General features: G+C 47.4%; 4 protein-coding genes and 1 pseudogene across 6 annotated transcripts in view; 4 read left to right on the forward strand and 1 right to left on the reverse strand.

The window, feature by feature from the left end:
- Nucleotides 1–11,107: 11,107 nt before the first annotated feature.
- On the forward strand, nucleotides 11,108–22,160 carry LOC136522374 (protein IQ-DOMAIN 5-like). 2 transcript variants are annotated; one of them, XM_066516205.1, is made up of 8 exons: nucleotides 11,131–11,247; nucleotides 12,177–12,261; nucleotides 12,582–12,727; nucleotides 17,961–18,203; nucleotides 18,605–18,832; nucleotides 19,960–20,073; nucleotides 20,800–21,289; nucleotides 21,780–22,160. In XM_066516205.1, the coding sequence occupies exons 3-8, from the start codon at nucleotides 12,617–12,619 to the stop codon at nucleotides 21,893–21,895; spliced, it is 1,302 nt and encodes a 433-aa protein (XP_066372302.1). In that variant the 5' UTR covers nucleotides 11,131–11,247; nucleotides 12,177–12,261; nucleotides 12,582–12,616; the 3' UTR covers nucleotides 21,896–22,160. The 2 variants fall into 2 exon arrangements, with proteins under 2 accessions (XP_066372295.1, XP_066372302.1); XM_066516198.1 differs by lacking the exon at nucleotides 12,177–12,261 and having other exon boundaries at nucleotides 11,108–11,247; nucleotides 21,780–22,159.
- A 15,158-nt stretch (nucleotides 22,161–37,318) lies between these two features.
- LOC136536392 (uncharacterized) lies at nucleotides 37,319–38,227 on the forward strand (annotated as a pseudogene).
- LOC136522390 (glycosyltransferase BC10-like) lies at nucleotides 38,118–41,278 on the forward strand. 2 transcript variants are annotated; one of them, XM_066516221.1, is made up of 2 exons: nucleotides 38,118–39,402; nucleotides 40,879–41,278. In XM_066516221.1, the coding sequence occupies exon 1, from the start codon at nucleotides 38,265–38,267 to the stop codon at nucleotides 39,348–39,350; it is 1,086 nt and encodes a 361-aa protein (XP_066372318.1). In that variant the 5' UTR covers nucleotides 38,118–38,264; the 3' UTR covers nucleotides 39,351–39,402; nucleotides 40,879–41,278. The 2 variants fall into 2 exon arrangements, with proteins under 2 accessions (XP_066372318.1, XP_066372311.1); XM_066516214.1 differs by lacking the exon at nucleotides 40,879–41,278 and adding an exon at nucleotides 40,046–40,378.
- Nucleotides 41,279–43,073: 1,795 nt separating this feature from the next.
- Nucleotides 43,074–48,155, forward strand: LOC136522402 (uncharacterized). Its single transcript, XM_066516229.1, has 3 exons — nucleotides 43,074–43,501; nucleotides 47,397–47,504; nucleotides 47,599–48,155. Exons 1-3 carry the CDS (start codon nucleotides 43,184–43,186, stop codon nucleotides 47,905–47,907), a joined length of 735 nt encoding a protein of 244 aa, XP_066372326.1. The 5' UTR covers nucleotides 43,074–43,183; the 3' UTR covers nucleotides 47,908–48,155.
- Nucleotides 48,156–69,186: 21,031 nt separating this feature from the next.
- LOC136536393 (uncharacterized) overlaps nucleotides 69,187–70,870 on the reverse strand; it is a 1,871-nt gene continuing 187 nt past the window's right edge. Inside the window, exons 1-2 of the mRNA XM_066528702.1 lie at nucleotides 70,737–70,870; nucleotides 69,187–69,549 (exon numbers count right to left, since the gene is read on the reverse strand). The exon at nucleotides 70,737–70,870 is cut by the window's right edge and continues 187 nt beyond it. Of these exons, the coding sequence (XP_066384799.1) occupies nucleotides 69,187–69,549; nucleotides 70,737–70,870 (497 nt within the window). The remainder of the gene's footprint in view (nucleotides 69,550–70,736) is intronic.

Below are 70,870 nucleotides of genomic sequence, written 5' to 3' on the forward strand. Positions count from 1 at the left end.
AAAGTTAGGGACAGCCACAAGCACAGTTTGCTTCACCTACGGAGCTGGTGTCCCAGTGGTTTGCTTCGCCCGTGTTAGCCTCGTAGTTCACACCTCTCTAGATGGGCTTCACACCGGCTCAGACTTCCTCGATGCTAGTGCTAGAGACTACAGTATCCAGGAGCCTTGGTGCATCCTTTAGTGAGTTGACAGGGCAGCCTACTCCACCATATTTGCATGTCCCAGGTCCTTCTATAGTTGCATCTATTACTAGGACTACAGAGATGCTCCCTTCATCAGTGGCATCATCAGAGCCAGCTGCTCCAGTCATACCTGCACAGTCTATAGCAGCTCTAGTTGTTGATCCAACTCAGACCGCTTCAGCGTCACTTCCAGCTATAGAGGGTCAAATAGCTCAGAGCTCTAGTTCAGATGATGATGGCACTCAGTTCCAGCTTGCCCCTCATACCTCAATGCCTGACTCATCTGCTACAGCCCCGCTGACCGACCCTTAGGTTTTGGTGTTTGACGCCAAAGGGGAAGAGGGATCGAGTATGCTAGACTTAGGAGGAGCGACTTAGGGGGAGCTTAGTTTACTTAGCCTATCTATTATATTTGGTTTTTATGTGTGATACACTATTATGCATTCATCGTGTGTTTATTTTTATGCATTAAACTATTTATGTGATAGTGATATCTATGTGATCGTGATATATGACATGTGTGCTCTCTACTTTGAATTATTTATATGTCATATCACTTGTGCTATGCTCATTTGCTTTGCTTTCGCGTTTTAATCCAATGCAAATGAGCTTCATTACTTGTACTCATGCTTATTTTATATCTTTTGAGTACATCATATTGGCTTGGGTCATATCAGCTTGCCTAACACTTTTGTTCTTATTGCCAAAAGCTTATATGAACCAAGCATGTTAAAAACCTCATCTCTTTCACATACTCGAGGTGGTATTGTCATCAATCACCAAAAAGGGAGAGATTAAAAGCATCTAGGCCCCTAGTTAGGTTTCGGTGATTAATGACAATACGTGATTACTGTGACTAACGTGTGTTTTGCAGAGGCAATTAAGTTAGGTCACGGTAATGGAGATCGATTGGGCAATCATGGTGGTCATGCCCCTATGATGGAAATCATTTTGATTTTCAAAGGATGGACGATAAGGTTAAGGATGGACTAGTTCTAAGTGTCGTTTGGAGTTGAATAGACACTTAGAGTAGTTTAGGACTTTGTTTTTTCTTTGACCGTACTATTAAGGGGGTATGGATGGGTAGCTTGACCTAGGTGAGTCTAGTGAGTTAGGTGTAGTGCACACTTGCTAAATCTAGCACTAGGTAGCTCCAAAATAGCCCTTAGATCCAATGGAGCAAACTTCATTCACGTATGATCGAGAGTTGGAAGTGAATGGAGGGTCAAATACTGACCGGACGCTGGCTTCGGTGTGACCGGACGCTAGCTTAGGGCCCGGTCAGTTCATTTGACCAAGGTGTTTTCATCTGGTGCGACCGGACGTTGAGAGATCAAGTGACCGGACGCTGAGGGCCAGCGTCCGGTTGACTCCAGTAAGGTTCCAGAGAGGGAAAATCACGACCGGACGCAGGCCAGCGTCCGGTCACACTATAAACACTAGAGTTCGGGGTGAACTGACCGGCGCTTCCGATCAACATGACCGGAGCGTCTGGTCACCCCACAGAGGCATATAACGGTTCATTTTTTAGCCCATGTTATAAATACTTCCTCCACTCGTGTGTGGGGGTACTTTTGCTCATTCCAACAGCTAAGAAACACCTTTGAGAGTGCCAAGAAGAGTAAGGTCCTAGTGAGGTGATTGAGATTTTAGAATCCCAAAGAGAGCCCTCATTAGTGAGATCAAGAGTAGCAAAGTGTGCATCCACCCTTCTCATTAGGCTTGTTGTGGTCAAGTGAGAGTTTATGCTTATTACTCTTGGTGATCGCCATCACCTAGACGGCTTGGTGGTGATTGGGAGATTGGTGATCATCCGGCAGTGCTTGTGAATGACCCAACTCAAGTTGTGAGCGGTTGTGGGTGATTCACCGCGACGGAGTGTCGAAGAATTAACCCATAGAGAGCACTTGATCCTTGCGCGAATCAAGGGGGAGCTACACCCTTGCGCGGATGCTCCAACGAGGACTAGTGGGGAGTGACGACTCTCCAATACCTCGGCAAAACATTGTCGTGTTCCTCCTTCTCTCTTTACTTTGAGCATTTACTTTGAGCAATTCAATTCTTATCATTTACATTTCTAGAATTGTCATGCTAGAGTAGGATTAGAACTTAGGGTGCTAAACTTTTATGCGTTAGATCAATAGAATTATTTTCTAGGTATAAGGGGTTAATTGGGCTAACCATAGAGTTTAATTATTGCAAAGAAATATAGAATTATCCCAATTCACCCCCCTCTTGGGCATCTTGATCCTTTCAATCGGCACGACGCAGCGGCAGGGGCGCAGGAGAGGCCCACCGCTGGCTGTGGCCGCCACCTCCCCTGCCGCGGCTGGCTCCCGGAGGTCCTCGCTCCTAGCTGTGTGCCTGTGATGGAGCAAACCCTAGCTGGTGCCATCTTAGCGGCGCGATGAAAACCAGGTGATAGCCTCTCCCCCTTCTTCCTCCTCCCCTTCCCTCGTCGGTGCCGGGGATGGCCGTTCATGTGCTCTTGCCATGCCCCTAGGGTAGATCTGTGCTGCTCATGGAGCACGATCTAGCCTTGCCTGCTCCGCCGCTCCATGTCAGGTTGTCACGTAGCAGACCTCCCCTGTTGGCCTCCACAGCAACTGCGATGGTGCCGACTCTAAAGATTGGGAGGAGAAGTTCTTCCCGACGTCACCAAAATCGACTATGAGGTCAGGCCATGAACGAAAATTAAAACTCAGGTTCTTCGGTTAGATTGAGGTTGTGATACCATCGTGACAACCTGGTTTAATTTGAGCTACCTAAATTTTTAGCTTTTATTGCCAGCCAAAATTTTCCTAAAATGGTCGTTATTTGGAAAATGCTATCCTATGTGTCAATGGCATGCGGCCCCAGGCCCAAGCATGGGATAGTAATTTCCCAATATGGGTCTTTGCTGTGGTTAGTGTGGTATTGAGTTAACTATAGCTTCTGTAATGTGCTTAGCATAATTGGCCCAGCATAGATAGATAATCCTATTTCATGCTCCTAAAATTATAGTCTGTTTTATACCATCTTCATGCCATTTGGTTGCATGTCCCTTGTCCCTATGTTTTACACTGCTACAAATACATTTGTTAAAGTAGAATAACTAAAGTAGTTGTTCATCGTGGATCCATCTGCATAGCTCTTGTTCTTTGTTATTGTGCTTTTGGCCAGAACTCAAATACTTGAATTTGAATCAAAATTCTTTAAGAATCATTTTCATCTGCCTAGAGTTAAAATGTTCTGCGGGTGTGTGGATGAACTTAAGACCCAGCTCTCCAAACACGAAAGCCTTACAGAACTCTACTTTTATCATCGGTATCTTACCACAATAAGTTTATATTGTTGTGTGATTCTCATAGTCCTTTAAATCTTTTCTAAGTAGCTAGACTTTTATGCTGATAATAAGTCATTTCTTTTTTCCTAGGGCCCATAGATCTTTCTGAAATAAAATATTTGGCCCAGAAGGTCGTCGACAGCATTGTTGTGCTTGGCCTGGAGCAGTTTCTAGTTTTCTACAATGTGCTTCTGCAGTTATTCCTAAACAGGTGTATATTTGAATTCACTATATGATTTCAGTTTGAGCATTATTTTGAGGTTTACAGCATTCTCAAGATTTTTTTGGCAACATGGCGTTTTGAGGATTAGTAAAATCTTATAAGGTGCCACATAAGCTATTAATTTTTGCTCGGCAAGATGGACAGTTGCTATGCTTGATCTGTCCAGCAAGACGCAAACCAACTGCCTATGCCTTGGGATTTGAAGGCTTTGAACTGCCATTGACATAATTATCCTATATGCTCCAACAGTCCACCTCTTACTATGACATAACAATATGTCTCCAGTCTGTTACTCAGATTCCTCCTCTACAGGGTTACATTTCTATTCTATGTTTGGCATATTAATTAATGAATCTTTCTTTGTTTCACATGTAGGTTAACAAAAAATGCAGACATACTATCTCTTATGTGGAGTCCCTTATTGAGTCTATCATGGGTGGATTAGAAGGTATGATAAATATTCTAGATTCAAAAGGTGCGTGCTAAGCACGTTGTGCTTCTCCTCATGTTAGTGCTCATTTTTAGGTTCGTCTTCACAGCCTGTTACAGTGTTACACATTGCTTCCGTTTGACCTTGCTTGGTCCTGGCACCTGAAGATTAATTAATTGAGTGACTTTGTGATGTTCAGTTTCCTTACATGCCACGCATGCTAAAAGACAGGACAACAATATTACAAGTATGCAGCTTGAATACATTTTCTCATATTTAAAATTATTTGATGATATTTAAATTATTGCCTGATATTTTATTTTGCCTTTGTGTTGTCTTAGTTCATCGATCTAAAACCTAGACAGCTTAGGTCGTTGCTTGCCTACTCATGCTTTTTAGTGAATACTGACGTGTTTATAGTTTAAAAATCGAATTTGTAAACAACTGAACAGATTTCCAAATAACTAAACAGATTTGTTATTTGGCTTCAAATTGAAAAGTGCAATCTTCCCCAAATAATCACATTTGCTCCGGCAATGTTTCTTCATGTACCTCTTACACCATTTAATTTCAGATTGGGCGTGTTTAGAAAAATAAATAAACCCATACCCTATATGTTTATCGATGAAACAACCTTCGAGGTAGATCTTTACACTGTCCTCTTGTAGTCTACCTACTTTACATTGATTACATTAACTTCAGTGCAGACATCTGCTTAAATTTTTCAGAAAGAATGGCTTATGGAACTTGCAGGAACTTAAATTTCAGGTGTTTTGGATGTGTTCTTAGTTTCAATAGCAGGTAAAAGGTTTAATGCATATGAAACATCTTCATAATGTCCCATGCATTCCAGGTCCTCTTTGTATTGGTTGGTCTTCATATATAGAGTAACAAACTGTATAATTATGTTCGACATATTTTCAGTTTAGTAGTCTGGCTACATCAAAATAAAACTACCTTGTCCATTGCTAAGACAATCTGCCAATTTTTCCTATGCATGCCATTTACCATTGCTAGGCCATGAATTATTGCATTTAGATGTACAACTGCTGCATCCAGTATTTATGGTACATTGCTACGAAATTGAGATACCTAAACGACGGGTTGCCTTTACTGTGCCACACACAAGCGGACACAACAAATGCAATGGTGGCGTAGGACAACCTAGTGGATAGTGTGCCCATGTGGCACGCTACCACCAAGCGCATATTGCATCAGGCATGCAAGCGTGCAGACTGCCCTCACTCACCGCACGATCTAACTGCCCAGTCCTCAGTGACAGTACCAAGCAGCAAATAGTAGGAGTTCCAATTCATGGCTGATGCAACCAAAGAAAGGTAATGATTGTAGCTCCTGTTTTCTCAATTATTATTTTCTTTCTTGTGTGTTTTCAATGATTATGATCAATGGTTTGGTTCAATATTTTTCAAATACCTTTTGTGTTTTAATCATGTTCAGGTAAAAAACTTTTCTTGCATGTTTTCAGACAGGTTCAGGTAGTGACCACCCGTGCTAATCATTTTTTTCTGCATATGTTCCTCCATAAAATTCCTTTTAACTAGCCAACTACATTTATAACAAACATTTGAAATGTTCGATGCATTTGCAAGAAATAAAGCTTCTGTGTCTTGTGATGTTATGCCTTTTAACGTCAGTTTGATTGGCGCAACACAAAAAGGGAAATGCCAAACATGGATATATTGCAAGGTTTGAATTATTAACTGTCCACTTTTCATTTTTTTTCTTGCTTTACAAGGTTTCAAATATTAACGGTCCAATTTACAATTTAATTTATCTTCCTTTGCAATGGCAGACGTTGGTCCGATTCAGTTTTATTTTCAGCTGTGTCAAGACCATGCAGAATTCATAAATGAATATGGTGTTTTCTTTAAGGCACAGACTGCTCTGATCTGCCATGTTCTGAATTGTTCCAACAAAGTAAGTGTCGCATGAAGTTCCAGGTAGATATATGATGCATGCCGAATAGAAAATAGAAATATATTGCATCCATACCTTAATGTTAATTTATTTGCCAATTTATATTTATGGTTGGCATACGGAGCTAATACTCTCCAGTTTTTTAGCCGATCAGCGATTTTGGACCATGTTCAGGATATAAATATTATATCATATTTGTTCTAATGTGCTCAGGTAATCAGATCCATACCTATGCTTTTAATGTAGTGTATGCGTGCTTTTATCTTAGATTTCAATCAAATAAATTTTATCATTGTTCTTTTCCCCATGGTCCACCTAGTAAATTTATTTCTTATCAGAGCCACAAGCTTCAGCGTTCAGCAACATGCTCCACGCTAACGGAAAAAATATTACTTACTACATACGAAGTGCACTCATTGTCTCATTGTGACTCTGTGATGCTTTTCGGTATGACTATTTTGAAATATGAGTGAATCAATCCCTCTTACTATTTTAGAATGCTTAATTTTAAGATTACGGAGTATTGTTATGTGAAACTTCAACAGGACAACAGCTGGCCATGTTGCTCCTTTAGTTTTGCATCTGATCATATTTGATCTTTAAACTAATTTTGAATAGTTATGCCGCTACATGTAGTTGCAGATAACATGGTTGTTTTAGTTATAGGCTTCCTGAGTACTGCAAATAGATAGATGATCCTAGGTATCAAAGACCTGAAAACATGGATTTTGATATTTTGATAGTTCCTCTTATTTTTTCTGGAAGATTTATTATTTGGAATAATGATACATGATTTATACATATTAGTTCCCGCATTTAAACTAAAATATATAGCCTAGTCTTGTCATCGCGTGCACATGAATGTTCAATCCTGCGCTGCATCTTTGATTAGATAACCGACGCACGCAAGGACGCGCGTGATGGACTAGTAAGTATCTAACAGGGGAAATACACCATGATGATAGCCATGAACATGAAGCATATGTATGTGTCACTAGTACAAAGTTGGGGCCTGGGGTAGCATTTTGCTCTGCTCCCGTGAATACGCTTATAGATAGTTGTGCCAAACATCATACAAACTAACAAAAGGGTAAAATAATTAATTTTGTAGGTGCTTGAAAGTGTAAAAGTTCCACCTAAAGATATGTTTATTTGCAGAGAGCAAATCTGAATGGAATAAGTACGTTTATCTTGTGGGTGCAAGAGTTTTTGCCACGTGGGTGCATATATAGTGAAAATATAGCTCTAACTATTTTTTTATTTGTGCGTGGATATGGCCACACCCCCTAAAATGAATATTGGTACACCCCTGTTTGTTTGTTGTGTGAATGATTTATTTACAACATTTCCTTGCTCTCACCGTGGTCACTGTTAACTTCGTCCAAGTGAATAAAATTTTGGATCACATAGTCTAGTTACTGGTTGACGCTAAAAATTAGCCTAAACTAACTAGAGTTGGTGGCTAAAGCCGATTTATTGTGAGAGAAAAAACAATACATCATGGCTGACAAACCAGGTTGGTAAGTTCAAACGAACAGGGCGAATAACTAGTTAGAACTGATTTTAGTTAATTTTTAGCTAGCCAGTAGTGAGTCCTTCTACCGAACAGGCTCTAAGTACCAATGGGTAATGCCTTCACCTTAGGTGAGTAAGTATCACTTGGTATTTTTTACAGAGATCAGTTACAAGTGTTTCAAGAGGATGACACGGTTGAAAGAGGTGATCTTCTAAAATATATTGAAGGCTTGAAGAAGGCCATACTTTTGCAACGGTGTCCTTAGTTTTTTTTGGCAATGGCGTTGCGGGTTCCCTTTCTTTTTCTCGTGAAGTGGAAGAAAACATATATGCTGCCACTTCTTTGAAACGTAAAGGAAACATTTGCACGAGCATGGCTATGAACTACTCCCTCCATCTCTTTTTAGTGTCTTTTAGATGTTTGTCTACGTCAAACTTTCTTAAATTTAACTAGATTTATAAAAAATATTAGTAATATTTGTATTCTAAATAAGTGTATTATAAAAATATACTCAACGATTAATCTAATTATACTTATAATGTATCATAATATTATATTAACAATCTCTTGTACATATTTAGTCAAAATTGAGTACTTTTGATTTCTATATATATTTCTCGATATATGAGAACGACAATTAGAAAGCGACGAGGGGAGCATACATGAGCCGTTCCTACCGGTCAGTTTTATTTTATTCTCCAAAAAATGATATAGATGGGGTGTGGGTGGGGTAGTGTGGGCGTTGGGGAGGGGGGGTCAAATAAGTCTAAGGCCAATATAGTTTTTTTCTTCATAATTTCATAGGTTTTGTGAACCATCCATAGCATTTAAATGATATGTGGTGTGAAGTTTAACTTAGTTTCCAATACAATGAATAGTGAAATGAAATGCTTAATATGGAGTTTTACTTGGTTTTCCAATGCGTTGGCGACAATGTACACTGGTTTCAACTAGATGAAACTTATATACTCTCTTATGTAACTTCTATGTGATGTCATCATCGGTATCAATGTGTCAAATATGATCTTTAATGATAGGGATAAGAGTTTTTTTATATCCGTGCGATACAAATAATTCGAATTCGGGTTGTGTGTTGATGCTAGGTAGGTGGGTAGGACATCGAATCGACAAAATCCGATAGAGATGGATTAGACTTATAATAGGATAATATGAATTACTTTATTGACTCCAAATGCCCAACGTTTCAATCCATCCTATCCAACTCACACAAGCATATTTTGTAGCCCGTAGAGCCTCTGGGCCTGTTCGCTTGTCTGAATTCTAGAGGAATCTGGATGGTTTGGAGGAATGCTGGAGGAATTTATGAGAGAAAAACACTGTTCCGGATGAAAAAATAAGCGGATCAAGCCGGGTTCCCCGTTCGCGTGCCCTTAAACTCGGCTTGATCCGCTTATTTTTTCATCCGGAACAGTGTCTCGCCAACGAGTTTGTTAAGGTGGGTATTTCGTGTCATGTTATTGCTTTCATGACTTTAGTTAGTGAATTGTTCTCTATTATTAAAACTATGCGTAAGCACATACTGCCTTCATTTCAAATTGCAAGACGTTTTAGTTTTTTCTAAATACATAGTTTTTTATAACATCTACAATTTGAAATGGAGGAAGTACTATTCAACTATTCAAATCCGCTTCCATTTCGACACCTATTCCATACTATCTATGACATCTAAAAATTCTACATTCACATCCGTCGAAATTTTTCCCAACCATTAAAAAAAATTATGTTTAGATACATAGCAAAATTGATGAAAAAAATCAAAACGATTTATAATTTAAAACAGATGTAAATGAAACATTACCCGCTATGCTCGGACCTGGTTTCATCCATACGACGGCTGAAAGTCGTGTTGCGTGCATCTGAACACGACAAAGAAATCCTCGCTCTCTTCTCATCAGAAGTCAGATACGAGTGCTCCTATTTCCAAGTTCCAATCGACCATTCTCAACGGCTACTGCCCCAGACACAGGCCACACAGCCAGCCGGCTCTCGTCTCCACGCACACCCGCTCGTGCTAAAAAACAAGCTGCACATTTTCCAAAGGGCCTTTGTACAAATGTGCCCTCCTCGAACTGCAACTACCTTTTTTTGGGCCTTTTACGCCAGTACCATTAAAAAAGATGGCCTAATCGTCAATGCCCCTACAAAGTTGGGTCTATCACTGCCGTTCCTGGGTTTGGAAACTTCTTTCGCCCAAGCCATTCCGTCCATTGTAGCTACTAATGGGTAACGGAGGTGGAAAAAGACTTGAATGCCACTGGGGAGTAAGAGGATGACTGAAAACTTGTGTGTTTCTTCTATGCCACTCCTAGGACCTAGCCTCTTGGCGCCATTCAGGTGGGTTTTGGCGCCAATCTTGTTGGCTTTGGCAACTCTAATATTGAATTAAGTCAAACTTTCTAAGTTTATATGACTTATTAGGTCAGTGGATTTTGACTAATAAGTTTATCAAGAAATCTTGACTTAGCAATGAAGCTCAAAATCAAACACAATTTTTTTAGTGGGGGTGGGGGTGGGGGGGGGGGTACGGTGTAACGACTTGGCACGCTGCCTGAAGGCATGGACGTGTGTTTGTGGGTGATAAATTTTAGGAGGTGTATTAACACATACCGCGTTATTATTACATGATAAGAAGACCGGATGTAATTTCATCTTGTGAAAAATCTCCGTGTTCTTCATCAAGCTATGTACGTACTTGGCCTGCTCACTAGCCAAAACCAAATTAACGTTAATTTTGAGTTCTCGAGGTTACCCGTTACCTTACCTAGCCCCTATAAGCCATCGACACGTAACCCTACACCCCTACGTCTTCCCGGCCCTATATATGCTACGCTGCTGCGGCGACGTGATTGACTCGCAGCAGCGGCACGCGTGACGCGCGCGAGAGGACGACGGCCAGGGTACAGCCGCTGCCATGTGGGCCATCCAAGAGCACACAGGTAGGCCAGGGACCAATCACGTCGCCGCTGGCTGTGTGAGAAAGCAACAGTGATAGGGAGAGAGAAAAGCACAGGAGACCTCCAATCCTCCATCGTCGTTGTCTCTCTCTCTCGATCGATGGACATGTAGACAGAGACCGGCCGGAGAGGAAGAGAGAGAGACTTTCACTGTAAACAGACTTGCGAGAGAGGAGAGGGAGAGACAGAGAGTCAGAGACCGATCTCGAGAGAGTGAGAGCGGTCAATACCGGTCTGTTTTGTCTTTATATTTATGGACAACTGGGTTATTTTTTTTTTATGTCCAACACTACATGTCAAGTCTCCTAAACGGCGAAAAACAAGTGGAGAGGCGACGGAATGATTTGGACGAAAGAAGTTTCCAAACCCAAAAATAACAGTGATAAACCTAATTTTATAAAGACATTGACGATTAGATCATCTTTTTCAATGACACTGGCATAAAAGACTTTTTTTTACCCAAATTTTCCCTTCAAAGGGACGAAAAGCGCATGTAAAAACGAGAGGGGGGGAAAATCGGAATCCAAGCGCACGCCACGAACAAAAGAGAAGGGGAGGGCAGAGACAGGAGGGGAGCGCGAGGGGGAGGGGCATGGGCTCTCTCGTCCCGGCAGTCCCGTCTCAAGCAAAAGCTCTCCCCTCTTCTTCCGCCGCCCAGGTGAGTCTCCAGCCCCATGTGCCGAGGATCGGGCATTGGGCGTGGCAAACGGTGATGCGCGTCCCTGGGTCTGGCGCTCGTTTTGTTGTGGCCTTGTGGGATTGGTGGACGTCTTCCTGAGTTTGGGGTCGCATTTTGCTGGATTTTGGTGGGGCCCGACGCCCGAGCTTTGCTTGATCCTCTCTGTTTCGCCTCCCGTGTGGGCTATGCTTGATTTGCGCGGTTTTTTGTGCTTGCCAAGGGAGAAGCTAAAGTAGTCTTTGGTGCTGGTTGCTGCATTTTTCTATATATCAATCTGTGCTGAAATTTGGGGCCTTGGGGGGAGTGTTGGGGCTTCTGGGCCAATCCATGTGTATCTTCAGAGGCGCTGCTTGTATTTGCGACAAATTATATGGTGTTGTAAAAGTGTTATATCAATCTTACTTATTTGTTATTTTCCCCTTTCTGGTTCTGTTCAGGTAAACTGTGTTCAATAAGGCGATTACCCATGCTTTCATTTGGTTCTTTGTTATGTGGAGTGAATACTCTTTACTTCCCTATTAGTCCACTGCATAGAGTGCGATCAGGTTGCCCATTTGATTTGAGACTGTTCCTATTTTTTAATCAGTTAATGGTTATACATTTTGAGATAATAATGTCAATTCGTTTGAGAATTTTTTCAATTAATATGTTGAAGGATTTCTAGCAACTTCACAATGATATACCTAATATTGTTCAATGGCTAGAGATTTAGGTCAGTAAATGGTAGATGTTATCGGTTGTCAAGTTTGGTGTCACAGTCTTGACTAGTAATGTATCTGTGGTATCAATGACAACGGCAACTACCACCAGATAGAGTAATGACTGACAGCATAAGAATATAGTGGGTGTCCGACTGACCTTATCATATCAGCGAGATTATTTATTGCATTAATCACTGGGCGTACCAGGAAGGGTGTCAGTGGCAAGCCTTACCCTCGCCTGAGCAATACGAGGAGACCGCGACTCGAACCCGGGATCTTCCGGTCACAGGCGGTAAGACTCTGCCGCTTGCACCAGGCCCGCCCTTCTATTGCATTAATCACTGGATTTCATAAATTGTGCTGATGATGCTTATTTTGAATCTTCACACGGAGACTTCTGTATATCTTTGTTCTTGCCTCGACTACTTGCATGTGCTAGCGCTTTGTTGGATCAGTGTCACTAACATTGCTTTAAATTCCGGCAATTGTGATGTTAAGTTTCTCGGTTGAGTGATCGTACCCATCGCCCTTTTGTTCTAACTTAAGTTTTAAGCAGAAGCGACTTTTACTTCTATATATAGTGTACTAATCACTACAACATACTGGCCTTAGGTCATTGAGTTAGCGAAAGGGAAGGGGGGAGTATCATGGGTATCTCATCCAAGTGGATTAAATCCTTGGTTGGCATAAGGAAGCAAGAAAAAGGGCAGAATGCAGAAAAGCAAGAAAAAGGACGAAATGCTGAGAGCAGTGAAACTGTAAGTCATGGCATTCCACCTAGGTTTATTCTTTTGTGCAGATTTCGTATCCAGGGGTGTGGGCGTCCCCATTAGTGAATTATTCATGTTGCCATGTTCAAAAAATCCATATACACCTGAAGTTCAGTATAGCTGCTACAGTTCAGTTTTGTGATGATATTTTAAAACATTACAACTCGTTGGGTTAACTATAATTTGGCTAAATGTGATGCCTGAACCCCAGGACATCAATGATGCACAATACTTTTATCTAAGTATTTTTCTTGCCAAAGGGCGCCTAGCTCAAACAGTTAGGTGACCCAGCGGCATTCCTCAGTTCCTGGGTTCGACTCCCCGTGGGAGCGGATTTCAGGCTGAGGTTAAAAAAATCCCCTCGCCCGTCCCCATGTGCCAAAGCGCAGTGGAAGGCCCCGGCCCGGTTCTTACAGGGTTACGGCACCTCCTGCGTCAGGATGGGGGCGGGGGTTTTCTCGATCTGTGTGAGAAGATCTTCTTCTTAAGGAAAAACCCGGGGGCCGTCATAACCCCCGCAGGTCGAGTTTTTTTTAAGTATTTTTCTTATTCCCTGTTTTCGTGATCATAACTTGGAGAGCTGCAATTGTTCTTGTTCTTTGTCTTTCTCTGTGAGAAAATGACAAACCTTGAAGAATAGAAAAACAGCAAAAGAATAGAAGGTTTACCAAAACTTGTTCATCGGATGCCACATAGCTTCTGTTGTTGGCATGTCTTCATCACAAGCCTGTTCATCAATCAATACGCTTCACTTTCAGTAGACAGTAGTACACATAAAGACAACTAGTGTATTCCGTTACGTTTGGTACCAAGAATACATGATTGCATGAAACATGACGATTACTGAGAAATATTGTTGACATTACATGGCTAATGCCAGCAACCCTGCATATTAAATGTGCACTTAATGGGAATGGGGATTCCGATCTTCCGTCAGGTAGTGGTAACTATCGTTGTAGCGGAGAATGACACACCGATCCGGCTTCAGATCGAAAGATCGAACCCTGCAATCTTAGCACCACAACTCCTCTGGTTATCAACCGAGACACGGATCTGGTTGACCTCGTCAAGAAGGTTAATCCCTACCCGCGCAACGAAGAACACAAGCAAGAACAAGAAAGAAAGCAACAAAATTGCAGATGAATGGTTAATCTCACGAAGTTGGGGTCTCACAAACCGATGAACTGCGAAACTGTTCTTGATAGATTAATCTAAGCAAAACCCAAAATCTAATGACGGTGGTGGCGTATGATTATAAAGGTCTTAGGGTCGTCGCCTACCCGGAACGCGCCCCCTAATGGGCCCAAACACGATACACGATCCAACGGACCAAAAGACGGTGTCGCAGCACCCTGACAGATTCTGGACGCTGACTTGTTTCGACGATTCCCGTTGATTCTGAAGGGCTTTTGACGTGAGACCACTTGGATTTGTTTTCTTATCAAATTAACTTTGCAACCATATGTGGATCGTCTAAAACGGAGTCCGGATGCATCATGGGTGACCAGTTTAAGGCAGACTGGTCTTGGAGGCCGAGGCAGACTCGAAATCATGTTGGACCGGGCCTCCGGTTTCTGTTGAACGTCCTTGCTAGTCATCAACGCCTCCACCTCTTTCTCTAAGTCCCTCATGACCCTCTCCAATGTTCCTAAGCAAGATAACATCATTAAGTATTAGTCTATTCTCAAAAGTATGAAAATGGTCGCTTAAGAACGAGCTCACCTCTAAATTGAGTTGACGCATTCGAGCCCGGGTCATTGGACTTTGCATGACGGTTGGAGGATCGGCGGGTACATCCAAAGGAGTGATGTCCTCATCATCCTCCCCCTCTTGAAACTGAGTCGTCCTCGACTCAAGCTCATCTTTTTCTCCCAAATAAGGCTTCAAATCTGCAATGTTAAAGGTGGGACTAACCCCGAACTCGGGTGGTAACTCAAGTTTGTAGGCATTATCATTTATTTTCTCTATTATCTTATAAGGATCATCGGGCACACGGTGATTATTACCTTGATGGTGGTGGACATCATCCATACCTGTCGTGTTGCGGCAAAGACGTCGTCGTAATTTTGCTTGTCGGAAGGCTGCTCGATCTATGTTTTCAGTGGCATCATGCACCGTGTCTTTTGGCAAGAGACCATCGGTGTTGCTGCCGGAGACATCCTTGTTGACCGCCAACAAGGTTTTCAACTCAGTAACCTTGTCAGTTAGCGTGGAAATTCGTTTGTCCAATCTCTCCATGCTGTTGCCAATGTTGAGTTCAATGAGTGCGTCAGTGACGGCTTTCCTGATGGCCTCATTTATCCCTTTTTGGGCATTATCTACAGCAGCTTGCAATTGCTCTTGGCTGACACACTCGTTGAAATCCTTGGGACTGTTATCTCCAGTCTGATCACCTCCTGCCATTGTAAACACAAAAACAGGAACAAACGGTGAAAGTTATCCCTACCAAATGACTACGTGGTTGCAGTGGTGTCACTTTTTACAGCAAGTGGAAGCGTCTTACCAAGCTCTTACAAAGTTCTTACCAACACAAGCAGTGGGTGGCACAACCGGTAGCTGGTTGTGATACCTGTGAGGCAGTGGTACCGAGATTGCAAGGCCCTTTTCTGTACTGATCTGAAGAGTTTGTAGAGCTTGGAAGGCACACAAAGAATAATATGTATATTTGGCACACAAGTCAGTAACAGAAAGTAATGCTGAATTATAGTCCAAAGTATTTGTTCTCGTTGCTGGTCTAAAATGTTCCAAGTATCAGGTGTGTGACAAACAAGTATGGTGGATAGCAAGATGACAGTTGTATGAAAAACAAGTATGGTGGATGGCAACAACAACACAAACAAGGAACCAGACAACACACGCTAACACAACTCACTTTGGCCTTCTCTATGTGTTCCTCTAGATATTGTTCTTCATTTGCCATCTTTTTTCTATTTTTTGGCACTGTCGTTGTTTTTTTGGGAAATTTTGACTTTTTCTTTTTATTTTTTTGATATTTTTCCTTCACTTAGGAGCACAAAAGAAGTAACCACAAAAAATATGAGCTTAAACAAGTGAAAGGCGTGGTCTGTGGAAATTTTAGAAGACGTGCTCAAAATCGACAAAAAGCTTGTGACCACGAAAAGAGGATCTTGTGACCAGTTTTTGACCAAATTAAAATTTTCCGACCCCAGCAAAGCAGGGGATGGACGGATCCAAAATTTTTTTCTGGTCGATTTTGATATATGGAACGTCAAAATCCGAGTTCGTATGCGAAAACTAGACCAGTTTTAAGAACGGGCTCCGAATTAGAGGACAAAACGGGAATAATGCGCGCAAAATTGGTCACGGCAGCAAGGATTTAATGGAAACGATGGGGGAAAACACACGAACTGGACTCTAACACGACCTAACCAGCAACAAGACCTTGACCAGGACACAAACTCAACACGACGGACTCTGAAACTGAAATATGCAAAGGCTATGGCTCAGAAGGTTCTAGGACAGGAAAAAAATATGGCACTGGACTATGGGACGAATGCGAAACACTCAAAACTAGGGGATAAATGTGAACCTGATGGTATACCTTAGCTCTGATTACCATTTAATGGGAATGGGGATCCCGATCTTCCGTCAGGTAGTGGTAACTATCGTTGTGGCGGAGAATGACACACCGATCCTGCTTCAGATCGAAAGATCGAACCCTGCAATCTTAGCACCACAACTCCTCTGGTTATCAACCGAGACACGGATCCGGTTGACCTCGCCAAGAAGGCTAATTCCTGCCTGCGCAACGAAGAACACAAGCAAGAACAAGAAAGAAAGCAACTAAATTGCAGATGAATGATTAATCTCACGAAGTTGGGGTCTCACAAATCGATGAACGGCGAAACTGTTCTTGACAGATTAATCTAAGCAAAACCCAAAACCTAATGACGGCGGTGGCGTATGATTATAAAGGTCTTAGGGTTGTCGCCTACCCTGAACGCGCCCCCTAATGGGCCCAAACACGATACATGGTCCAACGGACCAAAAGACGGTGTCGCAGCACCCTGGCAGATTCTGGACGCTGACTTGTTTCGACGATTCCCGTTGATTCTGAAGGGCTTTTGACATGAGACCACTTAGATTGGCTTCCTTATCAAATTAGCTTTCCAACCATATGTGGATCGTCGAAAACGGAGTCTGGATGCGTCCTGGGTGACCAGTTTAAGGCAGACTGGTCCTGTAGGCCGAGACAAACTCGAAATCATGTTGGACTGGGCCTCCGGTTTCTGTAGAACGTCCTTGTTGGTCATCAACGCCTCCACCTCTTCCTCTAAGTCCCTCATGACCCTCTCCAATGTTCCTAAGCAAGATAACATCATTAGGTAGTAGTATATTCTCAAAAGTATGAAAATGATCGCTTAAGAACGAGCTCACATCTAAATTGAGTTGACGCATTCGAGGCCGGGTCATTGGACCTTGCATGTCCTCATCAGCACTGATGTAGCAACCCTGCAGTATCAGTTACGACGCTTCTATGCCCTCTGGTCTAACCTACTGAAGAGAAGAAAAGACAAAAAGCATGCTGAAACAAAGTTGTGGTTGTGCACTTAATGGCATCTTTCTGATTTAATTTCTAGTTGGCCTGTTAGCGATGGATGGATGATAGATTTGTGCACAATTAGACTATTGAACTGTCCTTACTCCAGGGAATCTTTTTTTAAGATGATCTGTTTGGTCCTTTAGGCAATGAAATCTGAATATAACTAAACTGAAGTTCCTACCTGAAAATCAGTTAGCTACTTGCCTAGTTCGGTTATAGCTATCTGAAACTTTAACAGTTCTAAACCTTTCCATGCACACATTCATTTTTTTTTTAAAAAAAGGTAGATCAACCGAGGAAATAGGTGGCATTTTATTAAGAAGAAAATAGGCACCCAAATTCGTCTCGACGAGGACTTGTACCCACTGAGCTAGCTCAGCTTCCTTTGCACACATTTCTGACTGTTTACTTCAAATAGTTCCGTATAATTGAATGACATACAGACTATTGTAGCCTCTGTCATGAACTATATGTAGTTTGTCCATATGTGACTTGTATATATTATGGATTTACAATTTTTTATTTTTTACATCTGTCATATGTTCCTGCAATCCAACTTGACTTGCGGATTATCACCATTCTACTTAACCTATCATATCCTTTTTTCTTTTAATTGGATTAGCTTTTCACCGTGAAAATGAATTATAAATGTTGTAGACGAGCTCTGCTAATCAATCGCTGCACAAACGGAAACATTCTTTGGATCCTGGAGGTGCACTTGCAGTCGAAGAAATTACAGTACAAAGTGGAGCATTGACTGATGACAAAAGCAAACAGACGATTTCAAATTCAATTTGTTCAGACAGTACATCACTTGATGTGCAAATTTCTCAGGCTGAACATCATAGTAAAGAAGATTTGGCCGCAACTGTTGTCCAGTCTGTGTTTCGAGCGTTCTTGGTATGTTATCTTTTCAAAACATTCTGTACCTACTGATATACACTAAGTATAGTATATATTGATTTTTTCATTGATTTATCCAAATAAGCAACTTGGAAACTTTCAGCTAGTGTGGTCGATATGAAATCAAATGATGCAAGAAAAAGGAGAACTTTTTAGGGAGTTCTACCATTTTGGAATACTAGGAAGTCCTATTATTCTTCAATGGTCAAGAAAGCATAAACACTATGATGCTGACTACTGAGGCTTCTTTTCCTAGCTTAACAGTATTCAGATGCAAGTTTTGTCATTTTAGTAAAGCACTGGTTAAAGAATCAACAACTTTAGTTAGATATTTTAGTCCATGATTTCATTTCGCTTCTGGTTTTGGATTTCTGATTTTTTTTGTTCATATCTACCAGGCTAGGCGTGCTTTACGAGCTTTGAAAGGAATAGTTCTACTTCAAGCCCTTATTAGGGGTCATTCTGTTAGAAGGCAAACAGCAGAGACACTTCAATGTATGCAAGCGCTGGTAAAAGCACAAGCTCGTGTCCGAGCAAGACAAGTTCGTGTTGCCTTAGAAAATCAAGTGGCAAGGAAAAAGATTCCTGAACAAGATGATCATGAGAACCATGTCCGAGAAGTTGAGGTAGGAAACATAGTCTCGAAGTCATTATGCTGCCAGATGTCTCACTTGTTCCATATTTTTGCATTATTTCCTTAGCCATACCTTTTTTTCCTCAATAAGGAGGGACACATTGCACAAAGGGAGGGGGAGGGGGGGGGATGTTGCATGAATCTTCTTTGATCCTTTGTTGTGTGTGTGTATTGTTTTTTTATCCGTGTACACTTTATGTTTCACAGATTTCTGCTTTTATTCTTCATTATCTAATTCTGACATTTTTCACCTTGGCCTACAGTGGCCCTGAGGTGATGTAATGTCTTTTTTCTCGATCACGCAGAAGATGAAAAAATAGGGGAGAGAGACCCTACAAAAACAGAACCACCTACTCACATAAAACACCCAACACACATTCACACACACACCCAAAGGGAAAACAATAGAAAACAGAAAACAGAAATCCCTAAAAACCAGGGGGAGTGACCTCAAGAAAAAGGGTTTAGACACCACCAAGCAAATGGGCAGTCAACAAGGTGATGCCTTTTTCTTCAGCTATACCCCAGAGCCTCATTTCCTCAACGACCAAGGTGAGTTGATGCACAATGTCAGTTGGATGGGGTTGTGGAGGGTAATTTATAGTAGTGGGGTAGGTGGATTAGGGTCAGGTAGTATTTTCTTATGAGTTGACTTGCTCATAACCTCTGCTTGCTAACCCATGGGGATGCACGGCATTGCAATTGCAATTAAGGTCGAGAAAGGCACTGAACACCAGCTGCCCAGGACGCAATTGTGTATATCTTTGAAAGCAGTTTACTCAATGAGAGACCTTTTTTGTGTGTGGGAACAAGGGTTCGATCCCTGGCCAGCAGCATTACAACTGGGTGGCTTGCCACCTTGTTTGTGTGATTTCAGCAGAATATCTGTATGATGTTTTTTGAGCCAGTTTTGATATATTTCCATACGTTGAAATAAACATTCTACTATTCTAGCAATAAGATGTTTCCATTCTTGTTGGCCTGAACAATGAACATCAGAAATTGTTTTTTATCTGTTCATGAATTTTATCCTGCTAGGAAAATTATGATTCTTCTCTAATGAGCTCTGTATTTTTATATGTCGTTCTTTTCTTGCTTCTGCAACGACAACAAATGTAGGGAGGCTGGTGTGGCAGTATTGGTTCCATGGAGGAAATGCAAGCTAAAGCATTGAAAAGGCGAGAAGCTGCTGCTAAGCGTGAGAGGGCAATGGCATATGCTTTGACTCATCAGGTATATTTTTGCCTTTTTGGTGAGTACATTTGCTATGCTGAGAAGAAGTGTATGAGTTGCAAGCTGACCAGAACTTGTTGAGTGAATTAGCTCAATGATTTAGTGCTCGAGGATCTGTTAATTATTTTTTCTTGATTATAGTTAGTTTCTTCTAAAAAACTAAAAAAATATTTTCCTTGGTTATAGTTTGTTAGTCAGAGAAGTATATATGATGACCATCATGAAGGATGCTTTTGGAATGGATGCTATCTTCATAATGTATATGCTTCTTTCATTAGGTAGATGATCATTGTGTTACATGTTTGCTGAACCTGCGATTATTTGATAGATTAGCCGAAAGAAATCTGAATTGTTAGAAGGGAAATGTATATATATAGCCATATAGGTTAAGAAAAGCATGGCTATTGTGATGGATATGAAATAACTATATGTATACTGTTTATTTTTCTTGAAAAATATATTCTGTCTCTGCTACCTGTTGCGTATAAACGAGCACAAACAAATTGGAGCTCTTTACACTTATCAGGTCATTATTGTACTAGTTTCCTCCAATCACGAATCTGAATTGATGCTCATAGCAAACTATCGTTAGCATTCCATAATTACTTACAATATAAACAACAATTATTGGCCATTGGCTTATTACAGCCCTTCCTACAACTTTGTATTACTTTTCAATATCTCTTAGGTTATGAAGTCACTGACAAGTGTTTTCATCTTTGTCAGCGGCAAGCTGGTTCCAAGCAACAAAATTCTACGAGCCTGCAAGGTCTTGAACTTGGTGAGAACCACTGGGGGTCAAATTGGTTAGACAGGTGGATGGCTGTACGTCCATGGGAAAACAGGTTACTTGACTGTAATGCCAAAGAGAGTCTGCCAACGCATGAAGATAAGAAGGATGAGGAAGCAAATTCTCAGATCACACCAAAGGGTAAAGTGTCAACTTCCAATACTCCTGGTCTGAGCAAGAAGAAAGGTGTAAACCACAAAAAGTCATATTCAGATGTTACTTGTACTTCATTTGCACGACCAGCAAATGTATTGCCATCCACATCTTTAGGATCATCCAAACAGAAGGCCAAGGTTACGGATGAAGTTTTCGAGGAAGTTAGCTCCCAGCCGACAGATATAGGTTCTAAGGTTGTGTGCAATTCAAAAGATAAGCTTGTGCAAGTGAATGCACCAGCAAAGAAGCGATTATCCCTCCCAAATAATGGTAAACATACTGTTCTCTTAGTCCAGTTTTTTTTAAAATAAAAAAAAATTGGTGCACACAATACACTTTAGGATCCTATAGAGTAGTTTCTCGAAATGCTATTGGCAATCATTGAGAAAATTTTCGAAGTTGTAGCTGAAAGCAACTAGAACCATCTGGAATAGGATACCTATTGGTGTAGCTTATTTGTGTTTTATTAGTTCATTCATATCCCCCCTGCTAATTTCTAGTTTATCATGCATTTTCCTCCATCAAACATTCAAACTCAACTGATGTGCTTGCCAAAAACGTATGTTTTTACCCAAGAATTTTTTAAAGCTCCTTTAAACATGGCAGTACTAAAATTAGGGTCGGATGGTTAATTTCTTAATTCCTTACTAGTATACACATCTCAGAATACAGTAGCTAAGCAACTCTCCTTACGTTGTCATGCATCACCATCACCATCACTCCGTAAGTCTGAATTTTTATTATGTATATGCACAAACAGTTGGCAGGGAAACAGGGAAGGGACCAACCCGCAGGAATTCGATTAACAGGTCTGGTCCAAAAGCACAGGCAGATGCTCCTAACCAGGGCGGGGAGCCTGTTGAGTTACAGGCCTGATAACACATTCCTCCAATTTGACGTTGGTAAGCCATCCTAAGGTGTGCTTATCCAGGTGTGCATGCTACATATGTTGTACATAACATTCTCAAACGACATCATGCATCTAGATCTGAGCTGTGATTCATATTTCTGTTGTGTAATGTTGTGGTGTGTTGTGCTTTCTGCCTTGTGTTTTCTTTTTGTTCCGCATCGCCAATTTTCTTGTGTTTTCACCATCCCTGTAAGTTGTTTTAACTGCTGAAAGAAGGAAATGTGCTGTGTTGTGCCCTGAAAATGATTACAATATAATTCATTGTTAATCCTTGATCAACGGCTCGCTGGTAACGTATCAGCAGGTGCACACGCGCACGTACTTTAAAATTGGCATATTTTAGGACCCATGAGGGCCATGCTTTTCCCTATGTTTAAAATATTAGCATGCGGGGAATTATAGGAGGCATGGTTTAGTTTTAAAATGAGCTTCTTTCTTTCAAATCCCGCTTTGCATCATGGAAAGCACACCCATATTCGCTGGTTTGATAGGGCATTCAAATAAACTATAGCGCTAACGCTTAAACAGAATACGTTTGATTGAGCAGAGGAGCTCTCTATGAGAGTATGATTGAGGTCTCCTTTTATCAAGTGTGTGTGTGTGTGTGGAAGTTTCTTGGGAACTGATCCTGCTTTTGCAGTTGCAGCACCATCCTCTGCTAGTCTGCTGGGTCTTGTTTAGATTGCAAGTTTTTTCACACTCTCTTCATCACATTAAATCTTTGGACATATGTATGGAGTATTAAATGTAGATAAAAAAATAACTAATTACACAGTTTGATTGTAAATTACGAGATGAATCTTTTAAGCCTAGTTAGGCCATGATTAGACAATAATTGTCAAATACAAACGAAAATACTTCAGTGCCAAATACTAATTCCTAACATTAATCATTCAGGTCAAAAGTTGCATGCTCTGCAGATTTGTTTATTTATGATTGGTCGCAAAAATGAGGGTCATGTGGTGTGTGTTCCCTCTCTGTTGGGATCATGTGGTATGTCATTGTCGTGTGCATGAGCCAACTGGTCACAAACAGAAACAGTTTGTGATCTCTGCTACTACAGTGAAATGAATAGTAGGGTGTAACCAGGTTTGAAGGACCTTCATGAAAACAGTTCACTTTCCGTGGAAACATTCCAATGTTTTAAACTGTGATTTGGAGAGTTGTTTGGGACATGGGTGCTTTTTTGTTAAAAAACTTTTAGGAGCTCGGTTGGGAAACCTTTATTTGTTACATAAAAAAAAACTTTGTGACAATCCCTTGCACGTGAGAAAGTTCCTAGTACGGAGTACCTCCTAGGGTTGCAGCTAGGCCAGTCGTACAGACAAGAACTACAAGGCTCGCTTAAATCTAGGGTTAAAGTTTTGGGTGTTACATGGAGTGTCGTATTGGGTGTTTGGATACTAATAAAAAAATAAATTATAGAATCCGTCAGTAATCTGCCAGATGAATTTATTAAGCCTAATTAATTCGTCATTAGCATATGTGTTACTGTAGCATCATATTATTAAATTATGAACTAATTAGACTTAAAAGATTCATCTCATAAATTAGTAGCAAATTGTGTAATTAATTATTTTTAGTCTATATTTAACACTATGTGCATATGTCAAACACACGATGGGACAAGAGTAAACTTTAGGACAGTAACTAAACAACACCTAAAGAATCCAATGTGTTCCATATCTGTGCTTGTGCCGACCAATGAGCAGCTTGTTTGGTTGGTTGATTCGAATCGTTGCTGATTTATGAAAAAGTACTGCTAGTTAATTTATGTGAAAGAAAAATACTATTCCGATTAAAAATTTACGATCACGACAAGGCACGGCCAAACGAGGAGGCTGGAGATCGTTGCGCGCACGCCTTTGGGACAGAGGGACTGACCCGGATCAGATCTAGGGCATTCTTTTTTGGTTCTGGAGGTACTAGTAGCTCTAGCAGTCTAGCAGAGTGCTAGCAGCCTCTCTTTAAAGCCTTAGGCCCTCCACAGCGTGATGCTTGAGTAGCGTTAGAATAGGAGAGAGATTAAAGAAGAGTGACTCCATACATTGCAGCTAGTGCTGCCAGCTCTAGAAAAATGAGGAGCGACGTAAGTAGTTGCTTCGGTTCCAACCGGTGCCAGGTTAATAGAATAACATTTTTTCCTTCTTTGCTTCTCTCTCAACACTGGCTTTTATACCCTGACATAGTACTTTATGGTGGGTCCCATAGTGATTCCATAGTGACTCCTCACACTGCAGCCCACAACTTCACTGGGCACCACTGACACCTCTATGCGCATAAACAGTAACCGACACCACTCACATTGTGGAGGGTTAGCTTCGTCAATTTGCTTGTCATCCAGATGCGGATTGAAATGTGCATGCAACCATTACCGTAGAGTTCTTTCCGAGAATGTGTGTGATCGTGGTGCTCTGGGAACAAACAGAACCAAGAACGTCTACGTAACTAGTTGGAGAGTGTGGCGCAAGCTTTCCAAAGGAGCACTGGAGCAGCAAACACGTGGCAAATGCTTTGCCTTTCTCCGTACGTCTTCTGGTTCCTTCCGAGCGAGGTGTCCCCGGTCGGATGGTCCTGGTCGGCTCTCAGTGCACCGGTCGGAGAAGAGCGGTGAGCAGGGTTCCCACGAGCCCCGGTCGCGGGGTTGGAGTCAGAAGCAGCGTTTTTGACCAGGCCTTCCGATTGGAGAGACTGCTTGGAGACGGCTGGTGCCTAAAGCGAGTGCTCCGGTCGGAGAGGTGGATCGAAGAAGTTGAAGAACGGGCATTTGTTCTTAAGGGTAGACCTTCTGGTCGGTGACCGGACTATCCTTCTGGCCCGCTGTGTTTTAGATTTTCGGGCCAGCCCATGAACTATGTGTTGTTTTCCTGGGCCGAGCCCGGGCGTGGAAGCCGGTCCTCGAGGGACCCCGGGTTTACGAACCCGACAGGAGCCCCCGAGCCCCCGGGCGATTCGAGCCGAATCGTCCGGGGGATTTTTTCGTTTTGCTGGCGGGTGCGCGCGAGCGCACCTGCGGGTGTAGCCCCCGAGCCCCTGGGTGGTTCGGGCGGAACCGACTGGGGGGTTCTTTGTGTGGTGTCTGTGGGTGCGTGTGTTTTGAGTTTTAAGACGTAATTTTGTTTAACCATGGCGTCGTTGTGCAGCCGAGGTGTTTTTAAGCGCGGGGATTGGATTGAGACAGAACTTATTGATTCCGACGTCGGTGCACGCCGAGGATCGGGCGAGGAAGTTTTTAGTTTTGAAACAAGCCCTGGCATCGGTGCGCGCCGTGAACGGAAATAGCTTAGTTTTGGATGCAACAGAGTTCGATCTTTGGCGTCGGTGCGCGCCGTGGGATCGGGTAAGGTGGAGTTGTGAGTAGTCCTAGGCGTCGGTGCTCGCCGTGGATCGAGAGAGTTAGTTTTAGTCCATTACGTGAGTTCGGAGTCGTGGTACGAAGAGCCGTAGCCGGATGTCGCCGATCTAGTCGATGTGAATTCGGAGTCGCGGTCCCAAGAGCCGTAGCCGGATGTCGCCTATCCCGTCGACGCGAGTTCGGAGTCGCGGTCCCAAGAGCCGTAGCCGATGTCGCCTATCTCGTCGACGTGAGTTCGGAGTCGCGGTCCCAAGAGCCGTAGCCAGATGTCGCCTATCCTGTCGACGCGAGTTCGGAGTCGCGGTCCCATGGCATTTAAGCCCCCGAGCCTTGTCAGGCCTTCGTGGGGGCCGATGTGAGTTGTTTTGCGCTACCCCATCCGGTTCCTCACAACCGGAGGGGCTGAGTTTCGTCGCCTGTCTCGATCGCTCGGGCTCGAAGACTAGCTCGGTGAGCTCGCTAACGAGTGTGATCGAGTGGAATCTGGGTTCGTCGTTCATGACGAGGTCGGCATAGCCCTCTTGTGGCATTCCACTAGTCCTTTACTTGCAGCCCGGCAGATGCCTAGGTCGTTCCATAGACCGACCCGGGTGGCCTGACGGCCTCCCCTCGATGGAGATTCTGTGGGCTTGGTGAGAAGTTCAGGATCGAACGAGAAGGTTGAGATGACCCGGTTTGCCAGACCGGGCAAAGGCCACACGGTGCTCATCTATGGTTTTCTTCCCTGGCTCTGTTTGGTTGCTCATGTCGAATGAGGCAAGCCGCCGCTTCGTGGCGCAACACGGAGCATTTTGGTGCATTTCGCTGCACGTGCGATGCTTAGTTCCCGAGCCCCCGGGCGGTTCATGCCCTAACCGTCCGGGGGGTTCAGGCGTATGAGATGAATGCGCGTATGGATGTATGAATGATTTGTAATGGAATAGAGGGGCTTTGATAGTGTTTTACCTTGAAGACTAGAGAGACGGGGTTCGAAGGGCTCTAGTCAGAAACGTCCGTCCGGGACCTGCGCTCGTCAATCGTGGGTTAGCCCTCGTGTGAACAATTTTGTATTTTAAAGAACACATGCTCACCTTGATGTCCTGAGAGACGGGGTTCGGAGAGCTTCAGTCAGAAATGTCCGACCGGGACCCGTGCTCATCATTCGAGACGGAGTCAGCATGGGCCGCATGGGGTGCCCCTTCACTTCCTACCTGTTTCTCAGGTGCTTATCCTGAGTGAATCGATCGACTCAGGAGGCCGATTGATCTTTCCTAGGTGACTCGATCGACTTAGGGAGGTCTAGTGGTCTTTTCTGGTGGAAATTCCTCGCTCTTTCTTCCTTCTTCTTTCTCACCGAGAGCGCCTACATGCTGTGGCGATTCCTAAGTGAGAGGAAAAGTGAGCGAGGGAGAGGACTTATGGATCCTTTTGCGAACCCGGAGCGTGATGTCAGGTCTGGTCTGCGAGGCCTCCTTTGGGATGGAGCCGCGCGTAAACTTTCTGGCGGATCTTTTCCAGGCGAGCCTCGTCGGAGGGGAGGTCACTCGCGACTATGCTGGTGGAGGGTTCCATGCCTACAGCTGCTCAAGTTGGCCAGTTCATAAAGTTTGATGAGATTTCTTCCAGTCCTGGCGACCTTACCTCGGTAGCGGTGCCCCCCCTCAGGAGCTACCTTGACTGCATAAGAAGGTCAGGAGCTCCATGTTCTTCTGCTGAGCATCTATAGGTGCGACGCCCTTGAGGTACCTATTGTGTTTTGCCGAAGTTTTGAAGGAACGGAACCGAGCGATTTCTAGTGTTCAAGTGAAATTGTCGAGTGGCCATAGTAGTTTTAAATTTGTGGGGGAAACCCCTATATAAAACATTCGTGTGCTTAACAGTTATAATGGTATTTTGTTTTCTATGATGGAGTCACTCCGTTCGGGGAAGCCTGTTCCCTTTCGTTCCTTAGTTTCCCCTTACCATAATTTTGTTTTAAATTTCTTTCTTTCTCGTACCTGCCTGTTTGTTCCGTAGGTCGCAACTTCGTGAGCCCGGGGCGTGGCTCGCGAGGCTCGGCCGATTGTAGCCATAGGAAAAGGCGGGGTGCAATCAATCGAAATTTTTAAAGCAAAGCTATGTAAGGTAAATTTAAAGGAATGAACTATCCCTTCGTTAGGGTAGGAAGGAATTTCTCCATACAACAGTAAACAAAACAAAGAGGTAGTACTCAATATTTGTATATTTATGGAGCCCCCGAGCGACCCGAGTCAAAAGTGTTCGGGGAGGGCGCTCTTACAGGAGCACATGCTTTAATCGAAGGTGTTTAGACCGATTTCTAAGGGGAAAACGACGTAGTTGTTCAATGTTCCAAGTGTTGTTGAGAACATTGCCATTGTTGTCCTTCAGTCGGTAGGTGCCCGGTTGGACTACTTCGGTTACCATATAGGGTCCCTCCCAGGGTTGAGAGAGCTTGTGTTTTTCCTTCATCGATTGGGTCCTTCGTAGCACGAGATCACCGACTTCGAGAATCCTTCCTCTGATCTTCCTTTCGTGGTACCTGCGAAGGGTTTGTTGATAGCGAGCAGAGCGGATGACGGTTGTCTCGCGGGCCTCTTCGAGCAGGTCGACTGCATCTTGTTGAGCTACCGTAGCTCGGTCGCGGTCGAAAGCTTTTACTCTCGGTGCACCGTGGTCGAGGTCAGAGGGCAACACAGCTTCCACTCCGTAGGCCAGGAAGAAAGGTGTGAATCCCATAGATCGGTTTGGGATCGTTCTTAGGCTCTAGAGGATCACTGGGACCTCTGCAACCCACCGCCCGGCGTGTTTGTTGAGTCGGTCGAAGATGCGCGGCTTGAGTCCTTGGAGGACCATGCCGTTGGCGCGTTTGACCTGACCGTTAGTTTGTGGATGTCTGACCGAAGCCCAGTCGATTCTGATGCCATATCCATTGCTGAAGTCTTGAAACTTCTTCCCGGTGAAGTTAGTCCCGTGGTCAGTGATAATACAGTTAGGAACGCTGAATCGATAGATGATGCCGAGGAAGAATTTGACCGCCTCTTCCGAGCGGAGATTGGTGATGGGCTTGGTCTCTATCCATTTGGTAAACTTGTCGACTGCTACGAGTAGGTGAGTAAAACCGCCTGGACCTTTCTTGAGAGGTCCTACCATGTCGAGGCCCCAGACCACGAATGGCCAGGTGATTGGGATGGTTTGGAGCTCTTGTGCTGGTAAATGGGTTTACCGAGCGTAGAACTGGCATCCTTCGCACCTGCGGACGACCTCCTCTGCATCTCATAGCACGGTGGGCCAGTAAAAACCTTGGCGAAAGGTTTTTCCGACCAGGGACCTTGGGGCCGCATGATGCCCGCAGATCCCGGAATGGACCTCGAGGAGGATCTATTTTCCTCAACTGGCGGGAACGCACTTCATGAGCACTCCTGATGGACTCTGTTTGTAGAGTTCATTATCGAGCATGAAAAAGGTCTTGGCGCGTCGAGCGATTCATCGGGCTTCAGTTCTTTTAGGTGGGAGAACCTCCTCGAGGAGGTAGGTGAGTAGAGGTACTCGCCAATCGGTTTGATCGAGTGCCAATACAGCGACGTCCGCGGGTGACGTCATTATAGAGGTACTGGGATCAGAGCCCCCAAGCACCGGCTGGACGTCGAGGTGTGTCTGGGTCGGACCTTCTAGGATGCGGGCGGACGGCTCGTAGACATCGTTGATGAAGACTCCGCTCAGGGATGGATCTCGCCTGGCGGCTAGTTTTGTGAGGAAATCGGCGGTGTCGTTGTCCATTCGAGGGACGTGATGCAGTTCAATTCCCTGGAATTTGTCCTCGAGCCTACGCACCTCTTGGTAGTATGCTGTCATGAGGGGGCTTTTGCAGGAGGACTCCTTCATGACCTGATCAACGACTAGTTCCGAGTCGTCGCGGACGTAGAGTCGCGTAGCGCCGAGCTCGATGGCGATGTGTAGTCCGTTGATAAGGGCCTCGTATTCCACGGCGTTGTTTGAAGCTAAAAAGTGGAGGCGGATGGCGTAGCGGAGCCTACTCCCGTCTGGGGAGATCAGAATCACTCTAGCTCCCGAGCCAGGCGCCATTACGGACCCATCGAAGTACATTGTCCAGTACTCGTGGGAGACGTCCTGGGTCGATAGCTGGACCTCCGTCCATTCGGTGACAAAATCTACGAGAGCCTAAGACTTAATTGCGGTGCGGGGGGTATACCTGATGTCATGGCCCATGAGTTCAAGGGCCCACTTAGAGATTCATCTCGTGGCGTCACGATTACGGATGATGTCTCCGAGTGGGTATGAAGTAATGACTGTGACTTCGTGGTCGGTGAAGTAGTGTAGGAGCTTCCTGGTGGCCATTAGCACGACGTATAGGAGTTTCTGCACCTGGGGGTACCGGACCTTGGGGTCGATAAGTACTTCTCTGATGAAGTACATGGGTCGCTGTACCTTGAGCTGGCGTCCCGGTTCCTCCCTTTCAACGACCAGGGCGGCACTCACCACGTGGGTACTCGCCGTGATGTAAAGGAGGAGGGGTTCTCCCTGTTCGGGAGCGACGAGGATCGGGGTTGACATCAGGGATGTTTTGAGGCTTTCGAGAGCCCGCTGGGCTTCCTCGGTCTAGACGAAGGTGTTTGTCTTTTTAAGGAGCTTATAAAGTGGCAGCCCCCGTTCGCTGAGCCAGGAGATGAAGCGACTAAGGGTGGCCAGGCAGCCGGTGAGCCTTTGTATGCCTTTCATGTTGCATATGGGACCCATGTTGGAGATGGCTGCGATTTTTTTGGGGTTGGCTTCAATGCCGTGCTCGGATACGATGTATCCAAGCAGCTTTCCCCTAGAACCCTGAAAACACATTTTTCGGGATTTAGCTTGATGTTGAACCTTCGGAGGTTCATGAACGTTGCGGCCCAGTTTGCGATCAGGTCGCAAGCTCAAGCCATTTTGACCACTATGTCATCAACATAGACGACAATTGTTGGTTTCAACCGTTCAGTCTGGTTAGGCTGATTAGACGGGTCGATTTGATCGGCGAAGCATCGCTGCATGCACCTTTGGTAGGTGGTGCCAGCGTTCTTCAGACCGAAAGGCATGGTTATGTAGCAGTACAAACCATATGGGGTGATAAACGAGGTTGTGAGCTGATCGAAATCTTTTATCGCGATCTGGTGATAGCTTGAGTAGGCATCCAGAAAGGAGAGGATCTCACAACCCGAGGTGGAGTCAATTATCTGGTCTATGCATGGTAAAGGAAAGTGGTCCTTCGAACATGCTTTATTAAGTCCAGTGTAATCGACGCACATTCTCCACTTCCCGGTCTTCTTTTTGACAAGGACGGGATTGGCGAGCTAGTCGGAGTGGAAAACTTCCCTAATGAATCCAGCCACCAGGAGCTTGGCGATCTCTTCGCCTATGGCCCTGCGCCTCTCGTCGTCGAAATGATGCAGGCATTGTTTGGCGGGCCTTGAGCCCAGGATAAGGCGTAGCGCGTGCTCGGCGACTTCACGTGGTATCCCCGGCATTTCAGAAGGCTGCCATGCGAAGACATCGTGATTGTCGCGTAGGAAGTCGACGAGCTCGTATTCCTATTAGGCCGGGAGCTGGGTCCCGATTCACACCGTCTTGGCTGGGTTGGTGGGGTCGACACCCACCGCCTTGGTTTCCTCGAGCGGGTGGAAGGCCATCGAGGAGGTTGGTTTGTTGTAGTCTAGGACTGCTGGGGTTGACGACTCCCCGAGCTGTAGGAGCTCGAATGAGTTGACGACCGTGGTGGCGAGCTTGTAGTGCTCGCAGTCACACTCAAAGGCATGTGAGAAGGTGCTACTCACTGTGATGACACCGTTTGGTCCCAGCATCTTTAGCTTGAGGTAGGTGTAGTTGGGGATCGCCATGAATCTTGCGTAGCATGGCCGTCCCAAGATGGCGTGGTAGGACCCCAAAAAGTCTACCACTTCGAAGGTGAGGACCTCCGAGTGGAAGTTGGCCCGGCTGTCGAACGTGATGGGTAGATCGATCTATCCGAGCGGGTATGCCTGCGCTCCCGGGATTACCCCATGGAAGGGGGAGCTCGCTAGGCGGAGCTCCGATCGAGGGATGCACATGGCATCGAGGGTATCGATGTACAGGATATTGAGACCGCTGCCCCCATCCATTAGCACCTTGGTGAGGCGCTTCTTGCGGACAATGGGGTCAACGATGAGCGGGTAGCGTCTTGGTCTCGCGACGTAGGAGGGATGGTCTCTCTGATCAAAGGTGATTGGGGATTCTGACTAGCTGAGAAAAGAGGGGATGACTGTTTCAGCGGCGCACGCCTCCCTATAGCATACCTTATGCTTGCGTTTGGACCAGATGGCGTTGGACCCACCGAAGATCATGATGCACTCCTCAGGTTTAGGGAAACCGTCCCCATCCTTGCCTGCCGCGCCACCCCTCCTAACTGTCGGCTCCTTGCCGTCCCCCTCCTTTGGCGCGCCGGCCTGTTGGAGGAAACGTTTAAGGAGCTCACACTCCTTGTAGAGGTGTTTGACGGGATAGGTATGATTGGGGCACGGACCATCCATGGTTTGTTGAAGTGGTCAGGCAGTCCCTATTGGGGCTGCCTGGGTGCGCAATCAGCTGTGGCGATCAACGTGGTGTTGTCCGACCGGCGCCGATCCTTCCTGTTCTTCTTGCCCCTCTGAGTGGAGGGGCCTTCGTCTAGATCCACGTGCTTGGGCTTGCCTTTCTCCTGGCCTCCGCTGAAGACTGCTCTGACCACCTCCTCGCTAGAGGCGTGGTTGGTGGCGACGTCGAGCAGATCATGGGTGGTGCGGGGTTTTAGGCAGCCAAGCTTGTGGATTAGGGACTCGCAGTTTGTCCCGGAGAGGAAGGCGCTGATGACGTCTGTGTCGACGACATCAGGGAGGGAGTTACAACGTTGGGAAAACCTACGGATGTAATCCCATAGGGATTCATTGGGCTCCTGCTGGCAGCTCTTGAGGTCCCAGGAGTTTCCCGGGTGGACGTACGTCCCCTGGAAATTCCCCACGAAGACCCTCTTGAGGTCTGCCTAGTCGCGGATGCTGTTGTGTGGAAGGAATTCGAGCCATGCCCGAACATGTTCCCCCATGCAAATGGGAAGATATTGGATGATGAAAAAGTCATCATCCACTCCTCTGGCTCGACAGGTGAGCCAGAAGTCTTCGAGCCAAATGCCTGGGTTTGTCTCCCTGGTGTATTTGGTGATGTTGGTGGGAGGCCGGAAATGCTGCGAAAATGGTGCTCTCCGGATGCGCCGGCTGAAGGCCCATGGCCCTGGGCCCTTAGGGCTGGGGCTCCGATCATCTGGCCGGTGATCGTGCCTGGGGCGCGTTTCACCGCTTCCCTCGATGGTTTGGCCAGGGTCCGTGTCGCCTGCTGCCGTATGGCGGACGTCGTTACCGTGTCGGGCCCAATGATGGTTGCTAGCGACGCTACGAGCATCCTGGTGCTATCAGTGTGGAGCAGGCACCTGGTTGGACCATGGCGCGGCCGCCGCTCCCCGAGCCGAGCCTGCCGGCTGTGACACCAAGCGAATGGATCAATCCGGCTGGTGCGTCCCCATCCCCCAGTGGGGAGAGAGGGCACAGGTCAGAGTCGAGATGCGGAGCTTTCCGCCTGTTGGACGGCGGCAGCCTCTACTAGAACCCGGAGGTTGTGGTAGACTGCCCGCTCCTGAGGGTCGACGGGCTCAGGAACACCGCGGAGAAGCATTGCTGCAGCAATGATGTTCTGGCCGGCCCGAGCAAATTGTGGGATATCGTTCCCCTCGCTCACGATGTTGTGCTGAACCTGGCGAGCGTGACCTCGGGCGCCACCCGCCGGGCCAGGCGCGTGGGGCGCAACGTGCTGTACTAACGACACCGGTGCAGGCGGCGGCTGATTCTGCCGTCCTTGTCGTAATTCCTCAGCGTGTGCTTGCGCAGACGTGAGGGCTCCCGCGCGTGGGTCCGGAGGGGTGTGAGTTTGCACAGACTCCGCGACCATCGGCAGTCGTCCCAGAGCGTCCGCCATAGCGCACTCTCGGGATGGACAGTGGCAAGGCGCCACGTCACCGATGCTAGAACCGTCGCTCTCACCATCACCATCTAGGAGTTTGTGGGAAATGGCAGGAATGTAGCCCGCCTTCCCACGAACTTAGACATAAGGGGGGATGGTGCCAGCATCCTTCGGAGCCCCCGAGCATATGCGTCCGCAGAGGACACGAGGCCATAGGGGAACCGATCACATGGCGTTTGTGGCATGGGCGGTTCATTCCCTCCGGGTGATTGGTGAGAGATAGGAAATAAAGAGCGAGTAGTAGTACGCATATTACTTACAGCGGGATTTGAGCAGGAGTTTGCTCGGAATGAAGCGCAGATGCCGCGCCACAGAAGTCGCGCGTCTCGGAGTCGATGGTGGACGTCCCTCCGATGGGTGTCGTGTCGCGAGCCTCCTCGCCGAGGTGGAGTACGCCGAGTCGGTCGACGACGAAGTCTAGGCTCCCGAAGCAGAAGGCCTGGGATGGCTCGAAGACAGGTGGAACCCGCATCCCAGCGGGCGAGAATGCGGGGAACTCCAGCGAGCCGAAACGAATCATATCGCCCGAGCCCGCCACGGTGGGGGTGGCGGAAAAAAGGACCATCCGATGATCAAAAGGGTGTTGAACGTACAACGTCTTCCCCACGGACGGCACCAACTGTCGGTGCAGAAAGTGACCAACTAGTAAATATTTGTAGTTTTGCTGTACGTTGTGATCGGAGGTGGCCTAGCACTCAATAACACATGATTTATACTGGTTCAGGCAACGTGCCCTACATCCAGTCGAGGTCGGTCGATGACTTTATTCCTGAGCCCAGGTGCTCGAAGTCTGTAGTGGGGTTACAAACAAGAAGGAGAAAGGAGGGGGTGTACAAGAGGTTTGGTTGGCTCCGACCGAAAGGGTTGCGGTCGGAACTGAGTGGTCCTGCGGTTGGGAGTTTTGATGTCGATCTAGTGAGTCTGAGCTTAAAGAAGTCGATCTCCCCTTGTTTGGAGGGAGCACATCCCCTTTTATAGATGAAGGGGATGGCTTTACAGGTGAGAGAGAGAGAGAGAGAGTATGGATGTTTCTGAGCCTTGCTACCTATGGTGATGAAAACTGGATAATGGTTGACGTCCCCCAATACTGTCGATGTCGCTGTAGGATGTCAGATGTGCATGGGAGGTCGAACTATCTTCTTCAGGAAGGATGACGCCGGTACTTGCAAAATACTTCTTGACGCCTAGTGGCATGTGAGGAGCCATGCTATGTTCACCCGGTATAGCAAATCCTGGAGCCCATACCGTGACCGATGTCCAGAGACACGCGGGGGGCTTACCATATGGGAGTTTCTAGCGGCCCCTACAATACTTTGTGTCAGGGTGGCTGCAGAGCACTGTTTCGTGCAGGGTATGGTCTCTGGTACAGTGGTTTTGACTTGTGAGCTATGCCTTGCCTTTCTCCGCACGTCTTCTAGTTCCTTCCGAGCGGGGTGTCCCCGGTCGGATGGCCCCGGTCGGCTCTCAGTGCGCCGGTCGGAGAAGAGCGGTGAGCAGGGTTCCCACGAGCCCGGTCGCGGGGTCGGAGTCGGAAGCAGCGTTTTGGGCCAGGCCTTTCGATTGGAGAGACTGCTTGTAGACGGCTGGTGCCTAAAGCGAGTGCTCCGGTCGGAGAGGTGGATCGAAGAAGTTGAAGAACGGGCATTTGTTCTTAAGGGTAGACCTTCTGGTCGGTGACCGGACTACCCTTCCGGCCCGCTGTGTTTTAGATTTTTGGGCCGGTCCATGAACTATGTGTTGTTTTCCTAGGCCGAGCCCGGACGTGGAAGCCGGTCCTCGAAAGACCCCGGGTTTACGAACCCGACAATATATATATATATGGCCTCTATATTATATACTATACCAATATAGTTTTAGCCTTTCGAGCTTAGGTCTTTTCTCAGATGCTAATAGTTATATATAGTTATACCAATATAACTATTAGCATATAATATAGAGGCCTTTCGAGCTTAGGTCTTTTCTCAGATGCTAATAGCTTAGGTCTTTCGAGCTTAGGTCCTTTCAATTCTCACCAATATAGTAACCCAACTTTCCAAAGGCCGAAACTATATTGGTATAGTATATAATATAGAGGCCATATTTAGATTCATCATATGCTAATAGTTAACTAGCTAATACCTCATAGCCAATTTAACAACTAACTATTAGTTACTATTAGCTGGTTTCATCCAACTAGTAAAATAGTTGTTAATTGCATATTGAACTAATGATTAGCTAGAGTATTAGCTAAATATGTCTATATCTTAAGAAACCTAATTATTAACAGCTAACTATTAGCTCTAGATCAAAGCCAAAAGGTAAAAAAAAAAAACACGGTTGGCCGAAAATCAAATAAAACTTGAAATGAGTTGTGGTGAGACTTTGCTTTAAGCATCTCATTCGCCGCATCTATGGACTGAAGCTCCAGTACGTACACGGTAAGGTCATGGAGACGGAAGAAGTACAACCGTACAAGAATACATTATAAAACAAGATGACGTGCTCGTGTTTGGACTGAGCCGGAATAGATGGATTATTTGTCCAAACGGGAATAGTCCTGCTTAGGTCACTCTAGCTATATAGAAGTATGTACATCCCGTGTCTTTAAGACTAGTAGTACCCACGTCAGCCAATAATACAAACATAAGCTATTTGCAAATTTGATATTTCACCAATAGTTAGTTCACATGAAAAGTTTATACTACAAAAAATTTTATACATTGATTTTGTATTTAGAAATTCGTTCTAACAATCAAACTTTTGTTGCTATAAATTATATATCATAAGAGAAATTAGCGGTCAAAATATGCACTCAAGTCAATCACACCCAATACATTGGAATGGAGGGGGTATGTCATATATTTTACTTTGACTAGTAAAGTTTTTACACTTTTTTGCTGCCAGTAACTTCTAAAATGTTGTAGGCTAGAGATGAAAAGACCATGTATTTATATAGATCTGCATGTAAAGGTACTTTCATGTTCTTTTCAGATCATTAACTTTTGTAATTATATTTAATGGACAAGTGTTGGTTACTGTTGTATTTCTAAGAAAAAAGGCCCAACCTATGAGGTTTTTTTTAATAAAAGTAAGCATCTAATTTTAAAATTAAAGAGGGCCTAAATATTGGTGGCTGGCAACGAGTTCAGGTAGTGCCACTTGTTGCACCTTAGAGCCTTACACACAATAGGTATTAAGTGTTGTTGACCAACAAAAGAAGTAGTAAATCATGTAGAAGCAGAGCGACAAAAGTCAGCACCCTATTCATTTGTTCAGAGAGAAATCACCCTAAAGTCAATCAACCGAACCACGAGAAACTAAGTCCGAGGCCATTCCAGTAAAGGATTTCATGATGTTATATCTAAGAGCTAGCGCCATATAGCAAAGATGCAATGAAATATAAATAAAACAATCACTAATACAAAAAGGTTTCATTTTATTGTTACTTAACCTCTTCATAACTCACCTAAAATTAGAAGCCGAGTTGTACGATGAAACTCATCTATTCTTTGTCATTAAAAAAAATGCGACCATGCCATCAGAATTTGCATAGGTGAGACTCTGTTGAATAATTAAATAAATACAGATGAAACTCCAAAACAACATATCTACAACAGGCGGTACATTCTAGCTCAACAGCTCCAAACCGACCGAGATACGTTATCAAATTCAAAAGCGTGCAAAGAGCCAAGACACGCGAAACGCATGGCAGCTCGCTAGCTACCTAGCTACGCCACACCTGGTACTGAGATTGGCCGCTACCTGCTACTGCGTCTACGGGTGTATGGTCCTGTGGTTTCATTCCGGTCAGCGTCGCCACCTTGTCCGTGCGACGCGGCAGCCACGTACCCACCCTGCTCCTGCAGCCACCGCCGTCCAATAAAAAAAATCGGACGACAAGGGGCGCGCAGCTCCCACGCCACCGACACGCGGCCCCATCCGTCAGCCTCCACCCGTCTGGCTCCGGTTGGATCCCACGCCGCCGCGACGTGACTGCACTGGATGGATGTCCGCATCCCGATTAGCTCTACTCCCACTGTGCGTGTCGGTGAACAAGACGCTTCTAGACTACTCCGTATGCGCGTCACCGCCCCCACACCCCCGCCCGGTAATCGCTTGCGTCGCCGTCGACGGTTAATCACAACGCCCCCACCCCCCTAATTAAGGGGGCCCACCGCCCCGTGAGAGCGACGAGCAGGCGCAGCAGATATGAGCGCGCGTCCCCTCCGCGTCCCTCCCTCTCCGCCTCACTCTGTCTCCTCCCCCCGCCTCCGTTCCTCCGGCTGCCGCCGCCGCCTCCACCGCGGGCGCCAGAGATCTCCACAAAGTCTCCCAATCCCCACCACGCCCGCCTCCAGGGGGTCCGCCCGCAAGCCTCCTCCGCCTCCGCGCGAGGTCGGTCGCGCGCGCTCTGTCCCGGATCCGCCATTCCCGGTTCCGCGCCGGGTTTCCTGCTCCGGCTGCGCTGTTCCTGGCTGCCCCGCGCCCCGCTCTCGGCCCGGGTCCTCCTGGCCTGCCGTTTGCGGATCTCGAACCAGATCCTGCCCCCGCATGGGGTGTCGTCGGTTCCCAGCCTAGCGGCGCCCCATTGCCCCCACCATTTCGGAGCAATCGCTTGCCCGGTTCCTCCGGCTATCTGAGCTGCGAGAAATCTCCCGATTGTTCTTGCGTCGTGTTCAAATCGCCCTTGCTACTACTCCCCGGATCGCAAGATCCAGTTCGCCGGGCCTTTTGCTGGTGCCCAATTTGAGGCAGACTGTCCCCATCAATCAATCGCTCTCAATCGCCCCCCCCTGCTTTTTTTCCCCTCGGAGAAAAATCTGATCCCTGCCCCCTCCCACCACCACCACCAAACCACGCACCCAAGATCCGCCACTGCATTGGCCGCGGCCTGCGCGCATTCTGCGAATCCTGATCCGAGAGGCCGCAGGCGCGGCAGCCGCTGGCCGGAGATGACGTCGCCGTACGCCTCGCCGTTCCTGCTCTCCCTGCTCCTGCTCCTCTCCATCCCGGTCGTCTTCCTCCTCGCGCCGCGCCTGCTCCCGCCCAAGACGCTCCCGGCCATCCCGGACGCCGACGAGTCCGACGACCTCGCCCTCTTCCGCCGGGCCATCCTCTCCTCCTCGTCGGCCACTCCCACGCCCCCCACCTCCGCGGCCTCCTACTTTTTCCGCCGCCGCCCGGCGCCCAAGATCGCCTTCCTCTTCCTCACCAACTCGGACCTCGTCTTCTCCCCGCTCTGGGAGAAGTTCTTCCGCGGCCACACCCACCAATTCAACCTCTACGTCCACGCCGACCCCTACTCCGTCCTCGAGCTGCCGCCCACGCCATCCTTCCGCGGCCGCTTCGTCCCCGCCAAGGCCACACAGCGCGCCTCCCCCACCCTCATCTCCGCCGCGCGACGCCTTCTCGCCACCGCGCTCCTTGACGACCCCAACAACCAGTTCTTCGCGCTCCTGTCGCAGTCCTGCATCCCGCTCCACCCGTTCCCCACCCTCTACAACGCACTCCTCTCTGACAATGCTGGCCCTCATAGCCGCCACCGCAGCTTCATAGAGATAATGGACAACATGGACAACGACACCAAGCTGCTGCATGACAGGTACTATGCCCGGGGTGACGATGTTATGCTCCCGGAGGTTCCGTATGATCAGTTCCGTGCTGGGTCGCAGTTCTTTGTGCTCACGAGAAGGCATGCCATCATGGTCGTGAGGGATATGCGGCTTTGGAAGAAGTTCAAGTTGCCCTGTCTGATCGAGCGCAGGGATTCATGCTACCCGGAGGAGCATTACTTCCCTACACTGCTGGATATGCAGGATCCTGAGGGTTGTACTAAGTATACCCTAACAAGGGTAAATTGGACGGGTTCAGTTGCGGGACACCCACACATGTATGGGCCTGGAGAGGTATCGGCGAACTTGATCAGGGAGCTGAGGAAGTCGAATATGACACACTCTTACATGTTCGCCCGCAAGTTTTCTCCTGAGTGCCTTGAGCCTTTGATGGAGATCGCAGACTCAGTCATCCTACGTGACTAGTCTGAAGCAACCCCCATTTGATGGTCGGAGTTTGTACACCGAAATGAATGAGGTATGGAAATATGCGCTTGCTGCGACCTCTCTGAAAGAATTAATCATCTTCTATTTAGGTGTTGTGTTGAGAGAAATGTCTCCAAATGGAGTGTACATAGCACGGAATGCGAGATTATTAGGTTGTTGAGTAATCTGTATGCTTAACATTTTCATAATAAAGCGGCATACTACATTAGATTGTTATTTTGTCATCAATTGAATGCTTGTTACATTAGTTTGTTTTCTTAGGCACTGCAAGCCTTTTGCTCTTGTTAGATCGACTGCATTTATCATAGAAACATTGGCCTATATGGTCCTTTTTTATTAGTGCTGGTCAATGATTAAGCAATCTTGAAAGTTGAAACACAGACAAGCTTCCTTAGGTAGTCATTTCGTTGGTAGTGAAAGAAATTCTTGTGGGAGTCTGTTGCATTCTGGCCAGAACAATTTGCTGGTCATGCTCGATTCATTGGATCAATGTAACAATGCTATCCATGCTGAACCTGGTCTCACTGTATCATTCTTTGCTAGGTCCAACGAACATTTTCCATGTAAATCCTTTGCCCCTCTTCATTCTTTTGAAACTTTACTTGCCTAATTTTCTCCTACGCATAGTAGTACACTGTCAATGCTTTTATCAGAACTACCCCTCCTTGTTTCAGGCATCGAAGGAGTGTTAGACTGCAATGCTACTTTCGCTTCCACTGTGGTTAGATGGGACAACCGAGTAGTTCCATCTCTGCCTTATAGAGCCTCCTCGAGGAACAACATATCCTCTTCTGGCTTCCCTTCTTTTTTTGAAGTTCTTCTCTCTTTTTTCCTGGGAAGAGGGTGCTGCTGCTGAGAGAGTACGATATGACTACGAATTGTCGCTTAGTGAGTACAGTGTTTGAACACAGCTGTTTTTTTAGTAGGGCAGTTAATGTGATCATCCTATGTATATATGGAGGCACTCTTGTGAATACATGCGGTGATGATTTGTAGGTTCAGTTGCATATATACCATCTCCTTCCCTATTTTTGGTCGTTTAGCCTATGCAACGGTGCTGTTGCCTTGCTTCTTAGACCATTCTGGTGCTTGAAGTGATTATAAACTAATTATCATGAAAGAGCATATTTGACTTTGGCTGTAGGATTCTTTTGTATAAAGTCTGTTAAGAGAAAAGGGAGGGCCAAACTGCACTGAACAGAATAATTCACCGAAACAACCTTAAACCCTAATATGGCCAAAGTTGGGACCTATTCTTATCGACATTTTTTATGCCAGTGGCCGCACTTGTTAGGTCAGCGGTTTCACTGCTATTCTCGTATGTCCTGCATCTGCCCACTACAAACATTATACTAATAGCTATTGGCATGCTCTTATTGATTCAAAGGGACATGTTTTATATCTGCTCCACTCCCAGAGTTGTACTATTGATGGACATGTCTTGTTTGTGTTTAAAACAAGAAAGGGATATGACATGTTTTTCTGGCTGTGATGTTATATTGGGCAGGGCTATTGCCAATGGACTACACCGGGAAAGCATGTAAAATTTCTGTCACAGATGGACACAGTCACACAGATGTGTAGTGCCTGTATCCTGTCGGAACCAATGGGCTGTTCTCGGTCGACATCTCGTAGCATTAGCACTAGCACCTTGCAATTTTTGGTATATTTGCTTGCAAAACTGTGAGGAAATATGTGATGTATGAACGAAGAGCAGAGGGGAGGAAGGCGGCGTGTCAGAACCACCAAGCTATTCTTCAGGATGGGGTGGTTTCCTCTTTGCTCTCGATTCAGTTTCAGCAGTTTCCACTTTTAGTGTTCTGGTTTCTCTTTTTTTTCTAAAAAAATCTAATATTTCTTTTTCTTGAGAATGGTTGATGTTGTCAGCTAGCCTGGTTTACAGTAATATTCTCAGGAAATCACCAAACTATAACAGGACATTCGCTGCTGGAAATCATTCTGTTTTTATGCTGCAATCAGCAATTTTCTAATGTCCTGCACCTTCTCTGATCTGCTACATTCTTCAGCATATCAACGTTGACATTTCGAGATTTTAATAAAAAGAAGGCACAGGACAGGAATCTATCGATACTACCCTAAGGAGTCGTTTGGATCTATTTAGGGCCTGTTTAGATCCCATCTAAAATCCAAAATTTTTCAAGATTCTCTGTCACATCAAATCTTGCGACACATGCATAGAGCATTAAATGTAGGTAAAAAGAATAACTAATTGCACAGTTTGCCTGTAATTGGCGAGACGAATCTTTTAAGCCTAAATAGTCCATAATTGGACAATTTTTACCAAATACAAATGAAAGTGCTATAGTAGCTAAAAGCCAAAAATTTTCGTATCTAAACGGGGCCTTAATAAACATAATAAAGCTACGATACAAGGAAAGATCGTGGAAACTCAGAGAACTAATTTCAGTGCTCGTTGGGGCGTGAGTGATAACTAATTTACTTTGATCACTCCTGAGGTTCGACCCATGGCGTGGGCGCTGTAACGTCGGAGGGTTGGTGGGTTAGCTGAGGATTCACTGTCGCTGTTTTCCATTTGTTGTTGCCACAGTTGGGATTCACTGTCGCCGTTTTCCATTTGTTGCCACTGTTGCTCACCAACTAAAGACAGTGACCAAGGCAACGACTGTCAGTTGTTACGACCAGTAGCTCTATTCCAAATACACTGTAAACAGCCGTAGCTGTTGTCAGAGTACGTTTTACAAATCTAACGTGACGGCTTTCATTTGATCTAATTAAATGCTTCAAAACTATTCTCAACCATACTTTTGTAAATATTAAATTCAAAGTGAACATTCGAAAACGAAGGGATTTCCGTTCAGGCACTTCATCATCTATATTTAGGGAAAAGAAAAGTATAGAAAAAAGTAAAGATAGACCATGGTTCTAGATAGTCCGGTATAAAACTGCTATAGGTTTTTCTATAGGCTCTACTGTTACCATATTACTAATCGGTTCCGCTACTGCAGCCAATAATGTTTTAGCTCCACTTAACACCATAGCACCGCTAATCTTAACCAAGAAACATATTCATTATCTATTTTAGATGACTATAATTGTGTTCTTTAGAACGATGATTGAATGTTCATTGTTGGATGTAAAGTGAATATTAATGTTGAGCATACCTATAAGTATGTTGATTGATTAACGAATGCTAAGTAATAGATTTGGAGACATATTGGGCGCGTTCGGCTAGCTGATTGCCGGCTGGCTGGCTCTGTCACTCACGAAATCACTGTTCACGTCCTACCAGAACAGTATTTTTCTCTCACAACAATCAGCCGGAACCGTGTTTTTCAGTCCTGCCGAACGGGCCCATTGTCCCTAGAGTCTTATACATTTTGAGTATATATGTTCATGAAAGTTCCATAGCTATATGCTTCTGTACTTAATTGATTAAAACTATTTATGTTATCATAAAACCACTAAATAAAATCTCTATTAGCTTTGGCTATAACTTTTTATAGTTTTTGGAGGAAGCTGTCTATTTAAAACCTTGAGACAGGCAGTCCTAGCTTCTGGGCTGTTTCCTAGTACGATAACATAGGGAAAAGTCCAGCCCATAAATCACCGGCTTCTCATTTTGGCCCACAAAGACCCTGAAAGGCCCATCACCCAACTGAAAGTGATGGCCCACCACTCTCACCTAGTCACCTTTCTCCCCCACCCACCCTCCACCGCTGTCACCCACGAGCTCTCTCCTCTCTTCTTGACGAAGGGCGGTGGTTACTGGAGCCAGCTTGGTCGGTTCGGTTGCCACCAAAGCGCCCCGCAAAATCTCGCCGCCGACCGCCATGGCAGCCGCCGACGCGACGCGTACGCTGGTCGCTGCCCTATCTCTCGCCGTAGCCGCCTGCTGCCTCGCGCAGCTGGCGGCGGCGGACACGAACGGCGTCTACGAGCCGTGCAGCGACGCACGGATCCAGCGCGGTGACGGCTTCACCTTCGGGGTGGTCTTTGCGGGATACAATACCTTCTTCTCCGGCAACACACAGCTCTCCCCCTGCGACCGCCGCCTCAACCTCGCTGCCTCCGGGCAGCTCGCCCTCTTCCGCCCCAAGGTCGACGAGATTTCCCTCCTCACTATCAACACCACCACCGGATTCAACCCAGTAAGCGATCCTGGCCTTCTTGTTTGCTTTGAGTTTCTGATTTCTTGTTTGGAGTCAATAAGTTTGGGGCGGATCCGAATTCCGGCGGAGCTTGCATTCTGCGTGCTTGTGGAAATGTGGAAGTAGGTGGAGGTCGGTTGGCACGCCGGAGGTAGGGTTGATTAGCATTTATTTGTTGTTCTAAGAGGAAGTAGGGCTGTTTAGCATGATCCTGGTGCTTTCTGTAGAAATTGTTCATCTGCTTAATCGACCTTTGGATGAACAGAGTTGCTGCTCAGTGATTTGATTCAATGCAAAATATTGATCCACGACTCCAGTAGTAGTGAATGGCCAATAGGATCAAAGGATTAGTTTTATGTAGTTGGGAGAGTGTGCATTGTTTGATGTAACTTGTAAATATCATAGTGTGTGGTCCTGAATTCCTGATCTTACAGGTATCCAATGAATTGCACCATCTCAATATGCTTAGTGTCGTCTGTAAATTGTGATTTGAATTTGTTTAAGATCTTGTTGGCATAAAATGGCAGACACTGCCATTCATTAAGTAGTAAGAAATAATTTATTTCAGGAAGTCCTGTACAATGATGTCCAAAGCAAGCGACTCGTATTATAAAACAACAAATGACAAGAAAAGTGACAACTAGGTAAAAGAGGGAAACCCTGAAATAACGAAGAAACATGTGATATTGAACTGAAACCAAGCTCCCACTTTTTTTATCTGGTGGAAACTCTTTATCTGCTCCTAGTCTTTCAAGAACTCACTTTACCGGTATGTTGAGAAAAATATAAGCACAACATGCTTTAATGAGTGTTTTAACTTTTTGTACCTGAGATTCATTTTCAGCATGCATAGATCCTTGGAGAAATTGATCGTATTTTAAGGATCTCTGTTTGCTCTCCAATCTCCATAGTTTTACATTTTTAAATTTCAAATCAGGAGTCTGCTTGTTAGTTCAACGCAGTTTACCCCATTATAAGAAAATAGTGAATCTAGGCTATGGATGCATCTAATTTGCTAGGATTCATAGTTGTATGTCAAATCATCTGCGCGATGGGGAGATCAGATAAGTCCTAAAGTGCCTTTGTGCCAGTTCAACTCTTTTGTGCAAAAAGGGGGTCCACTAAGCTTGTCAAGATCCTGGTACTTTCTTTGTGTTCAGGGCTCTAAGCATTGTTGCCTCGTGTTTATCGTGAGGAACCATACTTGGTGATTTGTTTCTATTAAGACGGGGTGACCATAATATAGCACAAAAGGTCACAATTCATCCCCTACCGGGCAAAGTTGCTATTTTAAGGAGTAAGTTGGGTGGATCCAGGGAAGTTTTGCACTGTAAGAGCATCTCCAAAGGCTCCTTAAAGAACACTTGCTTAATCATTTATTATACCAAGTGGCTAAACTGAGTAGGAAGCTAAATTTCTCCAATAGTGTGCAATATTTGGTTGCTAAAAATAGGGCGTACCCAGTGCAGAGAGCTCCCGCTCTGTGCGGGGTTTGGGGAAGGGTGTCAGTGGCAAGCCTTACCCTCGCCTGTGCAATGCGAGGAGACCGCGACTCGAACCCGGGAACTTCTGGTCACAGGCGGTAAGACTCTACCGCTTGCACCAGGCCCGCCCTTCATTTGGTTGCTAAAAATAATAATAAAAAAGAGTGCATTACATCTTTTTCTTGCTTGGCTCCTTGCAGCTCGTGCACTGCCCCCAGCCCTTTCCCTGCCTCCCCTCAGCCAGCTGTCCGCAGCCAGCACCAGCAGCCTCCTTGGCGCCCCCCCCCCCCCCCCCCCCCCCCCACACACACACACAAGAAAGCCGCAGCCAGCAAGATTGCTGCCGGCCTACTGTTTCTCCAAGCAAATTCAAGGGCATGGGTATATCATTGTATTTGAAATGGAAATGGAATATTTCTATTAGTCTGCCGCCTGTACAATGTTAATTTGTATTACATGCATTGCTCCATCCAGTGGCAGGCGTCGGAAATCGCCTAGGCTAGTCCCAGGATGCACTGAAATACTGGCCCGTCTCAAAAATCAACTAGGAATCGACCCCTGGTTTATTAGTTTATGCAGCAATGGCAGGCGACCCCCCCCCCCCCCCCCCCCAAAAAAAAAAAAAAAAAAAAGGCTCTGCCCCCTGCACCCTCCACCCACCGGCTGCAGTCAGGCCAGCGGTAGCCAGGCCAGACCATGCCCAGCCGCCTGGGGCTGACCAGGCGGTGGCCAGGGATCTTCTCACGCGAAAAGAAGAAAACCGTGCTTGGGAGGAAAAAAACTGGCGCAAAGTGCTGATATCAAGCTCAGAAAGCACATGAACATCTGAGGAGTCAAGGGGGAGATTTATCAAGTGCTTATCTTTAGGAGTTCAAATATAAAACTGTTGGATGGCTGTTTTTCCCCCGTTTTGTTAAAAGAACGAAGTATGGAGTTGTTTTAATGAACTCTTGGAGATGCTAAGTCCTTACGGAAATGCGGGAGTAGGTGGATGAACGTTACCTTGGTGTTGATATTTGGGCTTAGCATTTCTTGGTTCTCCTTAGCTGGAGACATGGAGATTGAGTGGGTTTGCATGATACTCTGGTGCTTTCTTTTGCATTTCTTTATCTGCTTGTGTTTGAAGTTACACAGATGTTGCTCAGTTGATTTGATTCATCGCGAGATTTTATTCCACAGCTCCATATTTGTTAGATTAAGCCTAATGCTATTTTGCTTACTGAATACTGATCAAGTAAAATCACAAGAGATGGTAATGGCAATCCTAACTGCATCGTCTAATTGCCCCCTGACCTAGTTAGTGTACACGCCAGGGTTGACTTGAGGGGGCAGCCTGTTGATTTGTTTTTGCCTAGTTAGCATCACCATTGCTTTTATGTTTGCCGAGAGCCATTTTATGAAGTGGGAGAAAAATAAAATCATAGCTTTGCTTCAAGGATAGCGTCTCTCTACGTCAGGTTATGGACTTCTACTGGATATCGAACATTTGTTTTAATTTGAATTAATGAATTTTCCAAGAACTTTGTCCTAATGAATGAATGCGAATCTTGCTCTTATTCATGGTCATCATGCATATATCCGTAAGAGACATTGGTCCTATTAGAAAATAACTCTGTTTTTTTGTGCTATAAGTTGCCAAGAATATATCCAATTTCTGACTTCCTAGAATGCTAAAGCGCTACATTGACACAACGTTTCATCTATCATTGCAACTTTTTTAACTAATGGAAACCATGGATCTATGCAATGCCATATTAGGAGTCTAGGATTGGACTTCAAACCTGGCCTAGCCCATATTAAGAAATTCTGTCTGTCAAAGTATCTGATCTGCTTGGGTGCATAATTCTAATTTAAATTCTGTGAAATTGTGATGTCATATGATGTCGAAAGTGCCTTTGTGCCAATCTCAAAGCTTTCATGTAAAATGTTAAGAAATAAAAAACCGGTCCACTAGTATCTTGCCTGTTTCTGATCCTAGCTATCTTGTATTTGTCACAATGATTTGTTTTGCATTTTCGCTAACCTGGGCTCCACGACATGAAATTATATTTCGGTACATAACATGAATAAATTATACTGTTATACATGTGGCACTAAACACTGAAGACCAATGAATTTCCAGGATTTCCCCTTAGCTGTGTCTGATCTTTAAATGCTTTGCTTAGCCTCAGAGTGTTAATTTGTTTCATTCTCTACTTAGACCTAAAAAAAGAAATGAAAATGAGGAGGAACTTTACATCTTTGATTGCTAATTGCACACCCTATCTACTCATCAAGTTTACTGTCATGGTGCTTTGGTTGTCACGAGTGAACTCTGAGTGTCCTTTGTTTTGTTGTCTGTATTCGTGGTTAAATGCATGCATCCAGTGTTGGCATTGTCAGTATATCATCAAAGATGCGCTATTTTGTAGGCTTCAGCTGGTGGATTCATGGTAGCATTTGCTGGTAGGAAGTATGCAGCTAGATCTATTCCGATATTTGTATCCAACACCTCAGTTACAGTGTCCAGCTTCACCCTGGTATGAATCGATAAACACACTATTATGTCCAGCATATCTGAACATGTAACAAAGAAGTTTTGAATCTTATTGCTACTTGGCGATTCTCCCGTAGGTACTTGAGTTCAATAAAGGCAGGCTTCAAAACTTGCACTGGAAGAAGGATGGCTGTGGTGCTTGCTCCGGCAAGTCAAACTTTGTCTGCCTTGGCAAACAAACATGTGCCATAAGGACGCAGAGCTGCAAGAGCCAAGGGCCTGTCGACTGCAGCATCGGCATCCAGCTGGCTTTCTCTGGTACGGACAAGCACGAGTCGGTTCTGAACTCATGGTACGAAGTCTCCAACCTGAGGCAGTACTCCCTGTATGGGCTCTACTCGAACCTCAAGGACACCCTGAGCGGCCAGTTCAACAAGATCTTCTAGGCTGTTCTGGCGCTGCCATTGTTTATTCTCTCCTGCTCCCGCCTCTTCTGTCGACCGCTCTGAATCCTGATGTTGTGCTTAATATTCTTTTGGTTTGCCGCCCAGGTTGCTTGTATCCAGACCAGTTTTAACCCTGTCTGAGCTCTACCGTATGTACCGTTGCCTACTGATGTCATTTTAGTGCCCTTGTTGTCATCACCACTTGCGCTTTAACTTTAATTTTGTGATGAGCTAGCTGCTTTCCTGCTGATGACTATGTTTGGCCCAACCCAAAGGAAGTGTCGTATTGCTGGCTGCAGAGCTGTGCAGAGTTGCTTGGTCCTCGTGATACCGACAGCATGTACCTATCATCGATCGCTCAAGGTTTCTGAAAATGTCATACTATCGTCCAGCAGTTGAGCTGGTTCAGATTCCCTCTTGGTTTTGCAGCCTGTCCTTTTTCAATGTTGCCCCGACTTGCTAAGTGTAACTTTTATCTTTCTTGTTATTGCTAGTAACACAAAATGGTATCTTTGAGGGCCAGTTTGGTATAGGAATTGTACAGAAAAATTCCTGTGTTCCAAACAGGGGCTCTTCTGAGATTCTAAGTTTACAAGGAAAATGGCATTTCATAGGATTCGTATAAGAATTATAATAGAAGAAGTCCTGCATTCCTTGCCTCTATCTGAGTTTACAAGTTCAAAAAAAAAAAAAAATCTGAGTTCACAAGGAAGCCCTTGTTCTAAGAACATGTCTAAATACAATTACGCTGCCCCGTTTGAAACCAAAAGCTTTTGTAGAAATTACAGTTTCTTGCAAAACCAGGAGTTAATAATATTGGAAAAAGAATATGAATTCTGGCGACGCCAGAAATGGAGTAAATTCCGAAGGGAGTGAAAACGAGCTGTCTCCCCTTTGGCAACAGATCGTCGAAGCAACAAGTTATGGCGATGGGACGACAGAGATGGAAAAGGATGGAGAATCTCAGCTGGTGAAGCTGTATATTCTTGACGCAACATACAATGCCTGCAGGTCCCTTTCGCACTGGTATGACTAATTACACGCTGCAAGTGACCAGTTGTTTCGCCGGGCTCACTTAAGCGTCCTATTGTAGTTCCATTTGTTAGTCATGGAGTGCAGATTTGTTAGTTTGTTTTTTCTTTTCCCACAAGAGCTGTTTAGCATTCTCAAACCCAAAGATTGGTATTAGGCTATTATTAGCACATGTTGTTTCACCATTTGTTACTGCTCAGGCCTGGCAGTGCTGGAACAGCAGCAAATGCTGGAATCTGGATGAGGACGACCACAATGCAAGCACCATCACGGATTCACGGTTCAGCTAGGGATGGCAATCGGGCTTGGGTGTGGGTACCCATGGATGCGGGTCAGGTTATCAGGTACCTCAAACAGCCAGCAAGGGATAACTAAGGTGCGGCTATAAAATTTTATCCATAGGTACCTATTGGGTATTTGGGGTACCCGAAATATGGTAAAACTATAAGGGTGATTGCATGATTCGCGATGCATTTTCTAAGTCCTTGCATTTTTTTGTGTATGAATTGTGATTTACTCGAGTCCTTATGATTTATTCCTTCTGTCAACAAAAGAATGCAACCGTAGAATCCGTGTCGATCAAACTAGTTCAAGTTTAGTTAAGATTATAATAAATAGCATTAGTACTTATGTAAATATATTCTATAACTAATTTAATGGTACTTATTTTGTATCATGACTGCTAATACTTTTTTATATAAATTTAGTCAAAGTTTAAACTGTTTAACTCCTTAAAAATCGAGAATTGTATTCTTGTGTAGACGGAGGGAGTAGTATTTTTATGGGCTCTCACATAAGTTAATTATGTCATGTAGTTTATAAGTACACACTACTACAGAATTGTACATCACTGCCGAATTTAAAAAACCGGCAGTGATAGACAGTGATAGACCATCACTGTTGGTTTTTGGCTAAAACCGATAGTGATAGGACCAACCGACACTGATATTCGGGTATTCACCGTCAGTTCATATCACTATTGGTTTTAGTCAAGAACCGGCAGCGATATTGGGTCATCACTGCTGGTTTTAGTAAAAAACCGACACTGATACTATCACTGTCGGTTCGTGGCTTGAACCGACAGTGATATGCTGCCAGAAAACTTTATAAGTTTCTCGTATGATGTTCGATGAAGACGAACTTTATATCAAAGTTGTAGTACTCAACGAGATCTACAACTTTGTAGTTCAAACTTTTTAATTTGAGATCGTTTGTATGTCCAAATATTTTCATTTGAAATAATATATCTAATGAAAATTACGTTTGATTTCTAAAATTTAAAATTTGAATTTTTCAAACGGTCTCAGATGGACAAACGCCCAAAACAAAAGTTGTAGATCTCGAAAAGTTATGCAACTTTGTAGTTGAAAACTTTTTCATTTGAGATCATTTACTACTTGAAAATACTATTTAAAATTAAAATTTAAAATTATCGAAGAACTCTGATTTCTCTTTTTAATCTCTGGCTAAAACTTGTAACTAGTCTTTCTCCCTCATACTAACTTCAAATTTGATGATTTTTTCTAAAAATTTCTAAAATCATGCTCTATCAATTTATTGTGTTTTTACCGCTATTATTTTATCCATCTTTTCATGTGACTGTGTTTTATCTATTTGAATTTGAATTTTAAAAAATGGCAACTTCAAACGTCATTTTGAAACACTAAATAATTTCAACTGAAAAAATCATAAACATAGAAGTTGTAGAACTTATCAAGATCTATAACTTTTATTTTGATCGTTTCTTGATCCGATAAAGTGGTAATAACATTCTTCACAAAATTTACATATCTCTCTTATAGTTTCATAAACAATAAGAGGGATATCTAACATTTGCGAAGAATATTACTACCACTACGTTGGATGAATAAATGATCAAATGATCAAAATAGAAGTTGTAGATCTCGGAAAGTTATGAAACTTTGTAGTTGACAACTTTTTGATTTGAAATCATCTTGTCAAGGAAAATTACGTTTGAATTTCTAAAATTTAAAATTTAAATTTTATAAACAATATCGGATGGAGAAACTACCAAAATGAAAGTTGTACATCCCAAAAAGTTATGAAACTTTGTAGTTGACAACTTTTTGATTTGAAACCATCTTCTCAACGAAAACTACGTTTGAATTTTAAAAAATTAAAATTTAAAATTTTTAAACGATGTGGGATGGACAAACAACAAAAATGAAATTGGTAGATCTCAAAAAGTTATGAAACTTTGTAGTTGATAACTTTTTGATTTGGAATCATGGAAAACTACGTTTGAATTTCTAAAATTTGAAATTTAAATTTTGTAAACGACCTCGGATGGAGAAACTATAAAAATGAAAGTTGTAGATCTCGAAAAGTTATAAAACTTTGTAGTTGGCAATTTTTTCATTTGAATTTGTTTAGGGTCCTAAATACTCATTTCAAAATTAGATGGACATAAACTGGCCTTACGAAAATCTCATTTGGACACAAACAACTTGCAGGTGTAGTGGTTAGGGACCGAAGACGTGAAACAGGACGACAGGGGTTCGAGCGCCGGTGGCCGCGAAGCACGCGTTTTTCGGACAAAAAATCGCTTGACTTGTGACTTGCGACACGCGACCGTGTGGCTATCCAGTGAGGCTTCTCCCGATATTAAAAAAATTCCCTATTTTTTCAATGATTTTTTTGGCTTTCCTAAAAACTATATCATTATCAGTTCCGACAATGATGAACCAATAGTGATGTCAATTTCACATCACTACCGGTATACCACTGCCGGTTTAAAATCCGACAGTAAAGAGGTTTTTTTTAACCGACAGTGATGTTAAGATCTGGCGCAGTGACATGTCTCATGCGTGAGCGCTATCATTATTAAGTATTGCTTAGATGAAAATATGGGTGTCAAATTGGTATTATATATGCATGTTGATGTGAACTGTGATCACAATGATATGTAGTTTCTTCTATATCATGAATAAAACTCGATGGCAGGTTCCCATCCTGTGTGAACACGGGTATATAATCCTTTCCAAAATAGGCTTCATGAATACGGGTAAAATTTGATGTGTCGAACATTCTCGTGAGCATAGGTATCAAAGTCTACTCACATCTTACCTGATCTGCGCTGCCATCCCTATTCACATGCGCCTTGGATGCACACAGTGATGACAGCTGAAAGAAAACCTTGGACGGGCCTGTATTTGCATCCTTGTTTCTTGGCCTCTTTTGCTAACTGTTGACGAACCTTGTCGGGTACTATAAAAAGGGGTCCCCTAAACCAGAACCGAAAAAATCGCTTAGACCTCGTAAAAATCGAAGCTAAGAGACAACCACTGGCAAAACTCCCACCTCATCCGAGGCTTGGCTGGACCACCCGGCCCACCTCGAACAAAATCCGGGCACACCCGAAGCGGGCACGGCCCAAAATGAAACCACGAGGCCTCGGACGAGGTACCGATTCTCCGCCTCGCTCGAGGCCCCACACGTAAGGCCTCAGACGAGGTACCGATTCTCCGCCTTGCTCGAGGCCCCGCACGTAAGGCCTCGGACGAGGTACCGATTCTCCGCCTCGCACGAGGCCCCACCCGTAAGGCCTCGGACGAGGTGCCGATTCTCCGTCTCGCTCGAGGCCGGCTCGGCAACAACCTCGTCGCCTCCGCCTTGACCGACTTCTCTGATAGGACATCACATCCAACTAACGCGTTCAACCACTCCCGCGACATCAGCCGAGCGACGGCTCGATACAGCGGAGTGGCCGACGAGACGTAAGTCACATCGACGCCATGCTGTCCGGGATAGGACAGGGCAGGGGTTACCGGCCGCTATGCTCGGCGCTGTGCCCACGACTGACACCCGTACTGCACTGTGCTACCTAACCCCTGCTCCGAGGACAGCGCGGCATGGAGAGTCATGTCCGGAGCCCTGTAGCCTCGGAATCAGCGTACAAGACCAACCGCTCCCTCCGAAGCCTCGGCTACCCACTTCAGGGTCCCTGTAGCCTCGGGACTCACGCCCGCCGAGCCCCCCACAATGGTTCAGCCTCTGCACCGGCTGGGCCTCAGCTCTCTACGTTGTCAACATATAGCGACCGACACGTCGTCTGCAGTACGCACCATACCCTACGTCAGGCCGCAGGAGCTCCCACGTCGCACAGGATCAGGCGTGACCGGCGCGTCGCTCTAGTGCATCAAGGACAAGGCCGCTCCACCGACCATGCCGCCACAGTGACGATCTACAGGGCTCGGACATGCCGCCTCTGCTCACGAACGCCACGTAGCAAATGCATGTAACGCCCCTGTGCCTCCCTTCGACTATAAAAGGGAGTGACCAGGGCCGCCTCTAAAAAACACATGAGAACACGAACACACAAACACACGCACAAGCAACACAACGCTCTGTAACTCACACTCTTCCTCATCGCAAGAGATCAACATCTCAAGCAACTCACGCCACTACGCAGAGACCTGGGATTAGCTCCCTCTTTCGCCCTGCTTGTAAACCCCTACTACAAGCACCTCGGTGCAAGGAATACAAGATCGCTCTCTCAGACTGGACGTAGGGCACCTATTTCCTGAACTAGTATAAACCTTGTGTCTCTTTGCATCACCATCCAGGATTAGGGGCACGCGGTATATTTTCACTAGTTGGTTGAGGGCCTGCCAGTCCAAAACACCGACAGTTGGCGCGCCAGGTAGGAGAGCTACTGCGTGTCAGCTTAGTCATCCCAATAGGTTCCGGATGGCAGACCCCGTGCGACCACTGCGTCTCGGCACGGTGGTCTGGTTCGGGAGCCTAGAGTTCATGTCTCTAGGACATGGGTATGATATGGTACTCCTCTCACCCAGAGCCCCACCGACCGACGATGACATCACGCACCAGCAGCCTAGGCGCAGGCGGTGCCCAGGCCGCCGCTCTCGTCGCGCTCGCCAAGCACGACGCGAGCAGGACCACCCCGACACCGTGCGAGCTCAGGGCGACGCACCGCACTTCGCCGATATTGTAACAACCCAAAAATCCACACACCAAAAAAAAATCCCAACTACAAAATTTTTCTTTCTTTAAAACCCTTGAGTGATGATGTGGCATGTAGGAAACCCCTAACCTTGCACTAACTAAACCTATATGACTGGCACGAGTATCTCACCTCATCACCTAGAATTTATTTTACCACATAGCATACATCAAGTTGCATTATATTCAACATGGTGATTTGGATTTTATTTGATTTATGTGTTGATTAAATAAAAGCTAACAAATATGTGTTTATAAATAAATGAACTAATATGGAATTAATATCCCAATAAATACTTTGACCAATGTTTATCACCATGGAACATTTTATCAAAGGAGAAATAGGCCACTTTGATTTATATACATGAAAGAAGTGTAACATTATACGAAGGGAAAGAAGAGGGAGGCAGCAACTCGACCCAGCCTGCCTCGACCGACCCAGCCTGCCAGCCCAGCATCACCGCCCGTACGTGCACGCCGCTGATGAGCCGGACCCGCCCGTCAGCCCTCACGCACCACACGCCGCCGCATCAGGACAAGTTGACAGATGGGCCCCCTCTGTCAGCCACCCAGCTACAGGATCATCTTCTTCCCCATGCCAGCCTCATCTCTCGACCGAGCCCCGACCAAAGCAGCAGACGCGGGCCCAGGTTCACGCACATCGCATGACCCTGTCCCCCACCTTAGCGCCGCGCCCACGCAACCGCCCCTGCGCACGAGAGCCGTCCGATGCGCTCGGCACATCACCAGCCGTTCCGTCATCCGCCATGGGAGCTTAGAGCTCCGGCTATAAAAGCCACGACCCTCTGTTGCCCTAGCGTTCGCCCCATCGCCTCACCGCCACTTGGTGGCCAACCACTTCACCGAGCCAGAGAAAGGAGAGAAAGAAGGAAGAGAGAAGGAGAGGCACGGAGAAGGACACCGCTGCCGGAGCAAGAAAGGAGAAGCGGAACCACGCCTCGCCGGAACCAGGAGCGTCGCCTCGATCAGCTACATCGACGTAGCTGCTCAGCACGGCACTGCATCGCCTCTACACAGCCACGACTCTCCACTGCACCGCCATCCTATCTCCCACGACACCTACGGTGAGCGCCCGATTTTTCCCTGCTCACCGCCGGACTCTGCTATTCCGGCCATGGCGCTCCACACCGTGAGCGCGTAGGCCGAGGCCATCTCCGGCCTCTGGATACACAAGCACAGCATCCACGACCACACCGTAGACCCCTCCTAGCCCCATGGACGCTGTAGCCGAGCACCCTCATGCCGCGCTCACGACGCCACCGCCATGGCGCAGCCACCACCGGCTCACCCGACCACCTCGCTAGACTGGAACGTAGCCGTAAAGCATCATCGTGATGACCGGAAGATAGCTGCGTAGACCGAGACTCCGTTAGCAGGCCACAGCGCCCTGGCCAAGAGCACCGGACCTCGGCCGGAGCTCCGCCGTGCACCACCACCGCTCGCGGACTCCACCACGCCTTTTGGTCACCGTCGTTACTTCACCATGTCGCCTGCTAGCCGTCTGAACAAGGAACGAGGCACCAGGACCACTAGAACAGACCACCGAGACTCCGCTTCGCTTGCAGGCCACACGTAGAGGCCACATGTAGAGGCCACATGTAGAGGCCACACGTAGAGGCCACATGTAGAGGCCACATGTAGAGGCCACACGTAGAGGCCACACGTAGAGACCCACGTAGAGGCCACGTAGAGGCCACATGTAGAGGCCACATGTAGAGGCCACATGTAGAGGCCACACGTAGAGGCCACACGTAGAGGCCACATGTAGAGGCCACACGTAGAGACCGCACGTAGAGGCCACATGAGAGGCCACATGTAGAGGCCACATGTAGAGGCCACATGTAGAGGCCACACGTAGAGGCCACACGTAGAGGCCACATGTAGAGGCCACACGTAGAGGCCACACGTAGAGACCACGCACGTAGAGGCCACATAGAGGCCACATGTAGAGGCCACATGAGAGGCCACATGTAGAGGCCACATGAGAGGCCACATGTAGAGGCCACATGTAGAGGCCACACGTAGAGGCCACATGTAGAGGCCACATGTAGAGGCCACATGTAGAGGCCACACGCAGAGACCACACGTAGAGGCCACATGTAGAGGCCACACGTAGAGGCCACACATAGAGGCCACATGTAGAGGCCACACGTAGAGACCATACGTAGAGGCCACATGAAGAGGCCACATGTAGAGGCCACATGAAGAGGCCACATGTAGAGGCCACATGTAGAGTGGCCACACGTAGAGGCCACATGTAGAGGCCACACGTAGAGGCCACACGTAGAGGCCACATGTAGAGGCCACACGTAGAGACCATACGTAGAGGCCACATGTAGAGGCCACATGTAGAGGCCACACGTAGAGGCCACATGTAGAGGCCGCTGAGACTCCGTCTCGCTCGCCGAGGCCACATGCAGAGGCCGCTGAGACTCCGTCTCGCTCGCCGAGGCCACATGCAGAGGCCACTGAGACTCCGTCTCGCTCGCCGAGACCACATGCAGAGGCCACTGAGACTCCGTCTCGCTCGCCGAGACCACCGTGGACCAGTCACAGTGTAACACGTGTCAGCCCATGATTAATTTAGCCTTTTCCATTTTCAGAAATGATTTAAACTTCGGAAATTCATAACAAATTCATACGACCTCAGAAAAATATGAAACCAGGACCAAAATTCATCTAAAATCGAGCTCTACGCAATGAACCCATGTTTGAGTGCATTTGGCTCTTTTGAATTTTCATTGCTTCTTTGTGCTATTCTATAGACGTCGCTGACGCGACTATAATACGCTCGTTGCAGACTCGGAGGAGAACCTGACGGACGAGGATCGTGAGTACCGAGAGGAGTACGGAGACGACTACACTGAAGGTGCCACATCCCACCCAACTTCGTAGCACCTATTACGCATGGCTAATATAGAACTGCTAGTGCTTTACTATGTTGTTATATTCACACTGTGATAGGACTTGCATGGTAGTATGCCTTCTTGATGGCCTTTACCTTGACGCAACCTTGTCCCTGCTCACCCAGCTGTTAGGCTAGTCACACGCTTGCTACTATATTTCATTGCTTATTACTTCTACTACGCTTGCACTACATTGATGCGTGGTGGAAACTAGTATTATCTGGACTATGGGGAGAGTGCTGCGTGTGTGACTTGGGTGCGTGGAGGGTGAGGGTTGTGTCGACCAAGTTGGAGTATACGACGAGCCTGGGGCAAGTCTTGCCGTGGGGTGCCACCTGGGCACTTGGATATGGAATACCTGTGGCGGGTAAATGGTAATTGGAGGTGGCCTTGGGTGTGAACCTCGGAGAGGTGGAGCCCAGGGTAGAGGTGCTATGGTGGCACATAAAAAGGAAACCCTGATGAAGACATTCTGGCTTGGTCATCCCTAAGGACTTACTAGTACTCAAATTCACCGGGAATCCTTTACATCCCACTCGCCCTATATGGTGCGGGACGGTCGGACTACTTGGTAGAGCGATGCCACTACTGCTAGGCGAAAGTGTGCAAGGAGGTACGGGGTGCGCGGTTTTCCCCCCACACCCTTCCGAGACTTCAGGAGGCCTCGTGGATCTGGCTCTTGACATCCGGTGGGCCCCGGCTCTGTCTACGACTCACAGTATCAGCCATCCCAGACTAGACTTGGGATGTACCAGGGCTGAGAGGTAGGGTGGCATCGTTCTAGGCTAGCAAGCGGCCGGAATCTGCCTAGACGGGGCACCGTCGAGGATGGCTATCTTGTGGGTATGTGAAACCTCTGCAGAGTGTATGGTTGATCGATCGATACATGTGCCGACTTGTCGGCTATGGACCTTTCCTGGGTTTCGCTTAAACTAGATATGAGATGAGTCCTTCTCTTCTTCCCCCAGGGAGTGAGTGTTCGGTCGTAGCCAGGGGCTACGGGCCTTGAGACAGTGCCGAGAGGGAGTTGGTCTGTCGACTGAGCGATGGTATGGGTGTGGTATGGAGAAGGTGTGGAGATGGTGGTATATCGGTCCCAGGGTCGAAACCTGGCTTTGGAATGGGAATGGGGTGGAATGGGTGTGGTAACGGTGTTAAAACCTGACTATACTATTATATACTTGATCTGCTAATACATAGGAAACCCCAGCCTTATAGGGTCCTTTTGAATATATCCGACTTGCATCCAATTACCACAAAGCAATGCTCATAGGGTTGGGAGTGGCCAGTACAAATCGTACTGATAAATTTTGGCATACAGGTTCTGCTGAGGAGTATAACTCCGAGGAGTTTGACGGTTGAGGGATTCGTTCCTACGCTCGAGTTTGGCGATCTTATCTTCAAGCTGTTCTGAATGAATGCTACTTTTGATTCCGCCAATGCGGCGATGTAATAATTTATGTAATTCCGCACTATTTGTACTCTGATATTATCGATGTATGGATGTGATCATCGACTGGAATTTAGGTAATATGATCTACCACGGTCTTATTACGCTTTGACTCTGTGGATTTCCCATCGTGGAAATCGGGGTTGTTTCAGTTGGTATCAGAGCCATACTTGACCTTAGGACAAAACCCTTAGAGATGGACGATAGAATAGGACGTGGACAGCCCTTCTTTCGGTTATATACCGACCCTGCATTCACTTTTATGCAAGGCTTATCTAGTATTGACCTGCTGACACCTGTTTCCTTGGAACATGCAGATGGCAACGAACGTCGAATGGCCGCCTCTAGGACCGCTACCTCTAGACCACGCCAAGCTTACCTTCGACCTACATGAGCTCAGGGGTTTTGCACAAACCCTCTGCAGAGTTCTCGTCACGTTAGGAGTTCCCGACGAGCTTATCAAGGTCACCTGCACCGGGAAGCCAGCTCAGGATGGAGGAATCGAAGGACCGGTTGTCACCTCAGTCGAGTTCCCAGCTAGCACCACCCTACCTTCTGTCCCAGCTTTCACCGAGATGACTGTAGAGGACACAGTTGAGGAGGGACTGTGAGCTATCTCACACAAGGCACTTCGCAGTGTGATGAGGGACCACTACGAGCACCTGAAGACGACAGAGTTCCGTCTACTTCCTCAGGCCCTCGACCTCAGCCGTACCCCCAGTGAGCAGAGTTTCGCAGCCGGCAGGGTTATCTTTGCAGAGGAGGACAGATGTCTTCGCGTCTCAGCTATCCACCTTCTAGAGTCAGGACAGGTACGTGACCCAGCTGGAGCAGAAGAGACGTCAGAACCAGGCCCTTCGGTGGGAGTACCAGGAGCGAGACTCGCAGGGAGCACAGGAGCGAGCTAGTCTACTCGAGGCAGTTGCCAAGCTACAGGATGAGCTCAACCATCATGAAGAAGTTCACAGGGCCGAGGTCGCTGACTTACAGGACAAGGCAGCCGACCTAGGCAATAGCAACCTGCTACCTCGATAGCAAGGTCTTGGAGTTGCAGAGAGAGTTGGACGACAAGAAGGCCGAGTTCAACCGTAGAGGGGACAGAGAGAGATCCAAGGGGATTGACATGCTGAAGATCCAATCTCGGAACAAGACCCTGACTCAGGAGCTAGAGGAGTCCAGGAAGAAGGCCGTTCACAACCAGGGTCACCTGATCGAGGCACTCAGGCAGACCAAGTACCTACAGGACAAGTGTGAGAGGACTTGGCAGGCTTGGCAGAAGTCTGACAGGAAGCGCCTCAGGGAGATGAAGGGTATGTGGGATCAGCTACCCAAGGAGATTCGCAGCAAGACGAAGCCTAGGATAGAGGAGTTTGAGTTAGCCCTGACTCGCCTCAACCTAGACGCCTGCCCTACCCTACCAGGAGCCAAGCCTACTGAGGAGCTTGCCGAGGCCTTGAAGTACGTGTCCCGACTTCACAAGTCTAACGGGGAGATCGAGATCGAGAACAGTCGTATCCCAGCTGCGGTATACGAGTTGGAGTAGATGACCTTGCGTGGTCATGAGTCATGTCAGTAGCTTCCATGAGTTGTACCCCTTATGAGATGTATTATGAGACACCATGCGTAGAACGATTCTCGCACGTCTTCAAGTGTAGCTACTGGAGATGATGCTATGTAATAAAAACCATGTAATGAATGTTTCGGATCTTATTGCATCTTTATGAATCTTATTGCTTCTTTTGTAATGAGTGTTGGATAGCATAAATATTTTTCTTTAAATCAGTCAAATTATATAATCATATTGAATTATAAGCACTTTATGGCACAAGCACTAAAATTCCTATGATCCGTATTACAGATGCCGAACCGCCGATCTAATCGCCTAATGAACCGTGGACGTGCACCCATCCCCGAACCAGCCGAACCCAATGGGGGATGTGGTGGCAACAACCGTGGCCGTGGCCGCGGACGTGGACGTGGAGGAATACCCTTCAACTTGGAGAATACCCCGCCGCCTATTGAGGAGAACATTCCACCACCACCACCACCGAACCTGGCAGAAGTGATGGCACAACAGACCCAGCTTCTTGCAGCTCTTGTTGAAGGAGCAAACCGTCGCCAGGGAGGTCAGCAGAACGACTTCCAAAGGAAGCTAGAGGGATTTCTGAAGCTAAGGCCACCTACCTATGATGGCACTGACCCTGACCCGCTTGTAGCCGATGACTGGCTCAAGGAAATGGAGAAGAAGCTTGATCCTCACTACTTTCACCGATGATGAGTGTGTTGGAGCTGCCACACACCAGCTCACGGGTGCAGCACGCGCCTGGTGGGACAGTTTCAGTGACTCCCATGAGGACCCTGCCCACATCTCAGTGGGATGAGTTCGCTGAAGCATTCACTGAGTATCACATTCCCAAGGGTATCATGGAGGCCAAAGCCGAGGAGTTCCGCAACATCAAGATGGGAAAGGACAGGGTGACTGAGTACACTACCCAGTTTCACCAACCTTCTGCGCTATGCACCTTCTTATGTTGTGAACTCTGAGAAGGAGAAGCTGTACTATTACCGCAAGGGACTTAACCCGCACATCAAGCTGAAGTTTGGCGGTATTGAGAGCAACACATTGCGTGCTCTGGTGGATCGCTGCATCCAGATTGAGAAAGACCGTGCTGAAGCTGGAGAAGAGTATAGGGAGAGAAAGCGTAAGCCTGAGGAGTCCTTCCGTGGCCGTGATCACAAGAGGTTCCGCAGAGATGCACCATCCAGGGAACGCTCACGCCACAACAGGGATGACAACCCTGGATCGAGTAAGGGAAGTGGAGGCTACACCACCAAATATTCCCGCCCTGCTCAGGATCATTACACTAGGGACCTGTTATGCTCAGGACCGCAACACTCAGGATCGTTCCAACCATCCCCGCTCAGCAAATGAACGCCCAGCACAGAACCGCTTCGCACCAAACACTGGAAACTGGAAGGCACCCGCGCCAACCCCTACAGGCGGTGCACCTTTCACCTGCTTCGCTTGTGGCCAACCAGGTCACAAAGCCGCTGAGTGCCCTCAGAACTCAGCCACCCAGAAGTCTCAGTTCAAGGGATCTGCTACTCGTGGACGTCTCAACCACCTGGACGCCGAGGAAGCACAGGCTGCCCCTGACGTGGTGTACGGTATGTTTTTAGTTAATGGCAATACTGCATCAGTTCTATTTGACTCTGGAGCAACTTGTTCATACATATCATCCAAGTTTGCACGAGATCATGACCTACCTGTAACCCCACGTGGAAATCCTATCATCACCAGCTCACCTTTAGGAGACCTAAAGTGCACCCACATTTGTAAGAGAGTAAGTCTTACCATTGAAGGTCTTATCTTTGAAGCCAACCTAACCCTGTTACCCTCCACTAATCTAGATGTCACCGTTTGAAGCTCTGTATGGCAGACCTTGTAAGACCCCTTTGATGTGGTCTCAACCGGGAGAAAGATCGTTCTTCGACTTCGCTAAGATTCAAGATGCCGAAGAAGGAGTTGCTCAAGTGAAGGAGAATTTGAGAATTGCACAAAGTCGATACAAGAGCTATGCTGACAAAAGAAGAAGAGAACTAGAGTATAGTGTGGGAGATTTCATCTATCTCAAGGTATCCCCACTACGTGGAACTATCAGATTCCATGATGAAAGGAAAGCTTGCCCCTAGATTTGTTGGCCCATACAAGATTTGCAAGAGGATTGGAAAACTCGCTTACAAACTCGAGCTACCCGAGGAATTGGCGGGTGTGCATCCCGTATTCCATGTGTCACAGCTACGCAAGTGTTTGAGAGTACCCGATGAAGCAGTTCCAACTGATGCACTTGACATTCAAGATACACTTGAGTATAAAGAACATCCTATCAGAATTCTGGACAGAGATACCAAAGAGACCCGAACCAAAACTATTCCTATGTGCAAGATCCAATGGAGCAACCACACTGAGAGAGAAGCAACATGGGAGAAAGAGTCTGACCTCCGGCTACAATATCCTTACCTCTTTGAAGAGTACGTTATGCTTTAATCTCGAGGACGAGATTCGGTTAAGGGGGTAGGACTGTAACAACCCAAAAAATCCACACACCAAAAAAAAATCCCAACTACAAAATTTTTCTTTCTTTAAAACCCTTGAGTGATGATGTGGCATGTAGGAAACCCCTAACCTTGCACTAACTAAACCTATATGACTGGCACGAGTATCTCACCTCATCACCTAGAATTTATTTTACCACATAGCATACATCAAGTTGCATTATATTCAACATGGTGATTTGGATTTTATTTGATTTATGTGTTGATTAAATAAAAGCTAACAAATATGTGTTTATAAATAAATGAACTAATATGGAATTAATATCCCAATAAATACTTTGACCAATGTTTATCACCATGGAACATTTTATCAAAGGAGAAATAGGCCACTTTGATTTATATACATGAAAGAAGTGTAACATTATACGAAGGGAAAGAAGAGGGAGGCAGCAACTCGACCCAGCCTGCCTCGACCGACCCAGCCTGCCAGCCCAGCATCACCGCCCGTACGTGCACGCCGCTGATGAGCCGGACCCGCCCGTCAGCCCTCACGCACCACACGCCGCCGCATCAGGACAAGTTGACAGATGGGCCCCCTCTGTCAGCCACCCAGCTACAGGATCATCTTCTTCCCCATGCCAGCCTCATCTCTCGACCGAGCCCCGACCAAAGCAGCAGACGCGGGCCCAGGTTCACGCACATCGCATGACCCTGTCCCCCACCTTAGCGCCGCGCCCACGCAACCGCCCCTGCGCACGAGAGCCGTCCGATGCGCTCGGCACATCACCAGCCGTTCCGTCATCCGCCATGGGAGCTTAGAGCTCCGGCTATAAAAGCCACGACCCTCTGTTGCCCTAGCGTTCGCCCCATCGCCTCACCGCCACTTGGTGGCCAACCACTTCACCGAGCCAGAGAAAGGAGAGAAAGAAGGAAGAGAGAAGGAGAGGCACGGAGAAGGACACCGCTGCCGGAGCAAGAAAGGAGAAGCGGAACCACGCCTCGCCGGAACCAGGAGCGTCGCCTCGATCAGCTACATCGACGTAGCTGCTCAGCACGGCACTGCATCGCCTCTACACAGCCACGACTCTCCACTGCACCGCCATCCTATCTCCCACGACACCTACGGTGAGCGCCTGATTTTTCCCTGCTCACCGCCGGACTCTGCTATTCCGGCCATGGCGCTCCACACCGTGAGCGCGTAGGCCGAGGCCATCTCCGGCCTCTGGATACATAAGCATAGCATCCACGACCACACCGTAGACCCCTCCTAGCCCCATGGACGCTGTAGCCGAGCACCCTCATGCCGCGCTCACGACGCCACCGCCATGGCGCAGCCACCACCGGCTCACCCGACCACCTCGCTAGACTGGAACGTAGCCGTAAAGCATCATCGTGATGACCGGAAGATAGCTGCGTAGACCGAGACTCCGTTAGCAGGCCACAGCGCCCTGGCCAAGAGCACCGGACCTCGGCCGGAGCTCCGCCGTGAACCACCACCGCTCGCGGACTCCACCACGCCTTTTGGTCACCATCGTTACTTCACCATGCCGCCTGCTAGCCGTCTGAACAAGGAATGAGGCACCGGGACCACTAGAACAGACCACCGAGACTCCGCTTCGCTTGCCGAGGCCACACGCAGAGACCACACATAGAGGCCACATGTAGAGGCCACATGTAGAGGCCACACGTAGAGGCCACACGTAGAGGCCACATGTAGAGGCCACACGTAGAGGCCACACGTAGAGGCCACACGTAGAGACCGCACGTAGAGGCCACACGTAGAGGCCACATGTAGAGGCCACATGTAGAGGCCACACGTAGAGGCCACACGTAGAGGCCACATGTAGAGGCCACACGTAGAGACCGCACATAGAGGCCACATGAAGAGGCCACATGTAGAGGCCATATGTAGAGGCCACATGTAGAGGCCACACGCAGAGACCACACGTAGAGGCCACATGTAGAGGCCACACGCAAAGGCCACACGTAGAGACCGCACGTAGAGGCCACATGAAGAGGCCACATGTAGAGGCCACATGAAGAGGCCACATGTAGAGGCCACATGAAGAGGCCACATGTAGAGGCCACATGTAGAGGCCACACGTAGAGGCCACATATAGAGGCCACATGTAGAGGCCACATGTAGAGGCCACACGCAGAGACCACACGTAGAGGCCACATGTAGAGGCCACACGTAGAGGCCACACATAGAGGCCACATGTAGAGGCCACACGTAGAGACCATACGTAGAGGCCACATGAAGAGGCCACATGTAGAGGCCACATGAAGAGGCCACATGTAGAGGCCACATGTAGAGGCCACACGTAGAGGCCACATGTAGAGGCCACACGTAGAGGCCACACGTAGAGGCCACATGTAGAGGCCACACGCAGAGACCATACGTAGAGGCCACATGTAGAGGCCACATGTAGAGGCCACACGTAGAGGCCACATGTAGAGGCCGCTGAGACTCCGTCTCGCTCGCCGAGGCCACATGCAGAGGCCGCTGAGACTCCGTCTCGCTCGCCGAGGCCACATGCAGAGGCCACTGAGACTCCGTCTCGCTCGCCGAGACCACATGCAGAGGCCACTGAGACTCCGTCTCGCTCGCCGAGACCACCGTGGACCAGTCACAGTGTAACACGTGTCAGCCCATGATTAATTTAGCCTTTTCCATTTTCAGAAATGATTTAAACTTCGGAAATTCATAACAAATTCATACGACCTCAGAAAAATATGAAACTAGGACCAAAATTCATCTAAAATCGAGCTCTACGCAATGAACCCATGTTTGAGTGCATTTGGCTCTTTTGAATTTTCATTGCTTCTTTGTGCTATTCTATAGACGTCGCTGACGCGACTATAATACGCTCGTTGCAGACTCGGAGGAGAACCTGACGGACGAGGATCGTGAGTACCGAGAGGAGTACGGAGACGACTACACTGAAGGTGCCACATCCCACCCAACTTCGTAGCACCTATTACGCATGGCTAATATAGAACTGCTAGTGCTTTACTATGTTGTTATATTCACACTATGATAGGACTTGCATGGTAGTATGCCTTCTTGATGGCCTTTACCTTGATGCAACCTTGTCCCTGCTCACCCAGCTGTTAGGCTAGTCACACGCTTGCTACTATATTTCATTGCTTATTACTTCTACTACGCTTGCACTACATTGATGCGTGGTGGAAACTAGTATTATCTAGACTATGGGGAGAGTGCTGCGTGTGTGACTTGGGTGCGTGGAGGGTGAGGGTTGTGTCGACCAAGTTGGAGTATACGACGAGCCTGGGGCAAGTCTTGCCGTGGGGTGCTACCTGGGCACTTGGATATGGAATACCTGTGGCGGGTAAATGGTAATTGGAGGTGGCCTTGGGTGTGAACCTCGGAGAGGTGGAGCCCAGGGTAGAGGTGCTATGGTGGCACGTAAAAAGGAAACCCTGATGAAGACATTCTGGCTTGGTCATCCCTAAGGACTTACTAGTACTCAGATTCACCGGGAATCCTTTACATCCCACTCGCCCTATATGGTGCGGGACGGTCGGACTACTTGGTAGAGCGATGCCACTACTGCTAGGCGAAAGTGTGCAAGGAGGTACGGGGTGCGCGGTTTTCCCCCCACACCCTTCCGAGACTTCAGGAGGCCTCGTGGATCTGGCTCTTGACATCCGGTGGGCCCCGGCTCTGTCTACGACTCACAGTATCAGCCATCCCAGACTAGACTTGGGATGTACCAGGGCTGAGAGGTAGGGTGGCATCGTTCTAGGCTAGCAAGCGACCGGAATCTGCCTAGACGGGGCACCGTCGAGGATGGCTATCTTGTGGGTATGTGAAACCTCTGCAGAGTGTATGGTTGATCGATCGATACATGTGCCGACTTGTCGGCTATGGACCTTTCCTGGGTTTCGCTTAAACTAGATATGAGATGAGTCCTTCTCTTCTTCCCCCAGGGAGTGAGTGTTCGGTCGTAGCCAGGGGCTACGGGCCTTGAGACAGTGCCGAGAGGGAGTTGGCCTGTCGACTGAGCGATGGTATGGGTGTGGTATGGAGAAGGTGTGGAGATGGTGGTATATCGGTCCCAGGGTCGAAACCTGGCTTTGGAATGGGAATGGGGTGGAATGGGTGTGGTAACGGTGTTAAAACCTGACTATACTATTATATACTTGATCTGCTAATACATAGGAAACCCCAGCCTTATAGGGTCCTTTTGAATATATCCGACTTGCATCCAATTACCACAAAGCAATGCTCATAGGGTTGGGAGTGGCCAGTACAAATCGTACTGATAAATTTTGGCATACAGGTTCTGCTGAGGAGTATAACTCCGAGGAGTTTGACGGTTGAGGGATTCATTCCTACGCTCGAGTTTGGCGATCTTATCTTCAAGCTGTTCTGAATGAATGCTACTTTTGATTCCGCCAATGCGGCGATGTAATAATTTATGTAATTCTGCACTATTTGTACTCTGATATTATCGATGTATGGATGTGATCATCGACTGGAATTTGGGTAATATGATCTACCACGGTCTTATTACGCTTTGACTCTGTGGATTTCCCATCGTGGAAATCGGGGTTGTTTCAGATATCCCATGCCCCGCTATTGGTACAGAGTCCCTGGTTGGAGACCTATCTAGCCTGAGCCTGGGCAAGGGAAAGACGTCGGTGGCGCACGGCGATGCCCCGTCATCAAGCTCTGCCCCACCACCTCCTGAGGAGTCGCCTCCAGCGGAGCGGAGCCTGGCGACGACACCATCCCCGTACCCCTTCGGGTTGAGCAATGCTGCTGCCACTTATGCTTCCGCCTACGCTTCCGCTCACGCGGAGCCCCTGGAACGCCACCAATGTTTTGCCCTCGACCTCATCGCCACAACCTCGACCCACACCCACACTGACTCCTCAGAGGAGGATGAGGCATGGACCGGAGTGGACTTCTCCGGGCTTTGTGACCCTAAAGCCATGCGTCACTTCCTGGCCGTGAGCGACTACTGCTTCGGCTACTCCGACTCCGATGACGAAGGCACTTACGACCCCACTCGTGAGTGCTTCCACGTCGAGCTCGGGATGCCAAGCACGGACAATGAGGATGAAGGGGTAGGCAATCGCCCCCGCCCCCTGAGGGGGCAGGCGCCGCCGCACCTCCACGCGTCGAGCCCTGGGCAGCGCGAAACGAGAACCTTGCCCCTGAGGAACTTCGATGCTTGGACCTGGAGCAGCTCCGTGAGCTTCAGGCCAAGGTCGAACAAGACCGACTCCTTCTACAGTAGCTCCGAGACACTCTCGAGCAAGAGCAGTGAGGTTGCGGTGATGGCGGAGCAGCCCGGCGGAGGGCTCGCGACGTCAACCACCGCATCAACAATGACAAAGGGGGCGAGCTACCTCCTATTTTTGATCGCACTAGCCAGAACGTCGCGGCAGCAGCGATGCTACTCCGGACGATGCCCGAGCCCTCTACCTCGGAAGGGCGATAGGTCCACGGCGAGCTCCGAGACCTCCTCGAGACCGCCACGGCACAGCAGGCCAAAAGCTCCGCCTCTCGACGGCGCGGAGGCGCCTCGGAGCTACCCGTGGCATCGCCTCGGCGGGATAGAGAGGCCTCGGTTCGTCCCGAGCCTGCTCGAGCACCGACAGCCAACAAGGCCCCCTCGGTGCACGACCGCCTCGGCGACCGACGCAAGGCGCAAGCTGACCACAATGTGGTCAGTAGGCGACGGCGCCACAATGGCGCCCGATGATCATCTAGAGCCTGAGGAACACTCCGAGTCGAGCCACGGGGTTCACACCGTTCTTCCTGGTCAATGGAGCCGAGGCCATCATCCCCACTGACTTCAAGTACGGTTCCCCGAGGCTACAGGCCTACAATGAGCAGAGCAACCGCACTGCCTGCGAGGACGCCCTCAACCAACTGGAGGAAGCCCGAGATGTTGCACTGCTACACTCGGCCAAGTACCAGCAAGCCCTACGACGCTATCAAGCCTGACGCATTCGAAGCCGTGACCTGAAGGTGGGCGACCTGGTGCTGAGACTGAGGCAGAGCAATAAGGGCCGCCACAAGCTGATGCCGCCATGGGAAGGGCCGTACATCGTCGCCCAAGTGCTAAAGCCCGGGACCTACAAGCTGGCCAACGAGAAGGGTGAAATCCTCACCAATGCTTGGAACATAGAACAACTACGTTGCTTCTACCCTTAAATTTCTAAGCATTGTATACTTTGTTTCTCGAAATACAATAAAGAAGCGTTCTTTAGTTGTTCTAATTTTTCGAGAAACCCCCCGAGCCCATCATGGGGCTCAGCATTACGATAACACCATAAGGGAGACTCGGCTCTGCCTCTGCAGAGGTGCCCTACTACAGGGCTCGAAACAAGACACGGCTTCTGCCTCTAGCAGAACCTGAGCCTCCCTTGGGGGCTAGAAGGAGGGACTCCCCCCGTAAGTCCCAGTCACCATTTTTAATCGTTTTTCAAAAAAATTTCTACGCCAAACTCTCTCGCGTACTCTGACAAATCGATTGTAAAAAACCTAAGGACCAAAAGTCTATCCCAGGGCCAAAAGGCCTGGCCGAGCCATGAGATAGCCTACGCCTCCTGGGCTACGGCAACTCCCTCACCACCTTTTGCCCGAAGGACAGCTTAGGCTCCGAGGAAGTTTTTTGCAAGAGATATGTTCGAAGACGAGACAGAGGGCAGAGGCTAGGAAATACAATAAAAACGATTAAAAAGCAGTATACGCATAAGTAGTTTAAACAAGGCCTCGACTGGCCACAAGCGTTATGGTACAATAATGTAAATCCTAATCTAGTTACATGGCCCCTTTGGCCTAGGTCAAGACTATAGATCGCCAGCATCGGTGGACGGCATGGGGGGAACCACCTCCTCTTCGAACAGCTTGGCCAGCGCCGTGCCAGGGGCCTCAGCCGCCTCCACCAGCTTCATGACCTCCTCCTTGGCCTTCTCATCATCATCAGCCATGACGTAGCTGTCGCTGATGGCCTCGAGGTCGATGCCGGCGTAGTGCGAGGAGATGACATCCAGGGCGCACTTGACGCTCGTGTGCAGCGCCCCCCGGAGCCGCTCGCGCACTTGGCCGCTCAACGCGATCAAGCGGCTCCCAAAGGAGCTGCCCGACTCGACCCCCTCAACCTCTGGGGCCTCACAGGTGGTACGGGCGGCGCTCCGCAGCACGTTGTGCTCCTAGATTTCGGTCTCGAGCACCGCCTGCACTGCGACGGAGGCCTCAGCTGCCTGGGTGACCTCCTTCTCCAACCCTGCGCCAAGACAGGTGGGATGGGGTTAAGCATGAAAGAGAACAAACCATACAAGGGCGCACGCCTACAATACTCACCCTCGACTTTCTCCCTCTAGTTTTTGACCTCGACCCAAGAGGCCTCGGCCACCCTAGAAGCCTCCCTCTCTAGCTCTGCGTCACATCAGGGAGTTAGGGGTTGAACGCAAGAAAAGCAAATAAAACAAGGGGCGTGGTTCAACAGGACTCACCCTCAGCCTTTTCCTTCTAGGCCAAGGCCTCGACCTAGGAGGCCTCGGCCACCTTGAGGGCCTCCGCCAGGGTGCCTTTCGTTAGCAGGTGCACACCCTGCTCCACCCCCAGCTGCCCGGCGATGGCCTTGGCAGAAACCTCCAATTGTGCAGCCCGAGACCCAAAGGCGTCCCGCTCGTCGGCCACCCGGGTCAACTCCTCCTCTAGCTCCTTAATCCGCACCGCCAAAGGGGCGGCCTACTCCCAAGCCATGGCCGCCTCGACCGTCATGTCAGCACAGTGAAGACAGAGGTCCTCCACCTCCACGCTCCGCATCGATAGAAGCTCGTTGGCATGAGCGAGCAAGTCCTTCTGCCACCGGAGCTGGTCCCAGACATCCCTCTCCCATCGGAGGAACATCGACTTCCCGAGGGACCGGGCCTCGAGCTCCTGGATAGGCAGAACGGACGTCAAGCACTGCGATAAAACTCGGGAAAAAGACGACACAACATAAGGAAAGAAAGCGCGCACCTAGGCAACGTCGGGCAGATCGTCAGCCATGATGGACAGTGCTATCCACAGCGACCGCTCAGCCAGCTGGTGGAATTGCTCGAAGGAGCCCTAGCACCCCCTCGGCCGTGTCCTCGAGGGCGAACAGAGGCTCCCCCTCAGGGTGGCTCCGCCACAAGACACGCAGGCTATCCCACCTGTAGGGCTCGGGTTGTACCTGGACGAGGGCCGAGCTCCCCTCGCCAGAAGTCAGAGCCGGTAGCTTAGCGGTGCTGGCCGCCTCGACGTCCGCTGCCTCCTTCCCTCGGGAAGTATTGTCGGAAGAGATTGAATGAACCTCCACCTCCCAGGCATTCTCCTATGACGGCGATGGGTCTTGGACCAGGGGCGGTACCGAAGCTTTCCCCACCCCCAACTCCGCATCCTGGGTCGCCTGCTCCGCCGCGCCCAAGCCGGCCTCTGCCACCTCGGCCTCGGTGGTCCCAGGGGCTCTAGCCTCCGCCGCCTCAGCCTCAGTGGCCCTGGGAG

Source organism: Miscanthus floridulus, chromosome 2 (assembly GCF_019320115.1).
Source record: "Miscanthus floridulus cultivar M001 chromosome 2, ASM1932011v1, whole genome shotgun sequence".
NCBI lineage: Eukaryota > Viridiplantae > Streptophyta > Magnoliopsida > Poales > Poaceae > Miscanthus > Miscanthus floridulus.

Excerpts from the sequence above, each read along its gene's own strand:
- LOC136522402 (XM_066516229.1), top strand. The coding sequence starts at position 43,184 with ATGGCAGCCGCCGACGCGACGCGTACGCTGGTCGCTGCCCTATCTCTC. Across the intron at positions 43,502-47,396 it reads CCACCACCGGATTCAACCCA|GCTTCAGCTGGTGGATTCAT; the intron begins GTAAGCGATCCT and ends GCTATTTTGTAG. Across the intron at positions 47,505-47,598 it reads CAGTGTCCAGCTTCACCCTG|GTACTTGAGTTCAATAAAGG; the intron begins GTATGAATCGAT and ends ATTCTCCCGTAG.
- LOC136522390 (XM_066516221.1), top strand. The coding sequence starts at position 38,265 with ATGACGTCGCCGTACGCCTCGCCGTTCCTGCTCTCCCTGCTCCTGCTC.
- LOC136522374 (XM_066516198.1), top strand. The coding sequence starts at position 12,617 with ATGGGTATCTCATCCAAGTGGATTAAATCCTTGGTTGGCATAAGGAAG. Across the intron at positions 12,728-17,960 it reads ATGCTGAGAGCAGTGAAACT|ACGAGCTCTGCTAATCAATC; the intron begins GTAAGTCATGGC and ends TAAATGTTGTAG. Across the intron at positions 20,074-20,799 it reads CATATGCTTTGACTCATCAG|CGGCAAGCTGGTTCCAAGCA; the intron begins GTATATTTTTGC and ends CATCTTTGTCAG.